Source organism: Diadema antillarum, unplaced genomic scaffold (genome assembly GCF_040938485.1).
Source record: "Diadema antillarum isolate AM-2024a unplaced genomic scaffold, OU_Dant_1.0 seq00000135_RagTag, whole genome shotgun sequence".
NCBI lineage: Eukaryota > Metazoa > Echinodermata > Echinoidea > Diadematoida > Diadematidae > Diadema > Diadema antillarum.
Genome location: NW_027271212.1, coordinates 40,744 through 112,832, shown reverse-complemented (window position 1 = coordinate 112,832; position 72,089 = coordinate 40,744). Strand labels below are relative to the sequence as shown.

Genomic DNA, 72,089 nt, shown 5'->3' with positions numbered 1-72,089 from the left:
AGTTTTGATTCACATTGGCCATCTAGCTTCTAAAATTCCAGCATTCAACTATTTGTGATTTTATACTGGTTGGGAAGTGGCGAGCATTGTATGATTTCCTTCCATTTTATCATTAGAAATACAGACAGCTGGACAAGATCAAAAAGATAGGGTTTCTATTTGCACTGATGGTCTACAATCGCGCCATAGTCACGATACCATTTCCTGTCCTCCTGTACGAGAAACTCTTGAACCAGAAGTGAGTATACTTCCAGCTGTAACCATGGCGACGCCTCCTTTCGCTGGTGATGTGCTTTTTTTTTTTTTAGGGAGGAAGCAACTCTATTCTAATTTCGTACTTTCCGAGATGAATATGAGATGCAAGCCATTTCATCTTTACGCTATTGCCAGCATTAGATCATATCTTGCGGGATGGAATATGAAATGATTTAATTCATAACGTCTTTGTCATATTGTCGGGAATATTAGGCAATCATTACGTCAGAATGAATATAGAAAGCCGAGATTCTCTGTAAGTTCTTTTGCAGGTAATTCCTAGGATGACATGTTGTTCAAACAGAATACATTGATGTAAACACTTTGTTTTACCCATTCGATTCAATTCAATTCAATTCAAGCATTTTGATGATAATTTGCAAATCGTTTGCAAACACCTCCTTGTCACCATAGCAACACCACTCAGTATCACTTGTAGCACTGCCTTTTTGCCTGCTCTTCCAAGCAGGGAATGGAATCTTTCAGCACGTGACACGAAGTAATTCATATCACAGGATAATATCACGCTACTTTATACGTTAAAGGGATGGTACAGTATTGGTGGAAATGAGAATTGGGCTTTTAACTTTTTGCGAGATACCAAGAAAACACATCATATAGTACAGAGTACAGAGCATACCATTTTAAGAGGAATTCAAAGTTTATTTGATGAAAATCGGGTTTGGAATGACTGAAACATCCAAAAACAAAGTAAAACAAAGTAATAAAGTGTAGGTCCCACACTTTATTAGAATCGCTCTTTTTTGGATATCTCGGCCATTTCAAAACCAATTTTCATCAAATAAACGTTGAATTCCTCATAGAATTACATGCACTTTCATATTTCATAAGAGGTTTCTCGTTATCTCACCAAAAATGTTAGAAACCTGAAATTAGGTCTCAACCAAAACTATACAATCCCTTTAAAGAAAAGTTGGATTCAAAATCATGTTCAAGGCTGTGTTGGGGCAGTGTCTGATTTTTTTTCTCTCTCTCGCTCTGACGTCATCTCAAAGATCGCTGTGTTTCGAGGACCTTTCCGGGTTGGATGCACACCTTCTGAAACAACTCCGTGACCTTCGGAAGTACTCGGCCGATGACCTAGAGGCCATGGCCCTCAGCTTCGCCGATATCAAGCCCGGTGGTGACGACATCCCTGTAACTCCTGACAACTTGTAAGGACGCTACCATAGTTTGACTGTGGCTACGTAGTTCGTTGCACATGCGAAGGAGTAATAGCGGAAATAGATAAAAATGCTTTTTGGTCATGAGTCACTTAAAATGTCAACCAACAAAATGGCAAATGTCATAGATGACGACAAAAATACAATATTTACCAAAAGTTAAGATCGATAGATACAAGGTGGTACATGTATAAGGTGAATTAACAGTGAAAGCTGATATTCTTCTAAACTCTCCAGTGAGTGGGCGTCCACTGATGATGCATCGATATTCTTATGATTTGCTATCGACATGCTTTCTTCCACTCCCGTCCGCCATTTTTGTTTAATTCCCCTTTCGGGACTGTAATGTATCATTTTGTCAATGGCTACTCTTACTAAAAAAGACTATACTATAGTTCAAGTTAAAGCTCAAGTGTTAACATTATATGTATGCAAGAGCACACACACACACATGCACGCATAGTACACATACATGTATATATATTTATATATAATCGTCCTGCGCATGGCAGAATGTTTCTATACCTACATGTATATGCGCACTCCCACAGCCCGGCGACAATCTGCCGTGCGCAGAACTATTTATGAGAGTTCCAAAATATTTTTTTTTTTAAAGTTTATCATTTAATGATATCTTAATCTGATACCTGTCTTACAGAGAAGATTACATCCAGCAAAAGGCCATGTTCTACATGGCCGTGGATCAATTCGATGCATTCTGCCAAGGGTTCAACATGATCGAAAGACCGCCGATACTTTCGATATTCCAGCCGGAGGAGTTCCATGACGTCATTCTTGGGGAAAGATTAGATTGGGAATCACTGGAAAATGTAAGGCAATGACAATGATACATTTCTTTAAAGAAAAAAACTTCAAAATTCCATCAATTTCATATTCAAATACATAACAAAGAGAAACAAATTCCATGTAGAACAGTGCGAAAATTAGCAGAATCGGATGACATTCTGAAACATTTTTCGGAAAACATTTCTTGACCAGTTATTGTGAATATTCAAATCAGCACGTTGATGATGTCATGCTCTCACAAATTCTTATTACGCATAAATCATTCGATGGTGAAAAGTGCTAAGGTATACCCGATATCATAATCGTCATCTCTATTCAAATCATTGTTATCATATCATACACATTATGGATATATAGTGTTATATTGAATGAAAAACAAAAACAAATTACTTTTAAACACGAAATGTACGCCTCTCCAAACTACAATCATATGCACGATGCTGTTTGTTTTAAAGTTGACAGCTATTGACCACATAGGCCATGTAAGCATATAGCACGTAAAAAATTACCGAATCATCTTAACATGTATTACCACACAAAAAATAGCAGCTTTTATGCATGTATAAACATCTTATACTGATAATAAAATTGTCGCTGATGTAAAGGTACTGTAGCAGCCGAGACGCATATATTGTTTTCAGCGTACCAAAATAAATGTTTATTTTTTACCTCAACCGTAGACAGAAGAAATGGTATGACTGTATACAAGACATGAGAGTGCTGATGGGATATCCGAGTAACCAGTTCAATCCCATTCTGAAACTGTGATGTATCTAATTTTTCGATATTCAACTTTGGTATATCAAAAAGGAATACTTGCCCAGTTATAAGTGAGTCTGATCGCAAAGAGTAAAATCTTCCAGTACAACGGTGAAAATTGGATCAAAATTGTTTAAAAATTAGGGAAGTTATAAACAACCTGACGTGGAATTTCAGAGGCATGAAGATAGTGATGGTACTTTTTGTCCGAGCCTTATTGGAATACAATGTAATTAGATTTTTTTTGACGTCTTTTTCCTGTCTCTTTGAAATTTGTTATTAAACATTTTGCCTTTTTTTTTTAATTCTCCTGGAACTATATTCAGCATTTTTTTTACCCTTTTATGCTTACTGAAATCTATATATTTCATCACTTTTGATATACTGTACCCTTTTGGGAACATTAAGAGAAAATGAATATACAAATAGACAAGAAATGAACTACTGTAGAAAACATAATACATATATGTGGATAGAAATGTGAATAAAATGAGTATATGAATAGACGAACACATTGATTGATTCATTGATTGATTAATCAATCAATGTGTTTAACGTTCGCAACGTTCGCTGGTGTTTAACGTTCGCAATTCTCACCCACCTGTTCAATGCCATGCAGAGCACCCGATACGAGCTTCCCTATCACCCGCAACATCCTGTGATCAGAAGATTCTGGAATGTCTTCCATCAGCTTGATGAAGATGACAAACGGCGGTACTTGAGTACGTCTTGTCTTTGACTTTCACTTCCCCCTCCTACGCTGACTTTCCAGTCAATTGCCGATATGCTTCTACATTGCTCTAGAATGTCTATGACGTGAATTATTGCAACTTATTGACATATTGCTCTTTATCGATGTGAATAAACACATATTATTCGGTTTCCCAGTAGTAGCCATGGTAAAGAAAAAGCATGGGTAATCTTAGTTAATCGGGATCCGTTACGCTGATTGTCTTATTACATACTCGGTAAAAGTCTGTGATCTTCAAGTCACAACCTTTAGAATGAATATCCGGAGAAACCAAAAACGAGGCAGATTAAAAGAAAAAAAAAAGTTTTTCAAGCAGCTCCTGTCGAATAATGAACTTATCACATTACCATAATCTGCGTGGATCAGATCCTTTTGGAAAGATTTGTTCATTTATTATTGCTCTACAATCGAAGACAGAGAAAAGCAGACAAGAAATCACGCTGACAAGCTACATTGGAGCATATTATAATCAAACCAGCAACGTATACTTTCTATTTTGAGGTTATCCCATGAGTTCGAAACCCATAAGTCACAGTCATACGACCCACAAGCTAGATATGGAAAAAAGGTCCATTAATCATACACCCACGAGTCATACAGCCCGTGAGCTATAGACACCAAGTAAAAAATGCCCACGCGATTATAGCTAGACAATAAAAGACTATTGTGAAAGTAAAGTAGGCCCATGCGCTAGACCCCAGGCAAATATAAAAGGTCCATGAACACGATACTACATACATGGATCCCCGTGATGTAACGTCGAACTCGCGGACTTTTTTTTTTTTTTTGCGTAGTATCGAGCTCATGGACCATATTTGCCTTGTGTCTAGTTCGTGAACCGTATAGCTCAACATGCTCAATAGGAGTATTTCAGCTGATGTCGAAATCGTGGACCTTGTTCACACAGTGTCTAGTTCGTGGGTTGTATGACTCGTGGGCTATATAAGTCGCTGATGTCAAGCTCGTGATGTGCACTCCCTAGTTAGATTTCCAGTGCCATATTATGGAGATGCACACTGTAAAGCTCCCGTTTTCTTCAAACTTCCACCCATTTATTGATTTGTTTTACAACTGTTTACAGCTGAAAATTCATTTTTCAACTTTGCATGAAATTGCACTTAGATTTCTCGCAACTGAATTGTGGTTATTAACTGTGTATGATATTCAAAGATTATAGAGAATCGAGTTTTCCTATCTATTACATGTACGTATTTTGCTCTTACGGCAATGACGTCATTTGTGGTTATTGTAATTGAAGTAAAGGTGACAGGGATCATGATGCCAATGAAAATAATAAGAATCATATAGTGATATGGGTAATAACAAGGAGTAATATCAGTTAGGTCAATAGTTATGATGATAAGGTCTTATTTCCCGGATTTTCTCTTCCGTGTGAGCACTGCTTCTTACCCGGAGAACCTAGCCCATGTTCATACGACTGCATCACCGGGAACCCATTTGGGAAGAGGGTCACTGTTGGTAGACATCTTGCCGGTCTAGGATGTAAGGATCATGTTTGAAAGTCCTGTTCTACGTTTGTTCCTCTTGTAGAATTCCTGACTGGATCCGACCACGTGCCGGTTGGTGGCTTCGAGTCGCTAAAATTCACTATCAAGTGGATGAACGCTCCGGAGCGACACGGGGACCCACCGGAAAGAGTATGCCCGGAGGTCATGACTTGTCCGGGTTACATCTCCATGGATCTTCCGGAGTACAAGTCAGAGGCTGACACGAAGTTTCGACTTCTGAAAGCAATCGAGATGGGCTCCACCTTCCACCGCGAAAGGCCTCAGTGACATTCGCAACAAAAGCAGACTTGATGAGAACTTGACAGAATTACTTTAATGTTTGTTTATTTGTTTGTTTGGTCATTTCCATCTGCGAAGATGGCTGGATAGCCCACATTCAGCTACGTTAAGCTGGTCTTCCATGGGGTCCAGTTGGATGTGAGGTGTGACCACTTCACCGGGTTAAATATCCTGCTCTTTGCGATGAATGAATGAAGCAGGATCTTTTACGTGCATGAGTTGTGACTCTCTCATACACGGGACCTCCATGTTATGTCCTATCCGAGGGACAGAGTGTTTTGCCTCTTGCTAGAGGGGACGGTATGTTTACACACAACATTGCTCGGTCCAGAATCGGGTTCGAACCCGGGCCCGTAGGATCGTGAGGCAGACTCGCTACCGATTGAGCCAACTCACCGTGTTGATGTGCTGTAGCTCACAATGATATGAAAACAAGAGAAACCATCTTTAAGTGAGGCAACTTCAGGGAAGACTCAGTAATTCACAGTAGTTTAAGGAACTATGACAGCTTCCAGACTCACTGATACAATGATCAAGCCGGGGAGATCATTAAATTTCAGTGGTCCGATATCTATTTGATTGGAACGAATCTGCCGCAAAAGTGACAAAGCGTTTATCATTTCTCCAAGCCAACTCTTGGAAAGAGTTCAAATCTGCAGGATATTCAAATAAATGACGTTGTTATTGAAGGCTGACTTACTGGTATGTTTGAAATCAATTGAGTGGAAGTTTTAACCCTTTTCCTGTTCATTTTTGTGCACAGGATTTAAATTGGGTTAAATGATGATTGTGTTATATTAAATATGTTCTTAAAGTCAAAAGTATTATGAACAACCGTATGAGGCTTTTTTTATCTACTCATCTGCTGACAATGATGAGGTTATTGTCGAGGTCCATGGCTGAAGTAAGACATTCAGTACTAAGAGAATTCAGGAGACATACTCGTGACGATACTTGCGATATATCTTATGATAAATCCAGAAATAAGAAGCAAGCACACGTATCTGAAGGCAGCTGTACCTACTGTATTAGGCTTTATCAAAAAATCTAACAGGACAACAGTTTTCTGTTGTCGGCACTGCAGTCGCTGATTGCAAATCAGATTGTATTGTTATTTATATAATGTTCACAGTTACATGACCACTCTCATTTGATTAGTATTTTCTTGGACTTCTCCAAGGCCTTCCGATACAATTAATCATGATATTTTACTTTACAAGTTATCACATTATGGAATACGTGGGAAGGCCTTGGAGTGGTTCAAGAGTTATTTATTATATAGAAGACAGTTTGTCACAATTAAAAATGACAACTCATTAATCAGAGAAGTTAAATGTGGGGTGCCTCAGGGAAGTCTGCTAGGGCCATCACTATTCATTATTTATATCAATGACTTTTGTCAAATATCTGCAGCTCTTTCCTTTATACATTTTGCCGAAGATACTAATGTATTTCTTGCTCACAGTGATATTGATATTCTTGTACAAAACGTTAATAGCGAATTGAAAAAAGTAACAAATTGGGTTAGAGCAAATAAGCTCTCGAATATAAAAAAAAAAACGAATGCTTTTTAGTAATACTGTTAGCACTTTAAGTACAGACATAGTTTTGGACGATACTCATCTAGAAAGAGTTTCATATTTGTAATTCCTTGGTGTTATTGTAGATGAAAAACTTTCTTGGAAATTGCATATTGATTATATCTGTAATATAATTTCACCTAATATAGGCGTTATCAATAGATTAAAATTGTGTTTCCCTAAAAAATCATTACTTATGTTATACTCTGCATTGATATTGCCTTACCTTTATTATGGAGTTTTAGTTTGGGGCAACACTCACCCAAATTTGTTGGATAGAGTGTTCCTCTTGCAAAAGAAAGCTCTCCGCGTCATTTGTTATTCTCCCATACGTTCTCACACAGATGTATTGTTTGCTCCTACTAAGCTGATAAAATTTAGAGATTTGTTTTTATCTAATTTAGGACAATTTATGTATATATATATATATAACAGTAACTCTCTTCCTGATATCTTCCATTCCATGTTCCTAAAAAATCTGTCATTTCATGAATATCCAACTCGACGTTCTAATGAATATCATTTACCTCTTCTTCGTACGATTTTAGCCAAGAACACATTTGTTTATACAGCGTGTCCCAGAAAAAACGAAACCGGGTTTCCATGCAACTTTTTACTATCGAAATCATACATTTTCTTTATGAAATATACATCAATGGAAAGATAAACTTTTCTTCTTTCATTTGATGTACAACTTAATGTTCATCGTTCATGCATGACTGAGTTAGAACAATAAACAGTGGGGCTACCAAATTTTCATTTGCACGCGCAAATTATGATTTTAAGTGAATTTTTCAGACTTTTAACGTTGCGTTTTCGAAAAACACAGTTCATTAGCCAAATATTCATATTTCTTTCTTTCATATGAGACCTAACGCATCAAATATGAGTAACGCATGCTTGAGAAAAATTTGCATGAAAACATGCTTCATTTCTACCGATTTTACTGATAGTCGAAAAACAAGCATTCAGCTCTCCCGACTTAGCATTAGACAATGGGCTCATCTGCACCATTGAATTCACACAAAACAACCGCAGTGCTACAGTGAATGTTGTTCGGGGGGGGGGGGGTATTTACAGAGAATGCTGTATGAGACGGCAAGCCCTTTGTTGTCATTTATTTAGAATAAGCTATGAGACATAACCAAAATTATTGAAGACTAATATCGTGAGTATGCTCAGGCTGCACGCAGTCCAATGGCTATGGGAAACAACATTACAACAATGATACACACTTTGATGATTTTGTACCTCAAACATATTTCCCTGTTTTCATTCCTCTCTACATTTCCCTCACGCGTGGTTAGTCCTTCATCACTGACAGGATTTTGAAGTTTTTGAAGGGGGAGGTGAAGTAGAAAGAGAGGGTACATCACTTTATTTATCACTGAACTTGCGCTTCTAACATTTCAAAGGTGCAAGTGCAGGGCAGAAAGTCGTCTTTTTTCGGGGGGGGGGGGCTCGGAAGTTTTTTTTTCGGTCCGTTTCTCCCACCCCACCTTCCCAAACATTTCGCTGATGAACACCCTTTGCTCTGTAGTTAGCTGCATGGTCAGGCAAGCTCATGATCATGTGCTAATTTAAGACCTTATTCAAAACCGAACCGTCAGTGACAATCTCTTTTACCCCCTCCCTTCATGTTTGTGTAAATTCATTGAAGCATGAAAGCCATTGTTATCTGCCAAGTTGGGCATGTTGGGAAAGCTAACTGGCTCCTTATTTACTATCTATCCATCTGGGTAAAATGGAAGCATATTTTCAATTCAGTTTTCTCGAGCAGGCGTTGATCATTTTTGACGCATGGGATATCATATGAAAGGAAAAAGAATGGATATTAAGGCTAGATTTTATTTTTTTTTTGCAAAAGATTGCTGAAAAAGTCTGAAAAACTCATTCAAAGTCGACATTTGCTCGTGCAAATGAAAATTTAGTAGCACTACTGTCTATTGTTCTAACTCAGTCATGCACGAATTTTGAACAATGAGTTGTGCATCAAATGAAAGAAGAGAAGTGTATCTTTCAATCCATGTACAACTCATAAAGCAAATATGTAATTATGATCGCAAAGAATTGCAATGAAACTCGGTTTCGTTTTTTTCTGGGACACGCTGTACTGGCCCAAGTTGTTGGAATTCCTTGCATCCCAACAATAAAAATACCCCCTCTATATACTCATTCAAAAGGAAACTGAAATGTTTTCTATTGCAATCTTATAATTCTAATGAATTGAATTAACCAGCTGTTATAACCCCTTATCTAAGAACCTACGTTATCACGTATTGATTGCTACGAATATAGCTCCTATCATTATACTCATATAAGGCCAGGATATTTCCGCGATTATATCTTGTTCTTTCTCGCGTCACTTTTTTTTCTCTCTGTCGACAAACTTCTGACGAGATCGCTGTCTCTGCTGAACGTTTTTGTCTGTTATGTTCTGTTCTGTTCTGTTCTCTTACTGTTATGTTAGCTTTGTCTCATTTTGTCTCGTCTCATAGTCAACTCTCCGTTGTACTGTTACTCCTACTATTTTAGTCCCGTTTCATGTTGTTCGTGTGTATATGTGTCTGTTTTTGTTGATCTGTCTTTCTAGTGGGCTTCCAGACTTTTTCTTTGCTCTCAACTGATGTTTTTTTTTTTCTTAGGGGCCCACATCCTGCAAGCTTTGTCTTTTTAGTGGGTCCCTCCATTTTTCGAATTTTGCATACTATTTACTTACTTCTAATCACTTTAGTTTTATGATAATGTATAATTATCGTAAGGTGGTACAGTCATTGTACACTTTTTCATCCTACATAGTTTTACGCACCTTATTTTCTCTATAAAAAAAGTGATGTCTATATGTTCTTGTCGAAAAATGAAATGAAATTGAGTTGAATTGAATTGAACTGAACTGAAATGCACTTCAAACTTTTTGTACGATTTTTTCAGATTTTTTTCCAGATTTTTCTTTTCTGCAAGTACGCTCACACCCGTGATGCATACAACTTCCTGTAACAGAGAGAGAAGGGGGGGGGCAACTTAAGAGAAATTTTCCAAGATACTCCATGTCTTTATATTGTTAATACATTATGTATTGATAATGAATCCTCCTGCTCTATCAGTGCAGAGTTGGGTTACCAATCCTTTAGATAATGTCGAGTTTGTTAAGATTCCTGTATTAATCTATTTTAGCTCGCAGAATTGCCTCGATCATTTTTTTTTCTTTCTCCTTCATGTGTTGAACTTATTTCTGATTTGAATGTGGTGGTGGTGGATATGATGGGTTTTTTTTCTGGATTTGTAGCAAACGACTTGAAAACGACCTAAATGCGGTTCTAACTTCCTCTTAATGTCATGAGAACTATTAACATGAGAACTAACCTTGTGTGATATTTTCGAGAAAAACAGCACTGACTTCTGATTACTGAGATTTTCAATGTTCCCATATATTTTGAATGGCGTCGGTCAGTTTTAAGTAGCAATGGAAATTGGTTTATATCAGAATGTAATAATACAGGCTAGGTGTGAACGAAGTTTAGCTCAATACACTATAATACTGAAGATACTGCTCTAAGTACATGCGTTTTACGAAACAGAGAATCTGTATCTATATTTGTTGAAGCTCTGTCACCTAGAATGCTACTTTGTTGAAATAAAGCAACTTTGAAATTTATATCAAATAGTGTCTCCGGCTGAATACCGAAAAATCAACAATCTTTAACTCTTGCCAATGTATATATCTGTAAACGGAAAAGTGCATTAAATGAGCTGAAATATGTCCAGACAAGATCTGCTCTTGCTTTGCTTTTAATAACGTGGCACTACATGTGAAATCGTTGTTCCTCTTCTCGTATTTCCCTCTACACATTGTATTTTCAATATCTTTAGTAATGTATCATATACACAGGACCCGAAAAAGATGCCACTTGGCTTTCCAGAAGGCATCAGAACATTTTGTTTGTTTTTCTTTGTAGCGAACAGACAGATTTAATGAGCACTTCTGCACTTGTTCTTCTGTCGTATGATGCAATACAACGGGGTGGGAGGGGGGGGGGGGGTAGGGGGGATGTAACCTCATAGGTCTATATCCAGACTGCGTCTTTTAGGCTGCATCTCCAGTTCAGGACTAGCTTTTTGTCAAGGCCCTCTAGCTGTATGGTGAAGAGAGCCCAGCAGCGAGAGGGCCTTGGCAAAATGCTAGTTCAGGGCAGCATCACTTGCTTGAGCAAGTTCTTCAAGTTCGCCTGGGAACTTCCGCAGGTGGCAGTCTTCCAAAATCGCCGTCCGTTTTCACCTGCATGTTTGCGAGAAACCGCTCATCCTATAAATACCCGACTAGTCACTCTGATGAATTTGAACTGCCTTTAACTAGGACTATTTTTATACAATCTATATTTACATTTGCTGGACCAAAATATTGGAATAATCCCTGTGATAGTTTAAAGGCGTCCCCAAGTTTAAGTTCTTTTAAGAATAATTTGAAGAAAAAAATCTCGAACATTTACAAGAATCTATCTGAATATCATCATGAAAATTAATATTATGTATATTAACATTATGAAACTGTAAAAAACACACACCCTCTCTCTCTCTCTCTTCTCTCTCTTCCTGCATGACAGTGACTTAAGTGTAGGGATTTGTCCAGGGTGTTTGTTTCGGGTTAGTTAGGTTAGTTATAGGTCTCCATATCTTATAGTTTCTCTTGTTTTTCCACTTTTTATGTATATCACTTGTGATGATGTTATCATAATATTATGGCGTGCATGTAGTCTGTGATAGTGTATAGGAAATCACGCACCATCATACATAATGTATACATACATATAGTGTACACGCATAATGAATAATAATATGAAAGGCACTTAGTAACATGTAGTAATTATGTAGAATTATTACATGAATTGGATAAAATGCAATGATTTACTTGAATGACATTTGGCACTTATCCAAAACTGTGTATAAATTAGTAAAATTGGATTGACACGCGAACACTTGGAAATGCATGTATCGCTGACATAAATGATTCATTCGAAATTCATTTGATCAGTTAGAAAATGTGATGGAGCTTCCTGGACAAAATGACGAACTGAGTCATTGGTTATTGACACTTAAACACTCAAAATTATGTAATACGTATCCAGGAAAATATAAAGATAGTACAGTTGATTAACACTTCAGCAATCAGAAATGTTATAGTGTATGTGTACTGTGTGGGAAAATGTGCGGTGATCAATTAATTTTGTGTAATTGTTGTCAACCTCACAAATCTGTTGCGAATATAGCTATATTGTTATCCATTCACTGTAAGTATTTGTAAGTGTGTCATTACCTGCCATGTGTCCAGAATAGGACCATGGATGTCCTTTGTTTTTACTTATCAATAAAGACATCATTACAACAAGACACATAGGACCTACATAATACATTTACATAAACACACTTTAGACGTATACTGAGGGTATGCTGGCATGTGTCTTGTGTCTATGCCTTTGTGTGTAGGCTACATTACTCGCGGGTGTGTATATTATTCGTTTGAGTATGTGAGCGTGAGTTTGAAGTTTGAAGTTTGAAGTTTTGAAGTTTGATTTATTACTCAACGACCCTCATGGGGTATGGGAGTACAATGTCAAATGAAAATACACAAAATAGAAAAATTCAAATTAGAATTAACATGTATACATGTATAATACAAATATATACAAGATATCAACATACTTTTCAAATATAATTTGCATAAAAGTATGTTATAAATAATATACTATACAAATGTAAATCTATCACATGAATTACGAACGATGCAGGCACTGCCTGATGCAAATAATCATGCAAAGGGTATATAAAATAAACTAAATCAAACGAAATAATAAAGTGCAGTAACTATCTAAAAGAGGACATTATTACCTTACAAAACCTCGAAATGTTTGACAAAGTCTTTTTCTTAGTGGAATTGAACAATTGATCATATTTAAATGTGTTAGGATACTTCCTATAATATTTTTCAAGAAATCTTTTACGTTTAGTGGATGTTTGTGTGTGTGTGTGTGTGTACGCGCGCGCGCACGCGCGTCGTGTAACGTTTGCATGAGGTATACTTGAGTAAACGTTTTTCCTCTGTTCTTATTCCCCACTCGCAGGTTCACCCCACAGAACTATACAGGTAGAATGCTCAAGCGGGGTCTCGAAGTATAGCCAGCGCTCGCTCGCGATCTCCGCCATCTTGGCGAGTCCGCTGCTTTCTTTTTGTTTGGTTTTCAATTGTGGATCAAACTACTCTCTCAGTTTTGAAGCATGGCCTTCCAGAGTAATTAAAATATCGGAATAGAAATTTATAGAGGCATGTGTATGGTCAAGCCTATTTGAGCAAGACTCACAAAGATGGCGGCATGTGCGCGCAAGTTGCTGTAAAGCTACGCGTGGGTTGTCAATGGGCTTGAGCATTCTATCTGTATAGTTCTGTGGTTCACCCCCGCCAATGTGACTGCACTGCCACTGCCATTCTGCAAGGAAGGACGTGACGCTCGACATTTTTATCAAAATGAATCATGGAAATTCATACACCATCATAAACCTTTAATTGTGTACTCGGCCCAGCTGCATTTAATTGACTGATATGAGACTGGGTTTATCGAACACCCAACGCTGATGAAGTGTGGTGGCTTAAAATTCCCGGTCAGTGCCTTGTTGAGCGCGATATGTTATGTAGGCCTATTCATTAGTTGTTGTTTTTTTCGGTTATTTTTATGGGAACCATATCTTGTTCGGGTAATTCAGATCTACTAAATGATAACCCCTCATTCCCTCCTCCTCCTCCTCCTCCTCCTCCTCCCCCCCCCCCCCCCCAAGCATGCACAGTGCGTCTCGGAATACCCTGATAACACACCCACAACCCCCGTTGCGTTCGACAAAGCTAAATTTCCAACACCCACAATTTTACAAAAAGAAAGATGAAAACACAGCAAGCGGAAACAAATGGCATATACAAACAATCGATATTAAGCACGATGTGTGTACGTCGCCTTATCGACCTTATGTGTTATGTATTCATTTGTTCATTGATTTTTGTGGGAACCAACTCAGTGTACGGGTAAATCCCTCCTTCCCTCCCCCCCCCCCCCTCATTTTGCCTTATTTTCCCTTATCACGATAAACGAGTCTATTTGATTTGGTATTATATTCATACTTCGTTGGAAATGAAATAAATGAATTAATGTAATGAAATGAAATAAATGAATTAATGTAATGAAATGAGATGAAATGAAATGAAATAAAATAATGTCTTGTACGAACACTCTGTTATTTTCTAAAGCGTGTTTGGTGATGTCTGTTTCATTTACTTATTCTTTTTTTTTAATTTCAGTGGCTGCATGTCAATAGAGACGCGATTCTAATGATCTGCCCTGGAACGGAAGTGCGGCGGCCCGCTACATATACATAGGTAACACACTGCCCCTGCCTTGTACTGAGACTATTGCCACATCAGCGTCAACCGCGCTGCAGAGAATATAGAAATGATTTCGCAATAACAAGGAGCAAACACGGTGACAAGTGTCCTAGTCTCATTTTTTCGATCGCCTCGTTTTTGGTAGTTTGAACATTATGACAACCTTCCTGTGTATTCAATACATGATTTATCAAAACCTCCAATAGATCTATAATTTCTCATACAATAAATCAGCAAGTCCGTCGTATATAATACAAATATTTCTTCTAATCTTCTATGATTTAAATCGTGAAAGGTGCCTGTATCTTAAGACTAACACATGCGGTGCGGGGATTCCCCTAGCCGCTGCTGCAGCTGCTCCTTCAGCTGCTGCTGTTCCTATGCTGATGCTGTGCAGCTGCTGCTGCCTGAGTTCATGAACACAGCAAAAACAGTACATTTGTATTAATTCGCAAGACAGTGTCGGAGGTTCTTTTCGCGGCCTTGATGAATATATCAGTTACTAGTAAACAACTAGAAAAATCTAAGGTAAGTCTCTTGCATATCATATTATAGACTCTTGACCGATTCAATTCAGCTGATGGGATGTTCGCTCGGAGGTCATAAAAGTCACACATTTTGATATTGATAGTTTCACATACTATCACCGAAAGTGTAATGTATGACATTTAATTCACACAGTCCAAGTGACTAACTTGAATGTTACGCAAAAATCGGTTGTATTAAGCTAAGCTATCCTTGGATACAGACAGTAGGCCTATATTTCTGAGATTGTCTCCGCCAGGTTTTCCTTCATTTGTGGTGGTGTGAGCTGGTCCTAGGTAAGAGTATAAGGAATCAAGGCGGTGAAGCCATTATCTGCAGCAGAAGACATAGTTCAGTGTTGTACATGGATCGTAAGGAACATACTCTTCAGCTGAAAAGTTCTGGTTTTGTAAGCGAGCTATCATTACATTATTTTTTCAGATTCGCAGAGGTGGATGTTGCAATGGTTGTACTATAGTTTAGGCAAAGATGTTGAATTTTCTTATCCGCTCTCCGTTTGTAATAAAACCACTGACTATTAAGGGCTTACAACCAAACAAGCTTGCTTTTATGTAAGTCCTGTCATACTTCTCTAATATTTGTACAACCCGAAACGTAAATATCGATATTGACCAGGTGTCATTGAAATCACTGAGTGTTTATAAAATGTGTGTTTTTCCTTTTATGTGTTTACTATCGACAAACTATATACAGAGATTTCGTGTTCACATTATTTTCAAAGTAACCTGGTATACATTATGAGAAAATTACATATAAAATGAAATGAAATGAAATGAATTGAATTGAATTGAATTGAATTGAACTGAACTGAATGTTGGTGCAGTGTGAGAGGCAGTGAGTAATGCATTATAGCAGCAACAATATCAGAATTAGGGGTTAATTGTGTCAACATCAGTCAATCTCGCCTAAGTTGAAGCCAGAGGACCCGAAGAGAACCCGTTTGACTTAGGTAAATTTCGTCATACAGAATAGAATAAAAAACACGTGTATTTTCATCCGGGTACACTGTTTTCTTGACTATTATTTTTTTAGACTTATTCGAGGTCGACTTGGTAGATGCTGACTGTAGTTTCTGTCCCACGTAATCGACAAATGGTAACTCCCCTTGGATCAAATTACAGTCAATATCCTCTAAGTATATTGTAAACTTCGCAAAAGTTGAAAATTGGCTCAGTAAAAGAAAAATTCATTCTACCCCTATGGATATAAACGTGTGTTAATTCTTTGCGTATAAAGTCGGAATTCACATAAGCCGAAGGATTTCTCTGATCCCGTTGGATTCGTCTTAAGCGAAGTTGACTATAGGATGTGGTATACCTGGAAGCAATGGGTAGATTAGCTTTTTTTCACAACGTGTTCATTGTAACCGGTTTGAACTTCCAGAAATCATGGGTAACACGTTCATGTACTTCATCGACCTGACCGAGGCCGATGAAGATGATGGTGATGAATCCGACACTTCGAATCGTGTTCGGGATGCGGTCAACAAACTTTCCCTTCTCGAGCTCACGTCTGATCCGAGCCCTGAGTTTAAGGCTGAGCTAGAGGAGGCACTGTCCCCAAGTGTGCTCGGCAAAGCCTTCAGGTAAGTCTCTTTCATATCATATTATAGATTCCTGACCGATTCAATTCAGCTGATGGGATGTTCGCTCGGAGGTCATAAAAGTCACACATTTTGATATTGATAGTTTCACATACTATCAGCGAAAGTGTAATGTACGACGTTTAATTCACACAGTCCAACTTGACTGACTTGAAGGTTATGCAAAAATCGGTTGTATTAAGCTAAACTATCCTTTGATACAGACAGTAGGCCTACATTTCTGAGATTGTCTCCGCCAGGTTTTCCTTCATTTGTGGTGGTGTGAGCTGAGCTAGAGGAGGCACTGTCGCCACATGTGCTCGGCAAAGCCTTCAGAGTGGAATAGTAAGATTTCATTGAATTTATTTATTTAGTTATGTATTTATTCATTCACACCTTTATTTATCTATTGTTTTTATTTATTTATTTATTTATTAATATTTCTGTTTATTATTTCACTTTGTATAATATTCCATCATAAAGTTTTCACGCCTAATGTTTAGAACGAACTGCGTGAATGTTGGTTTAACAGTGTGAGCATAGACATGATTGATTCTAATAATATTTGGTTCATAATATCCTAAGTTGCAGTGATAATATTTCTAGTAAAAAACAGATGAAAAATATTATTGCTGATAACACATCGAGCCACCATGCTCATGGTGATGAATATATATATATATATATATATATATGCAAAATTCTGCACTAAATCAGTAAACATGGTAACACAAAATCACTGAGCTGCGTGTCCCCATCAGGATTGTACAGGGAATACAAGGCAAAGACAAAATACAAATCGAACACAGAAAACAATATCCAAACAAAATGATATCAAAAAGAATATCAGAGTTATATCATCAGCAATCTTCAAGTCAGCTACAAATGATTACAAACATCATTAAACAGAATCTAAGAAGCTATAATGATAAAACACAGTATCTTTAACTCATACATCTCCGTCACTCTATATACCCCTGTGAGAATTAGCTAAATTTGCATATCTCCCGCCCGAATACACTCGATTCTATAGTCTTGAACGGTTTAAACTGTTTCATAAATTATTCTTCTAACCTTTCATTCTACTTGAAGAGTATAGAAAGATGAGGCGTGATAACACGACAATTATAGCATTTGTGATTATGATACCAATAATAACCTTAACAGCAGTAAAGCTTGTATTGTATTAGCATGTCTTCTCATTACAGCATGTCTTAACAAGTAATCCTCATGGCATATAGAATGACAGGCAAAAGTTTTATGTTCAAATTGATAAGGTGCATCCCTTATACGCGCATAGATTTATGGAGAATGTGTCTGATGTGGTAATGGGACAGTGATAACATTGGGATACATAATAATGATCGAAGAATAGTTTTCTCCTACAAGCATACGAGCACTGCACAGTCGTGTGAAAAGATGGCCTGGTGTGCGCAAAAAAAAAATGACAATGGCATAAAGTACAAATGAATAGAAGATACTAAGCTTATGCGTTTTACAGAATATTTGAAGATAGAGTTTATATCAATTCAATTCAATTCAATTCAATTCAATAGTATATTTATTTCCATCAAAGAAGAAAAAGAAAATATGATTCAAAGCGGTATCGAAGTGCAGACATGTGCAATCAGAGACATCAATTGCAGATTCTTGTGTATCCTTTAAACACTGTAAATTCCCCTCTGCCGATCCCAAGATCCCCAAATATACAAGACACTATAGTGTTGAATTCATTTCCTCTCCTCACCACAGAACCCAAGTACCATGTACGTCAGAAGCTCGTCAAACATTCAGCAAGCTTGTCGACCCAGCCCACTTGAAAATGGTAAGCTTCCTATTTCAATTCAACTCAATAGTTCATTGATTTCCATAAAAAATACATGATACAAAGCGGTAAATAATAACAATAATAGGGTCTTATTTTTACCAGGGTAACCTTTTCAGTGTTGCCACTGCTCTACCAGAGGGCCCTGCCATTATCATTACCCTATCGTTGCCAGGTACCCATTTATCAATGTTTATACACCTGGGTCGAGAGGGACATGGTGGGTAAAACATCTTGTCCAAGGACGTAAGTACTGGGCAGGATTCGAACTCGTGTCCTCCGACCGGGAGTCGGGAGTCTTAAACACTATGTATATGCCACAGCGCCCCCTCTGTACATGTGTCAATTTCACTTTCATCTAGCTGGGAAGGACAGATCATTGAACATGAATGTGAAATGTATGCACGAATTGTATTAGTTTGCTATAGAGAAAGTACGTAGCTACTTTCAGTTTAAGCTCCGTTGAGGTTGCCTCCGAACATTGATATCTGGCAAAGTCAGAGCTACCAAGTCTCACGCATTCTGCGTGAGACTCAAGCATTTAGGGGCCATCTCACGATCTCACGCATCTCACCCATTTTTCTCACGCATCGGGCGAAGTCTGCAACTTGGGCCTATAATAATGAGCATATACTAGCTCAAAAGATTAAAGTGATAGTTGCAAATGAAGGTATATTTCCCTTTTGTCTTTCAAAATAAGTAAAAAATAATCACTTAAGTATGCACCTGATCGCACCATTAAGAGCTAAAAATTGAAAAAGCTCCCTACCGTGGGAGGCCACAGGGGGAAAAACCCCTCTCACACCCTCGCTCGCGTGCACATTAGCATGCCGAGATGCCGAGTCATGAAAATCTCACTCATATTTTTTTTTTTTTTTAAACTTGGCATCCCTGCAAAGTATCAGGCTTGGTTTATTCATGACTGGTTGGTTTATTCATGACTGGGTTGCAAAAGTGTATATCATACATGTATGTGCATGTGTGTGTATGGATATGGATGTGTTATTATACATTATATGTCTATACATACATGTATGCATAATATATACATGTTTATGACATTATATGGTAGTTTTGTTTGAAGTATTTTCAGGGTTCCCTCGACCCGAGATACATGACAGACACGAATACGTTGGTACGAGGCATACGCGGGCTACAGGGGTGTACTAGTATTTGAAAGCAGTGTGTACATGCTAATTTTAATTGTTTCACGCAGAGGTGCCACCATTTCGTGGCATCTCGGTTTGCAAACATTTTTTCTAAGTACTCTGGGGGTAGGTGTTCCCATGGAGCTTCTTTTGGGGTTTTGGGTTTATTTTATCTTTAATTGTTGTTGAGGGGTCGCTTGAGACTCTTCGGGTAAGCAACCGAGTTTTGGTTAGCACGCCCTCTCCCGTGTGTGTTTTGCTATTTGTCTTTTGTAGTCTATTGTGTGTAATTCATTTGAAAACTACTTCCACAGGTTGTCCTTTTGCACGTTTTCTGAAGGTATATTTACCTAATGCAGGATAATGTAAAATTTATTTCGATGAATTGTCGTGGCCTAGCGAATAGCCAAAAAAGGCAAGATGTTTTGTCTTATCTGAAGTCAAAAAAGTATGATGTTTGTTGTATTCAAGACACTCATTTTATACCGAGCACTGAGGCAGAAATCCGTAAGGAATGGAAAGGTGAATGTTTTCTTTCATGTAATACCTCAAACTCAAGAGGTGTCGCCATATTATTTAAAGACACAATCCCAGTAAAAGTTAATAGAGTTATGATAGATAAAACAGGAAACTTTGTGATATTAGATTTGAAATTATATGAATATAATCTGACATTTATATCTTTATATGGTCCGAATACTGATAAACCTGATTTTTTTGTTGACCTTCAAAAGATTATATTAGAATTCGAAAACCCACATACTATCCTTTGTGGTGATTGGAACTTAGTTCAGGATACAACCCTCGATACATATAATTATGTACATGTAAATAACCCTAGGGCCAAAAAACAATTAGACACAATGAAAAATGATTTAAGTTTATGTGATCCATGGAGAATATGTAATCCGGATGAAAGATGTTATACGTGGCGGCAACAAAATCCCTTTAAACAAAGTAGATTAGACTTCTTTTTGATATCCTCCGAATTGCTCTCTTTAGTTTGTAACACTGATATTTCTTCAGGTTACCGTACTGACCATGCTAAAGTTTCTCTTAGTTTAAATCTTAATGAGTTTAAACGGGGACCAGGGTTTTGGAAATTTAATAATATTTTATTGAAAGATGAAATATATGTTCAGAAAATTAAACAAATTATAAAAGATACAATTATATTTTATGCAAAGGGAAATGTCCAGTTTGATCACAGTGACAACGTAATTGGTGAATGTCAGCTGACTGTTAATGATCAGTTATTTTTTGAAACTTTAATGATGATAATACGTGGGGAAACTATTTCTTACGCTTCTTATATTAAAAAGCAAAATATTGATAGAGAAAAGGAATTGGAGAAAAATATAGAAAATTTAGAAGAAAAATTATTACTGTGTAATGATAAAAGCGAAATATTAGATGAAATAAATAAACAGAAAGAAGAATTTGAAATATTACGCTCAAAAGAAAATGAAAGAATCGCAATGAGAAGCAGGATTAAGTGGATGGAATTAGGAGAGAAGCCCTCAAAGTATTTCTTAACCTTGGAAAAACAGAATAATGTTAATAGACAAATTCGTCAGCTCTTTTGTGAAAATGATATTATTATGAATCAGTGCGATATACAGAAAGAAGTGTTTAAGTTTTATTCCAGTTTGTATGAAGAAAAAGAAACCACAGATGTAGATTTAGACTTATTATTGTCATCTTCTGACATACCAAAACTATCACAACAAATGTCGTTATCATTAGAAGGTCCCTTAAATGAAGAAGAGGTATACTCTGTGTTAAAAAATATGAAATGTAATAAATCTCCCGGATTAGACGGTTTTACCGTGGAGTTTTATCGTGTTTTTTGGAAGGAAATAAAATCTTTTTTGTTAAATTCCTTAAATTATGCTTATTTTTCAGGACAAATGTCGGGAGCACAAAAAATGGGAGTAATCACATTAATTCCAAAAGTAAATCAACCCCGACAGTTTCTAAAGAATTGGCGTCCAATTTCTTTATTGAATGTAATATATAAACTGGCATCTGGTTGTATAGCAAACAGATTTAAGACATTTTTATTATATTTGATACATGGAAATCAAACCGGATTTTTGGAAGGTCGATACATTGGTGAAAATATTCGTTTACTGTATGATATACTTTTATATACAGAGTTACATGATATACCAGGTTTGTTACTTTTAATTGACTTCGAAAAGGCTTTTGATTCTGTGTCTCATAAGTTTCTTTTTAAAGTTTTAGATTTTTTTAACTTTGGCCAATCTATGAAAAAATGGGTTCAGTTGTTTTACAACAATGCTACTTCCAGTGTTTTAGTGAACGGTTATTTTACAGATAGATTCAAAATAGAACAGGGCTGTCGACAAGGAGATCCCTTGTCACCCTACCTTTTTCTGTTGGTCAGTGAAATTCTTGGAATTATGATTAGGCACACAAATTCTGTGGTTGGGTTGCAAATTAATGAAAAAAATTTTAAAGTATTACAATACGCAGATGATACACTTTTAACACTTAACGGATCAGATCAAGATCTAAAAGATGCTCTTGAGATTTTTGATACTTTTGCTAACATATCGAATTTAAGAATTAACCCCAGAAAGACTAAAATAATATGGATAGGAAAGAATCGGAATTGTAGAATTAAATTATTGGAAGATTGTAATTTTGACTGGATTTTTCAGGGTAGGTACTTTAGGTACCTGGGAATAGAATTTTCAGTTAAATTATATGAAATGGTTGAACAAAATTATTGTGAAAAAATGAAAGATATTACAAACACAATGACCTCCTGGTCTAAACGATCACTTACTGTTTTAGGAAGAATTACTGTAGTTAAATCATTATTGATGTCAAAATTAAATTATTTGTTGTTATCACTTCCTGAACCAAATTTTAAAACATTGACAGATATAAATCGTTGTTTTTATTCGTTTATATGGGAAAATAAACCTGATAAAATAAATAGAAATCAAATGTGCCAGCTATATTGTCATGGTGGTACTAAAATGATTGATATTTTCATGCATGCTAAATCTCTTAAAATATCCTGGATCAGAAGGTTTATTTGTGATCCGCAGACTGAAAATTATACGTTCCACATGTTCCGTTCTTTCTTGCCCCAACCAGTATCGTTTCATTTATTTATGGGGTCACTGTACTACAAAAAACTTGCCAATGTAATGTCTAATGATTTTTGGAAAGAGGTACTTCTGGCTTTTTCAGAATTTCTACAAATCAATACAAATGATAATTGGGCAAGCCAGCCTCTTTGGAATAATCCTTTGATTAAAATGAATAATAACACTGTTATTTTAAGTCTTGGTGTGAAAAAGGTGTACGTTTTATAAATGACTTGTTAGATAATGATGGAAAATTTCTTTCATATTTTGAATTTCAGAGGAAGTTTGATATACAAACTAACTTTCTTCAGCACGGTGGACTGTGTAATTCTATCCAATCATTTGCAAAAAACCGCATGTCGAAAATAGCAGACCCTTTTATTCCTCATGGTTTAAATGTAATACTGAAACATAAGAAAGGTTGTTCTGATATTTATCAAACGTTGTTAAGACACACGTCAAAACATTGTAACAGTTTTGTTAAGTGGAGTAGCATGTTGGATCTTGATGATGAAACATGGTCTTTATACTGTTTAATTCCTTTTGAATCAACTATTGATATTAATATGAGGTGGTTTCAATTTAAGATTCTCAATAGAATATTATATATGAAAGATGCTCTTTTAAAATTTGGTTTTGTAACAGATAAAAAGTGTACGTTTTGTAATGACAGTGAGGAAACCATAATGCATATATTCTGTTCATGTCCTTATTCAAATAATATATGGAATAAGTTTGAGCGATGGTTACTTTTGAAGATAGATAAACAAATTGTATTTACAAACCAACACAAGTTATTCGGATTATATGGTCTCAACAACAGTGCATTAAACTGTATGATGATTGTTATAAGAAGAGAAATTTTTTCAGCGAAATTAAAAAAGACCGTTCCGTCATTTGAACATATAATATCTGAGATAAAATGTTATTTTGAGATGGAAAAATGTATAAGTCAAATGAATAGTAGAGAAAAAATTTTTGTGAAGAAATGGGCTTTATTTATTAAGTGCTTTTGAATATTAAAATTGCATGATATTCATAGTGTTTTCAGGGTTATTTCTGCCAATAAAATAAAAAAAATGATATAAGTTATATGTTATATGTACAAGTGCAGTAGGCCACTCTTTGTCGATGTTTTGTATTTAAAAAATTATTTGTAAATGTGACTTTCTGAATATGTGTATGAATAAAACACCCTGTGGAAGGGAAAAAAAAAAAAGTATCAGGCTTAGTGCAGGTTCTTAAATTTGACAGTAATTTGGGACAATCTTCCTTATTCGCAAGGATGGGTTGTACATGTGAAACATTTTTCTCTGTTTTTGTTTTGTGTTTGTTTGTTTGTTTGTTTGTTTTGCTTGCTTGTTTGTTTGATTTGATCAGGTGTCCCACCCATATCATAGCAATTATTGGTTCCACCAGGTAACGCATCATATAATTGGTAATATAAGATTTCCACACGTACGAGTGATTTGTACGTGTTTGTACCACGTGTGCACTCCTCTCGTCTTGTAAAAGGCGCACTCATTATCGGGAAATCCCCAACAGGTAGCGGCGATCATCAAGAAACGGTACCGCTACGTAGGGAGCAGGTTATGCCAGGCTGGGCCGCCAGACCACGCCCGGCTGCGAAGCCTTTCTCTCATTCTGGAATGTTCGGCTTTTGACTTGGTCAACGAGTCGTGGAGCCGGCAAATTGTCGTACTCATGGCGGAGATCATCAACGAGTTGGTGGAAAAGGGACCGGCTAGCTTCCAACAACTTGGTAAACATAAATAGGGCAAAACAAAGATAACGGATTAAACAAAACAAACATTGATATGACAAATGAAACAACGTCACAGCAAACACAATCAACCTTCACATCTGATATTGTGTGAGCGAATCACAGTTAGAATGATTTTGAAAGATTGAGATCATGAATGTTTTCTAAATGAATGAATAAGTAAATAAAATGACATTTTCGGAATAAAAGCACTTGATCGTGGAATAAAGAATTACCTAGAAAATGGGAATCACGTTGTTGACTGTGGTTTGTTCTGTTGTCATTACAAGCAGTTTCACAAGGAATTTCTCCTGTCATTAGAATTGCAATTTTCGTCATTTCATTAGCTTCATCTCCTTCTTTATTATAGTGAATATTAATGTGATAATTTTGTGTTGATAAAAAGTATATAAGTGTATGTTAATTGGTTCCTGAAAATATGGAAATTACGTAGATCACCAATGATAAGTGACGGCAATATGTTTTTTTTTCTATGTAATGTAGGCATTGTAACGAAACTAACAGAGATCATTCATGTAGAATGATATCAACCGGCACCATTCTGGCATCAGTAAATAAGAATTTACAGATGCAGTATTACTGGGAGTCATTATAGGCATATCGAACATCAAGCCTAATTTGATCAATGATAATAAATGAATGCAAACAATGTCTCTTCTTGTTATATATATAATTTTTCAATACACAACGTGAACGCTCAAAATTGTGGTACAGTAGACGCCGCTTGATCGGGACAACTATAGAGTAAGATTCACCCGCTTAATCAGATAAAGACGTCCGACATGTGAGTGTATGTGTGTGTGTGTGTGTGTGTGTGTGTATGTGTGCGTGTGTATGTGTGTGTGGTTTTTTTGTGTGTGTTGGGAATGGCTATGTATACCTTTGTTTACATCTGTGTATTTATTTGTATCAACAATTTTCCTTCCTCTTTTCGTCAGTCAACTGGTGGAACAACGACAAGAACCTCCTTCAGAGGTTGGTGTGCGTGTTTCGAGAGGGGATTCGTGGGTTACGCAAGAGCCGAGCATACATGGAAATCAACACGCTCTTCGTTCTGGTTGAGGCACTTGGACACTTAAACAAGGTACCTTGGAGAGACAAGGGTGATATTAAACAATGGATGCTAAACATTTTGAATGTGAGCTCACATCTCTTACTGAAATTATGTCATCATTTTGGATCAACGGTCAGTCCTTTAGTGAGTGGTTCAAAGAGCTTCACGTGATTTATTATGTATTTTTAGCTATACTCTCTTTCAAAACATTGGACTGTTTGAAATTCCATGGTATACTTTTTTGGAAAGTGACGTCACTGATTATGACAGTTTCTAAATAGTGCACTATTAGTGAAATGATGTCGCAAAGCAACTGTGACATCACAAAGCAATTCTGACATCGCATGCTGCTTCGTACTGTCACTTTGTGAAATATGCGAGATATGGCACAAATAAAATCAACCGTGACATCGCGCTCTGCTTCGTACGGTCAGGATCCCTCTACAACATCGCATCCACCACAACTTCTCGCCTCAAACTTTGCCTTTTTTTTGAATATTTGATCCCAAATATAACACAAGTTTACTCTTCCTATAACTTTCGAATTTCAGATGGGCCTCGGTGCCTTTAAAAGCACCTTTCACTTCGGGACTGCGCCCCTCAGTGAATAAGTACTATGTGGAGTCACCTCTGCCCATAGTTTTAAATAGATATCCTCAAGGCAAGGTATACTTTTATGCAATTACTGCTTCTTCCAAAGCCCCATAACGGCACTCGCCAATATAGTTACAACTACTGACATAATGTATAGTCAAAGACGTACAACTGCGGTATTACTACGCTACTACGCATGCGTAAACTTAGTGCTGCCACTAATGTGGACATAAATCCTTCATCCTAAAGTACATTGCGTAATCATATATCTTTACACAGATATTGATGTTGACATAGCTATTGATTTAGATGATACTGATACTACTTGGTAGCTCTCTGTGAATGATAATAATTACTTATTCTAACACTCACTGTACTTATCTAGGTGAACAAAGATGTTCAGTGTATCATACCTCGCCGGCTGTTTTACCTCGGGGACATACCGGATGACGAACTCATACGTCATTTGACGCTTCATTGCCAAATCGAGATGGACCGCGATTTGGGACGACATGTCACGGAGGCAAGTATTTTCCGACGCCTTTAAAGAACGAAACAAAATGCTTGAAAACAATCGGACACATGAGACAAAAGTTATGTAAGTTGTAAAAAGTTTAGAGAGTTAGAGAAATTGGTAACCCTCTAATGATAATGCTGGTATTAGGGCAGTTCACGATTTGTTTTGTGTAGTTTTTTTTTTTAATAGTCTTCATTCTTTAACATACAAAAAATTCAAATATAATGTCATAATATGCTGATACCGCTGTACAAAGTAACAAAATAGTCACACCAAGAAAGTTTCACACACACACACACACACACACACACACACAATTACACACTTTTTTCTAATTTTTGGTAGGACTGAAAAATAATGTCACAATGGAACATCATCATGTTTATCATAACGAACTGACATTTTTTTTTTAATTCTCAAAACGTACTGTGTTTGTGAGCAGTTTGCTGTTACTATGTAAACAAAATACATGTATTACAGAATAGATAACATCATACAAGCTTTCTGAATAGGGTTTATTGTGCAAACGAAATATCCTCATTCAAAAGGGTTGGTGTAACACGCAAAGAAACTGTGATATCCGAGACAGTTCAACTATCTACATTCAATGCCTGTATGATATGGGTTGAAACACAATTAAACTGACGCAGATATATTTATAATTACATGTTACCCGGTATTGTCATTTCTAATCAATACAACAGGCCTTTACTTGGATGAAATGCCCATTTCTGTTGAGTGTTCCTGCAAAGTGGCTTCTCCTCTCAGATATGCTTCGCAAACATCAGGTTTGTCCAACCAACTTTCCTTTTCTATTCTTTTTTATCCGTCAATGTACCTTTCGCTGGTTCTCCCCACTGACTTGGATTTATCTTAGATTGAATTGATTTATGGGGTCTGATTACAACGCCATTCATGATAGCGCAAACTAAATGTGACGGCCCAGCTCAAAAGCCGCAAAAGTCACAGATTATAATTCCTCTGTAATGGACCAAAATATATCATTTGTGTTGATCGACTCAAGATTTTTAAGTTTGTACTACTTGAGAGAGTACTCTTTTCTCACCCTACCATCAAAATTTGCAGGTAAATTTTGGCAATTTGACAAAATCGAAATCGTGATGTTTGAAGGTTTTTTTTCATATACTTTCACTAGGAAATGGAGTGTGTTCCATTGATACTTCTGCACAGTATCTGTTTGACTGGAGTAAAATGATTTCTAATAAGAATTTGAAACACCATCAATTGTTTCCCTGTAGGGTCTACAATAATATTATATTCCACAAGTACTAGCTACTACTGCTTTATCCTTGGATTCAGATATAAGTTTCTTAGGAACATATGATATTGTATGTTTAATTCATTCACAGGATGAACTGAAGGAGAACGCACACTGTAGAAATTTCCTTAAAGGAATGGCTCAATTTATGATGCTATTTAGGCAATCGGTTCCGGACCTTTTAAGGGGCGATTTGGAGCCCATCTGTCTCAACTTCAATGACGTCAGAAGAGGGCGTGACATCATTTATTCGGCTCTTCAAAATGTCGACAGATGCTGGGCTGCTGGGAGTAACACGTGGCTGCTCCCACTCAAAGTGAACTTTGAGAACGAGTATGCTCTGGATTTTGGCGGGCCGCGTAAGGTTAGACGTGACGAAGATTTTTATCGTGTAACCATAAGGAAGGTTGTTATGGAAAGTAGGGTAAAAAGTCTTTGATTTGAGCACTTTGCTGTTAATTTGTAATTGTTTGTTCAAGTTGCAGAACCATCAACAGCCTCTCAAAATCACTGAAATTATTAAAACTATAGATCTTAACCCATAAAACTGCCGGGCACCTCCCCTCCCCCCCCCCCCTTCCCCGACATTTTCCACTGCTATTCCGCCGCGCGAAATTTTTTGTAAGCGCCGCTCACTGACTTTTTACTTTCAAGTCTCGCACACCTTATGACAACATTTTAGCCAAAATCGGGCATACCGTTAAGACGCTGCATGACCTTTTTTTTTACACACTTGTCATACCGAAAATGGCTCAAAAATGTGATTTTGTATACAAAGTCTATGCAAATGGAGTTTTCTCACCTTATTTAAAAAAGATATGATTATGTTAATGTTTATTGACTGAAATCATTTTTTTACGTAATTATGCTTGAAATAGGTTCTGTCATAAATTTTGCGAAAAAAATTAATGATAAAACAAACGGTCGAAAAAAAACCACATAACAAATTAGTAAAAAAACAGTACATTAGAAATTGATTTTGATACCAGATTTTTTTTTCCAAGTACATTGTCACATGGGTACAAAGAATGTTATCACCAAAAATTAGGATTCTAGGAGCTTAATTGTCTGATTGAGAGCAAAATGTATGATTTTTATGCATATATTAGCACAATTAATCAATATAAGGAAATTTTCACTTTCTTTCTTTATAGTTTGGTAGACTACGCCACAGGTAATGAATGTGCTAATTTTAATGGCGATTGCGCGATCGACGGCCAAAATCTCGGGGGGGGGGGGGGGTGATTCAACCCGTCCCCACAGAACAGCCAAAAAAGCCCGGCCAGGTGAGGGTTAAATTGGCGACAGAAAATTAAGGTTAAGGAGAGCGAGAGAGAGAGAGAGAGAGACAGAGACAGAGACAGAGAGACAGAGAGCTCAGACATTTGATTATATTTGCTTGTCAGCAAACTAAAAAAAACAAAGGCACTAAACTAAAGATAGGGTATTTTACTCATGTACTATTTGCACAACATCTGAATCTTGCTGCATACAAATGATATCAGATAAATCATAGAGGCAATAGACTGAAAATGGCTTATGTATCTGAACCGTAACAGTGTGTGTGTGTGTATGTGTGTGTATAGTTTGTTTTGTTTAAGATAACTGAATGACTTGGCTTCTGCAGACAGTTTTACCCACATCGTGCAAATGGATGTATAGTACTCGGCCGTTTTCCCGCTCACATTCACAGGAATTCTTTCAGGAGCTCTTCAAGGAACTCATGGACACCAGTCGGATTTCTGTTTTCAGGAAGTTGGACGAAAGTATTTCATCACTCCTGTGGTTCAACGCGGTGAATATTTGTATTTGCATTTTATTCAGACAAGAAAAAAAAGTCCAGGGAGCGGTATTAATAACAGTGCATTTCATTATCCCCAATGTCAGAAGTGCATTTATTATACAATAATTATCTGAACATCACACAAATAATGAAAACATGAAAGAATATGTGAAGGAGAGAGGGGGGGGGGGGGGGTGAGTGAAAGCACCTCACTGGAGCACACAATGAACATCAAACATACGTCAAATGCAATTTTTATAACAGAAAGCAGATTTCTGCGGATGGATTAAAGTCTCACCGATGAACAAGCCGGCGGCCATTCTGTCCTCACGTGCAATATCCAGCATTAAACACTAGCCTACATATCAGGTAAAGGCCGTGTCACACCATTCCGGGCAAGCTACGCGGGCTTGTGGCGAGGAGGTAGTTTCCAGCACGTAGAAGATTTTCAGCGGGCGAACAAGAATGTTTGCAATTTTCATTCATGCCTTGTCATACCGTACGGGGGAACTTCTGCGGCTTGACTTGCGGGGAAACAAATTTACTCCCCGTTACTCTCCCCGCAGTTGGTCCGCACCTGACAGTATCTAGCGCGTAGTTGCCCGGAGGTGCTCACGCAAGTCCGATTTAACCGCAGCCAAGTTTTGAGCATGACCAAAACTTTTTCCGGGTGAGTCGCGGGAATGCCCGTAGAGGTCCACGCAGAACGTCAGTAGGAGACCCTTAGCGGCAGTACTTCCCAGGCAATTCCCACGCAGGTACTTTGCAGTCCCGTATGCAGCCAAGATAATGAAATTCTGTGAGATTTCAGCCATTCCATTAGAGGAATTCCTTCACTGAGTTGTCAGCCCCCACGCGACTGGTACAAAGGTCACACAGTATACTCGCAAGTATAACACCTCCAGCAAGTAAGACACATTGCGCTGACTCGCACAAATCCTTTTCCGCCCTCAGGAATGTCCGGTATGCTAGAAAATCCCTACACGTAACAAGCCCGAGTAGCTTGCCCGGAAAGGTGTGACAGGGCCTAAACACAGTTGCGGGTAAAAAAAAAATATGCATGCGCACCTCCGGGCGACTACTTTTGAGATACATGCTAGGTACTGTCATGTGCGGATCATCTACGGGGACCTCCGGGTAGTCAAAATTGTTCTTTGCAGGTCGCACGCAAGGCTGGTGTGACACGGCCTTAAAGGCCGTGTCACACCATAACGCGGGCTTTTGGCGAGGAGGTAGTTTCCAGCACGTAGAAGATTTTCAGCGGGCGAACAAGAATGTTTGCAATTTTCATTCATGCCTTGTCATACCGTACGGGGGAACTTCTGCGGCTTGACTTGCGGGGAAACTAATTTACTCCCCGGAACTCTCCGCAGTTGGTCCGCACCTGACAGTATCTAGCGCGTAGTTGCCCGGAGGTGCTCACGCAAGTCCGATTTAACCGCAGCCAAGTTTTGAGCATGACCAAAACTTTTTCCAGGTGAGTCGCGGGAATGCCCGTAGAGGTCTACGCAGAACGCCAGTAGGAGACCCTTAGCGGCAGTACTTCCCAGGCAATTCCCACGCAGGTACTTCGCAGTCCCTTATGCAGCCAAGATAATGAAATTCTGTGAGATTTCAGCCATTCTATTAGAGGAATTCCTTCACTAAGTTGTCAGCCCCCACGCGACTGGTACAAAGGTCACACAGTATACTCGCAAGTATAACGCGTCCAGCAAGTAAGACACATGCGCTGACTCGCACAAATCCTTTTCCGCCCTCAGGAATGTCCGGTATGCTAGAAAATCCCTACACGTAACAAGCCCGAGTAGCTTGCCCGGAAAGGTGTGACAGGGCCTAAACACGGTTGCGGGTAAAAAAAAAAAAAAAAAAAAAAATATGCATGCGCACCTCCGGGCGACTACTTCTGAGATGCATGCTAGGTACTGTCATGTGCGGATATCTACGGGGACCTCCGGGTAGTCAAAATTGTTCTTTGCAAGTCGCACGCAAGGCTGGTGTGACACGGCCTTAACAGTTGAACCCGCTTAAGCGTTGTGAACAGAGGTGCGCGTGTAATGCAATTAATGCATGTGTTTTGGTATGTACATGCATGGATAGTCACTTTGTTCAAACCGTCGGTGCAGATGAGGTTTGCATTGGAGACGTAGATTTTTTTTTACATTCAATATCCTTCATTGAATATTCTGTTAATGTTATTATTCTCGTATAATGTTTAAGATATGTTCATGTTAGACGTAACTAAACACAGAGCAAGGTAGGAAGCTTTTATTCACATTGGCCATCTAGGTTCTAAAATTCCAGCATTCAACATACTATTTATGATTTTATTCTGGTTGGGAAGTGACGAGCACTGTATGATTTCCTTTCACTTTATCATCAGGAATACAGAGACCTGGACACTGTCAAAAAGATAGGGTTTCTGTTTGCACTGATGGTCTACAATCGCGCCATAATCACTGTGCCATTTCCAGTCCTCCTGTACGAGAAACTCTTGAACCAGAAGTGAGTATACCATCCAGCTGTAACCATGGCGACGCCTCCTTTTGCTGGTGATGCGCCTCTTTTAGGGAGGAAGAAACTCTATTCTATTATCGTACTTTCCCAGATGAATATGAGATGCAAGCCATTTCATCTTTACGCAGTTGCCAATATTAGATCATATCTTGCTGGATGGAATATGAAATGGTTTTTAATAAGATTTGATAACGTCTTTGTCATATTGTCGGGAATATCAGGCAGTCATCAAAATAAAGATATGTGCCCAATTTTTTTGTGATTTCTTTGCAAGTGATTCTTAGGATAACGTGTTGTTCAAGCATACCATTCGATTCAATTCATTTCAATTCAAACATTCGGATAATGATTTGCAAATCGTTTGCAAACACCTTCTTGTCACCATAGCAACACCAATCAATATCACAAGTAGCACAGAATTTTTACCGGTTCATCCAAGCAGCGAGATAAATCTTTCAGAGTTTGATATGAAGTAATTGATATCGCAGGATGCACTATACATCACGCCACTTTGCACGTTAACTAAAGGTTGGAGTCAGGATCATGTTAACGGCTGTTTTGGGGCAGTGTCTGATATTTTTTTTTCCTTCTGTATTTGACGTCATCTCGAAGATCGCTGTGTTTCGAGGACCTTTCCGGGTTGGATGCACAACTTCTGAAACAACTTTGTGACCTCCGGAAGTACTCGGCCGATGACCTAGAGGCCATGGTCCTCAACTTCGCGGATATCAAACCCGGTGGTGAAGACATCCCTGTAACTCCTGACAACTTGTAAGGACGCTGCAATAGTTTAACTGTGGCTACGTAGTGGTTGCACATGCGAAGGAGTAATAGCGGAAATAGACAAAAATGCTTTTGGGTCATGAGTCACTTAAAATGTCAACCAACAAAATTGCAAATGTCATAGATGACGACAAAAATACAATATTTACCAAAAGTTAAGATCAATAGATACAAGGTGGTACATGATTGTATAAGGTGAATTAACAATGAAAGCTGATATTCTTCTAAACTCTCCAGTGAGTGGGCGTCCACTGATGATGCATCGATATTCTTATGATTTGCTATCGACATGCTTCCTTCCACTTCCGTCCGCCATTTTTGTTTAATTCCCCTTTCGGGACTGTAATGTATCATTTTGTCAATGGCTACTCTTACTAAAAAAGACTATACTATAGTTCAAGTTAAAGCTCAAGTGTTAACATTATATGTATGCAAGAGCACACACACACACATGCACGCATAGTACACATACATGTATATATGTTATTATATATATATATATATATATATATATATATATATATATACATATATATAATATATATATAATCGTCCTGCGCATGGCAGAATGTTTCTATACCTATATGCGCACTCCCACAGCCCGGCGACAATCTGCCGTGCGCAGAACTATTTATGAGAGTTCCGAAATATTTTTTGTTAAGTTTATCATTTAATGATATCTTAATCTGATACCTGTCTTACAGAGAAGATTACATCCAGCAAAAGGCCATGTTCTACATGGCCGTGGATCAATTCGATGCATTCTGCCAAGGGTTCAACATGATCGAAAGACCGCCGATACTTTCGATATTCCAGCCGGAGGAGTTCCGTGACGTCATTCTTGGGGAAAGATTAGATTGGGAATCACTGGAAAATGTAAGGCAATGACAATGATAAATTTCTTTAAAGAAAAAAACTTCAAAATTCCATCAATTTCATATTCAAATACATAACAAAGAGAAACAAATTCCATGTAGAACAGTGCGAAAATGAGCAGAATCGGATGACATTCTGAAACATTTTTCGGAAAACATTTCTTGACCAGTTATTGTGAATATTCAAATCTGCACGTTGATGATGTCATGCTCTCACAAATTCTTATTACGCATAAATCATGATCGTGTTTGAATACTCTCATTCCATGGTGAAAAGTGGTAAGGTATACCCGATATCATAATCGTCATCTCTATTCAAATCATTGTTATCATATCATACACATTATGGATATATAGTGTTATATTGAATGAAAAAAATTACTTTTAAACACGAAATGTACGTCTCTCCAAACTACAATTATATGCACGATGTTGTTTGTTTTAAAGTTGACAGCTATTGACCACATAGGCCATGTAAGCATATAGCACGTAAAAAATTACCGAATCATCTTAACATGTATTACCACACAAAAAATAGCAGCTTTTATGCATGTATAAGCATCTTATACTGATAATAAATTTGTCGCTGATGTAAAGGTACTGTAGCAGCCGAGACGCATATATTGTTTTCAGCGTACCAAAATAAATGTTTATTTTTTACCTCAACCGTAGACAGAAGAAATTGCATGTATACAAGACATGAGAGTGCTGATGGGATATCCGAATAACCAGTTCAATCCCATTCTGAAACTGTGATGTATCTAATTTTTCGATATTCAACTTTGGTATATCAAAGAGGAATACTTGCCCAGTTATAAGTGAGTCTGATCGCAAAGAGTAAAATCTTCTAGTACAACGGTGAAAATTGTATCAAAATTGGTTAAAAATTAGGGAAGTTATAAGCAACCTGATATGGAATTTCAGAGGCATGAAGACAGTGATGGTACTTTTTGTCCGAGCCTTATTGGAATACAATGTAATTGGAATTTTTTGACGTCTTTTTCCTGTCTCTTTGAAATTTGTTATTAAACATTTTGCCTTTTTTTAATTCTCCTGGGACTATATTCAGCATTTTTTTACCCTTTTATGCTTACTGAAATTCATATACATGTATTTCATCACTTTGATATACTGTACCCTTTTGGGAACATTAAGAGAAAATGAATATACAAATAGATAAGAAATGAACTACTGTAGAAAACATAATACATAATGTGGATAGAAATGTGAATAAAATGAGTATATGAATAGACAAACACATTGATTGATTCATTGATTGATTAATTAATCAATATGTTTAACGTTCGCAACGTTCGCTGGTGTTTAACGTTCGCAATTCTCATCCACCTGTTCAATGCCATGCAGAGCACCCGATACGAGCTTCCCTATCACCCGCAACATCCTGTGATCAGAAGATTCTGGAATGTCTTCCATCAGCTTGATGAAGAGGACAAACGGCGTTACTTGAGTACGTCTTGTCCTTGACTTTCACTTCCCCTTCCTACGCTGACTTTCCAGTCAATTGCCGATATGCTTCTACATTGCTCTAGAATGTCTATGACGTGAATTATTGCAACTTATTGACATATTGCTCTTTATCGATGTGAATAAACACATATTATTCGGTTTCCCAGTAGCAGCCATAATGGTAAAGAAAAAGCATGGGTAATCTTAGTTAATCGGGATCCGTTACGCTGATTGTCTTATTACATACTCGGTAAAAGTTTATGATCTTCAAGTCACAACCTTTAGAATGACTATCCGGAGAAACCAAAAACGAGGCAGATTTAAAAAAAAGCAGCTCCTGTCGAATAATGAACTTATCACATTACCATAATCTGCATGGATCAGATCCTTTTGGAAAGATTTGTTAATTATATTGCTCTACAATCGAAGACAGAGAAAAGCAGACAAGAAATCACGCTGACAAGCTACATTGGAGCATATTATAATCAAACCAGCAACGTATACTTTCTATTTTGAGGTTATCCCATGAGTTCGACACCCATAAGTCATACGACCCACGAGCTAGATATGGAAAAAAGGTCCATTAATCATACACCCACGAGTCATACAGCCCATGAGCTATAGACACCAAGTAAAAAATGCCCACGCGATTATAGCTAGACAATAAAAGACTATTGTGAAAGTAAAGTAGGCCCATGCGCTAGACCCCAGGCAAATATAAAAGGTCCATGAACACGATACTACATACATGGATCCCCGTGATGTAACGTCGAACTCGCGGACTTTTTTTTTTGCGTAGTATCGAGCTCATGGACCATATTTGCCTTGTGTCTAGTTCGTGAACCGTATAGCTCATAGGAGTATTTCAGCTGATGTCGAAATCGTGGACCTTGTTCACACAGTGTCTAGTTCGTGGGTTGTATGACTCGTGGGCTATATAAGTCGCTGATGTCAAGCTCGTGATGTGCACCCCCTATCTAGTTCGATTTCCAGTGCCATATTATGGAGATACACTCTGTAAGGCTCCCATTTTCTTCAAACTTCCACCCATTTATTGATCTGTTTTACAACTGTTTACAGCTGAAAATTCATTTTTCAACTTTGCATGAAATTGCACTTAGATTTCTCGCAACTGAATTGTGGTTTCTAACTGCGTAGGCCCTATGTTATTCAAGGATTATAGAGAATCGAGTTTTCTTATCTACTACATGTACGTATTTTGCTCTTACGGCAACGACATCATTTGTTGTTATTGTAATTGAAGTAAAGGTGACAGGGATGACGATGCCGATGAAAATACTAAGAATCATATAGTGATATGGGTAATAACAAGGAGTAACATCAGTTAGGTCAATAGTTATGATAAGGTCTTATTTCCCGGATTTTCTCTTCCGTGTGAGCACTGCTTACCCGGAGAACCTAGCCCATGTTCATACCACTGCATCACTGGGAACCCATTAAGGAAGAGGGTCATTGTACATTGTAGATAGACATCTTGCTCGTCTAGGGTGCAAGGATCATGTTTGAAAGTCCTCCTCTCCGTGTGTTCCTCTTGTAGAATTCCTGACGGGATCCGACCACGTGCCAGTTGGTGGCTTCGAGTCACTGAAATTCACCATCAAGTGGATGAACGCTCCAGAGCGACACGGGGACCCACCGGAAAGAGTATGCCCGGAGGTCATGACCTGTCCGGGTTACATCTCCATGGATCTTCCCGAGTACGAGTCAGAGGCTGACACAAAGTTCCGTCTTCTGAAAGCGATCGAGATGTGCTCCACTTTCCACCGCGAAAGGCCTCAGTGACATTCTCAACAAAAGCAGACTTGAGAACTTGACAGAATTACTTTAGTCTGTTAGTGTTGATGTGCTGTAGCTCACAATGATATGAAAAGAAGAGAAACCATCTTTAATTGAGGCAACTTCAGGGACGACTCAGTAATTCATAGTAGTTCAAGGAACTATGACAACTTCCCGACTCAGTGATACGATGATCAAACCGGGGAGATCATTTCAGTGGTCCGATATCTGTCTAATTGGAATAAATCTGCCGCAAAGTGTTCATCATTTCTCCACGCGAATTCGTGGAAAGAGTTCACATCTGCAGGATATTCAAATATATGACATTGTTATTGAAGGCTGACTTATGTTTGAAATCAACTGAGCGAAAGATTTAATCATTTCCTTTTCATTTGTGTACAGGATTTAAATTGGATTAAATGATAAATGTGTTGTTTAGACATATTCTTAAAGTCACAAGTATTATGCACAAATCTAGATATATCATATGAGGATTTTTAAAATCTGCTCATGTGCTGACAATATGAGGTTATATCCAGTTCCATGGCTGAAATAAGACACTCAGTACTAGGAGAATTCAGGAGACAAACTCTTGACGACACTTGCCATAAATATTATAACAATTTCAGAAATAAGAAGCAAGCACATGTATCTGAAGGCGCGAATCCCAAGGCAACTACGACAATTGTACTCTTACTGTTCATTGTATTATGATTTATCTGAAAATCTAACAGGACAACATTATTTTGTTGTCAGCAATGCATGTACTGATTGCGAAGCAGAGTATTGCTGTCGTACGAAGTCACAACTACGTCAATTGAAGAGGGTATGCCAACTTCCTTCAAGAGCGTTTATGCAGTTTATCAGTTATGATGATAATCATGGCAATGAGGATGCTGATAATGATGATTCATATCTATAATTATGTGAAAGCTTTTTAAATGCATTGAAATGTTCACAGTTTACTGCACTTTAGACTTTTATTCGGATTTTTTTTGTCGGATTTTTCTTTTTTTCAGATTCTTTCTGCAAGTACGCTCACACCCGTAATACATGCAACTTTCCATATGTGTAATAGAGAAAGGGGGGGGGGGGACTTAATGCATCCTCTTACTCTATCAGTGTAGAGTGTATAGAGTTGGGTTAACAATCCTATGGATAATGTCGAGTTTATTAAGAATTCAGATTCTTGTACATTAATCTATTTTAGCTCACAGAATTGCCTCGATCATGTTTTTTTTTCTCCTTCATGTACATGTTGAACTTATTTCTGATTTGAATGTGGTGGTAGATTATGATGGATATTTCTGAATTTGTAGCAAATGACTTGAAAACAGCCTATATGCTATTCTAACTTCCTTTTAATTTTATGGAGATCTAACCTTCTGTGATATTTTCGAGAATAGTAGCAAAGACTTCTGATTACTGAGATTTTTAATTTTTCCTATATACTGAGTATTTTGAATGACGTCGGTCTGTTAGCTATGGAAATTGGTTTATATCAGAATGTAATTATGCAGGCTAGGTGTGAAAAAAGTTTAGCTCAACAGGGGCGAATCCAGGATTTCCGTAAAGAGGGGGCGCGTTTACAAAATTAAAGGGGGGCGCACGCACCCCTCCCCCCATTTTTTCTTTTTATTTCTTTTGTTTCAGCAAAAAATAAAGGGGGGAGGGCGTGCGCCGGTTGCGGTCCTCCCTGGATCCGCCACTACAATATACTACATACTGAACATACTGCTTTAAGTACATGCGTTTTACGAAACATAAAATCTGTACTTATTTGTTGGAGCTCTATCACCTAGAATGCTACTTTGTTCAAATAAAACAACTTTAGAATTGGTACCATGTAGTGTCTTCGGCTGAACACCAACAATCAATAATCTTAACTCTTGCCAATGTAAATATATCCATAAACGGAAAAGTGCACTGCAGTGAGCTGAAATAATGTCCAGACAATATCTGCTGTTGCTTTGCTTTTGATAACATGGCGCTACATTTGAAATCGTTGTTCCTCTTCTAGTATTTCCCTCTGTTTTCAATATCTTTAGTAATGTATCTTATACACAAGACCAGAAAACGATGCCACTTGGCCATTCATGCGGCATCAGAACATTTTGTTAGGGTTGATGTAACCTGATAGGTTAATATCCAGGCTGCGGCTCCAGTTCAGGGCTAGCCTTTTTTCAATCCCTCCTAGGAACTTCAGCAGATGACAGTCTTATACGATATGACGCAGTGTTTGGTCAGGATTGCTGCAGTCACACGCATGATAGCCAGTAATGTGAACACTTGCAGAGATGGCAGGTGGAGCGATTATCTCCTCGCGTCATTTGTATTATCAACGGCTCAAGATAACATGTTTGTATATAGACCTATTATTCTTCATAATCGATATTTACGTAATATTGGGGACAAAAGTGGCTCAAAGCAAAACCGAAATGGAGAATTATGTCCTCTGATTTCATGTCATCTCTTAAGTAGATACTCATCTTTTGTTGTATAGTTATGATTGAGAAAGTGGAAACATCATCGTCATGTAGCGATAGCACTAACAATTGATATGGAGACTGTATGAGTGACCGATGAAGATGAAATGGAAAATGATTTCGATGGATGGGGAAGATCCAATTCAGCCGTTGCGTTATTTTCTACTATGGGTTATATGCAGATATACATGCGTATGCTTCCCTCTATACGTATAGGAACAACAAATAAACCATTGCTTTATTTCATATTTTTTCTGTTAGTCTTCCATACAAATATTGAATATGCAGATATATGCGCTTCCGTCTCGTGTAACGTGTAGGAGGCATATGAAATAAGTTTCTTTTCATATTTTCCAATCGAAGTCGTATTAATTCAATAGTTATGTATAAAGCGACACGAAATGAGTCTAAAAAATGAACAAGACTCAATAACGATAGAGACGATCGATAGCTTCAATTGTACTAGCAAGAGACAATAGGTCTTCGGAGGGATTCAGAGCAAGATACAAACTGGATGGCAGATGAATTCTTCAGACAGTATTTCATTTATAGCGTAATAGCACCCCCTTCATACCGCCTTTTCTTCTTGTCTTTCGGATGAATCTTGCATTGTTTGTTATGAAAAACGGAACGTATAAAGGCTTCCCTCCAGCTATGAACATCAATTCTGAGCTACTTTCCCGTCCGACATTAAAAAATGGAAATTAAAAAAATAGGATTTTCCTTGAATATCATGTATTGTTCTTTCTAATTCTTTTTTTTTTGTGAGGCTTCATTCTGTCACATTACCTCGATGTTATATTATGAAAATAAAATTAAGCAATTACCATCTTTATACCAGAATCTCCTATGCCAATTCATTAAGTCAGTGTAATTTGCACAAACGATGATGTGTTAATCATCGTGCAAGTTTAGGTTCTTGTCATGCACAGAGTCTTTTTTTTAAATTTGTGTGTGTGTGTGTGTGTGTGTGTGTGTGTGTGACGCTGAAAATTATTCTACAATTATGAAGATGTCGTTGTGTATTACTTCGTAGGAGACTGTCATGAAACAATAGTATTTTACGTACATTTCGGCCGTAGAGGCAGTGTCAACGAACTTCGTGTCAACGAACTTCGTGTCAACGATCGTCGTGTCAACAAACTTTGCAATCGAGAATCCAAAGCCCTCATTCGGTATCTCGAACCAATTACATTTCATCGCTATCGATTTCCGATAGATCGCCTCTTAAAGAAACTCGAAGGTTTGTAATGAGTATTTGTCATTTTCCTGAATTTGATCAGGAAAATATATCCACACGATATGAATCGTGTGGATTTAAATAAATACAATTTTCCTGAATTTGATCAGCCTTTCTTTTCTTTTTTGTGTGGATTTAGATAAATAGAATTTTCCTGAATTTGATCAGACTTTATTTTCTGTTTGTGTGGATTTAGATAAATAGAATTTTCCTGAATTTGATCAGACTTTATTTTCTGTTTGTTATGTAGTGGGGAAAAATACCTACTTGTTCATACAATATAAATCGTTTTCTCTTTTTATTTGCCCGCTTATATGTCGACATCTTAGTATGTTTAACTATTGTGTCATCTGATGCCTCCCGGGACGCCTCAAAAAGAGATACAGACACATGTGTGCATTTCGCACACTCACTCACACGTAAACATGCAGAGACTTCCACATGCTCTAACCCATTATATCAACACTCTTCCGTATTTACAACTTCTGAACTCTGACTTCAATTCGCTGATAGCTTCTTACGTCTGTATGAATTGTGTGGATTTAAATAGGGCAAAGAGACGACTACACGAGGAAATATTGACAAGACCTTAACGTCATCTGGTTGATTTGAAGAGGCATCAACATTTGAGCGTTCCGCAATTACACTCGCTTTCGTATCTTTGTAGCATTTACAAAACAAACATTCAAAAAAAGTACCATAAATGGCTCTTCAATTTTGATTGAGGAGCCATCTATGACGCATTTTTGAAGTTGTGTGCTTAAATACTGCAAAGTTACGAAAGTGAGCGTAACTGTCAGATATATATTACATTATCTTACACTAACTTATATGAAGCGAAGCAAAAAGATAGTGGAAGGGTGATGAGGAGGAAGAAGACGACTCCGGCAGACAGAGATAGATGGATAAATAAATAGATAGAGGGGAGGGGAGAAGAAGAAAAGGAAAGTGGAGAAAAATAGAGATGTTTTGCTTATAATCGACGAGGGTATACAAAAGGCTTATGATGTAGATGTCTGAAGATAGTGATAGATATCAAAATAAAGGTATGAAATTGAGGAGGGAAACAGAGAAATGAATGAGAAGAAAAGATTAAAGAGAAAGAAATATTCACACGCATACACAAGTAAACACACACACGCACGCACACACACACACACACACACACACACACCCAAAACCTTCAAAGCTTTTATACACTCCCTCATTTAGCCACAAACATACACTCACTCAATTTTTTTAAAAACACTATTATATAGTCATTTTATTTGACACACACACACGTGCATATTATACGCACATCACAACACGATTTTTGACTCGGTGCAGTTAGAAATTTTCCTCCATTGCTATGTTTCTCTGACATTCATATTGATACTATATTGTTATAAATGATCCCTTGCATGTCTATGTATATATCCTATAACTGTGTTTTGTATGTATGCACTTGGTATGTACCGTTGTGTTGTGTGTATACATGCAAGCAAAACAAATTTCCAGAAATGCAAAATAAAATCAAATTGAAGGACAGCTTGCCAGCAGAGCTGAAGAGGATAGAACTAATTTGGCAGAGGGAGAAGAAGTGTCAGTGAGGAAAAAAAAAAAGAAGGATATATCGGAGAGTATGGATAGTAGGGTAAGGTAGAGAAAGAGGAGAGAAAATGATAGAAAAAGAGAGAGCGAAAGAAGGGAGAAAGACTGCTAGCATACATTATACGTGCGATATATGCATGGTAAAACACACACACGCACACACACACACACACACACACACACACACATTAGGCCAACAAAGCAACATGAAGATATCAGTACACACAAGAATAAGTGGAAATAACGTTTTGATGAAAATTGCGACTTACATCAATAAAGAAAGTGCGATACAGGAAAATTTGGAGGGTATCATTGTTTATTGCCATCTGATACTCTTTCGGCAATGATTTACAATCACGTCTATACACTAGAAGTCAAATGGTTACTTTGCAGAATTTTAAACATGCTTCGTAATCTGCAACTTGACTACTTCCTTTTGACTCAAAATTTAAATTGTGTCTTGCCTAACTTGGGGTAAAATCTGAAGGATCAAATTCCAAGAAAGTGAATTATACTTGGTGAGCATTATTCACTAAAAGTTAACGGCTTTGAATAGGATTTCGATTGGATGTCACACCAGCAGCGGTTAATACAGAAATTACAATCGTTCATGAAGTTTCAGTCCTCATTGAATTATACACATTGACTATCTCAGAGACATTTAGTGTTTATCTCGATACTTTGTATCACATTACAGCACTTTACACAACATCTAATGGCAAAACTTGCCGTTTGGTTTTGGACAAATTACGCCATTAGCTTACGGAGTATGTCCCGAACTCTCATTTCGTCCTTCCGTTTTTCGAAGGATTCCTCCCCAAGCTCGGTGTCATTCGGCGACGCTTCGTCATCTTCGGAATTATCGTCGATAGCATCGGTGACCTTCGGCTCTTCGTCTTCTCTCGAAGCTGTCGTATCGCCGTGGAGCAATTCCATTGGTGCTGTGGTGTCGACGTCGTCAACCCGCGCCGTTCGGCCGAATCCATCGGGAGTCATCGTCGCACGAATCGAGTCGGTTTGGATGACTGGCTCAACATTTGTCATCGTGTCAGGTATCGATATCTTCTCTGGGTCGGCCAAGTTGCCTGTGAGGCCGATGCTATTTTCGTCAAGAGGAGCCGATCGATTGCCTATAGCAGCTTCGAGTTTATCTACAATGTTGCCGATGATGTGAACGTCGTCGGGAGTAACATCCGGAAGACAAAGGCGATAGATGAGGTAGTCGATGACGTCATACATTGTGTGGAAGGTAGACACACCCCCTGCCTCCATCTCCATTGCATGGTTCGAGTAATGGGCGCGCACTACCTGGCAGAGCTTGTCGAGTCTCTCATTCCAGTCTCCATTCTCGCTAGATTCCGTAGATGTAACCTCAGACAGGGACGTTTGTGCTGGGGACGAGGTTGGTGATGCGCTAAGAGGGCGCATGGAACTCGTCGACACGGAACTAGCAGTATTCTCTTGTTGGGATTTGGTGTTTGCTTGCCCAGGCAACTCCGAGTTGGTGTTGGAAGGAGCCGTCGATGACTGCTGGTTTTCCTCGGTGGCTGTTTGGTTGGAACCTTGTTCTTTGGCACTGGTTTGGCCTTCTGGAGCAGAAGGTGTCGAGATTGATCCACTTGGTGTCTCGGTGTTGCCGTTGATCAGGGATTCACCTGTTTCGTTAGAAGAGGTCGTCGCGTTATCTGCGGTAGCGGTTGCCATGGTGTTCTCGGGCGAGTGTGGTTTGACAGTTTCTGCATTCGAAGTGGTCGAAGATGGTTGCAGGGTGCCCTCCACATTAGTAGGGTTTGGATTAAGAGTTGTTTCAGCATACACAGACGAAGTGGCAGATGCATTTGTAGGAGGCGTCTGGTTGCCAATTTCAGAGGCAATATACTCCAGGATGCTTGCTATGGCGCGGAGGTTGCGAATTGAAATGTCGGGGAGGCAGAGTCTGTAGATAAGGTACTCCACGACATCCTGCCGAGTGCGGATTGCGTAGACGTCGGTGACGCGAAACGAAACAGACCCATGCTCTCTGAGAGCGAGACAGAGAGGATAGATGCGAGTTCGCCACTCGACGGCGACCCTGTCTTTCCAAGATTCAAAGGAAGTGACCGACAACGGAGTTACCGCTGTCGACATCGAGTCCCGGCCAGGCGTGGTAGCTTCAAACTCCGGCCACTCTAAAGCGTCCAAAACGGTTGTCGACTTGGTAGACGAAAGTAACTGTACCGACGTCGTCACTAGTCTGGAGATTTCATCGACGACGTTCGAGGTAGTGGCAGATGTCGGGCCAGCGTCATCCACGGTAGGCGCACTGCGCGTGAAAAGCTTGCCTGCGGCATCGCGAATTTCGAGTCGCTTCCTGTCGTCTTCCATTCCAAGCAAGTCCAGGATTCTTTTTGCCACCATGTCGTCATCATATAGCTCGGTCTGGAGTGAGAATTGAAAAAAAAAATGAATACAGATTGTGATCAATTATCACTCATCCACATTGGGATCTCTTACAAAATGAGAGTATTTAATCATTAAAGTGAACCCAATTCTTGTTTCCCCAAACTCGGATAACGATCAGAAGAAAGCAAAGAAATAGTGATCAATAGGGGGGGGGGGGTAGAGAAAATTAAACATGTAAGAGACATATTAAGAAATATAAAGATGTAGTCGCCATTTTACGAATTTTGTTACACATGCCCATGTGTTTTATGGGTAGACTGAAAACTAAAGCTGCAATCTCGTCCTCCAGCGCCCTCTGTCCACAAAAGGCGGAGAAAAAAGTCTAACACTATCCCCGCTCCCTCCCTAACCTTACCCTTTCCCGCCATAATAGACAGAGAATAGAGGTCTAATAGTGTTAGGAAGCTCCTTGCCAAAGCTGCGATACACTTGGGGGAAACCAAGTTCTTGCTGCTAAAAACTGATTCATCATTAAAATCTGTCCATTTACAAGTCAGTAAACCATATTTCTGAGTTTGTTTGTTTGTTTGGGTTTTTTTGTGGGGAGGGGGGGGGGGGGTCAAGAATGAAAATAGCGGACCTGAGGGAGTGAAATGACCAAGCTATTCAAAGTGAGGTCTGAGAGGGATTATAATTTGTTATAAAAATCAATTTTTACTTTTAGTAGTTATCTTTGACATAATGTATTCTACACCTATCACAATTGAAGTACAGTCTGATTTTCTTTAAGATATCAATTGTTCTGACCTATTCAATTTATTCAGTATTCAACGTTCAAACTTATTTTCACCGTTTCTTTAGGCTGGGTTCACATAGAAGTATACGATATACGGTATTCGCTATTCGTTATTCGCTATTCGTTATTCGCTATTCGGGCATGGCGGGTCACATAAGGCAGCACGCGTGTCTTTCTTTTGGCGCCGTCAAGTCGACCCAGTACACCATCACCCGCACCATCAACTCCCTATATCATGCAGTAAGGATTTCTTTCTCCTACACAATCTTCTTAACAGTTTCTAAGCTCAGATGACAGTGGAAAGTACCATTTTTGTTAAAAGAAAGCTGTAAATTGAGTAAATGAATAAAAAACTGACCCAACTCTACCGGGGGTCATTTTGGTTAAATCAATTAAAACTGATTATTTCTAATTTGTTGAACATTGAGCAAAAAAAAAAAAAAAATCCATCGGGATTTTGATTTGTTTAATAACATTATATTTGATCATGATACACAACACTACATCAGAATATCAGTCTACATGCTAATTTTTGCTATAAAAGGGCAAATCCAGACCAAAATTTTCATAATTTCATAAACGAGAGATGGTATAACGCTGCACGAAAATCGAACAAGCACGATTCTCACTATACTATTCTATACGCAGCAATACGGCACTTTCGAATAGTGCCCTCTTTTGTGACCCTGTATTAGGAAATCCTATCGTTCGATTCGAGCTATTCGCGCGCCCTCGAAAAACGTGCACCGTATACCCGATTAGTATACTCCTATGTGAACGCAGCCTTATATCAAGTTAATTAACCATCCATCCTTCTTGGAATTATTTGTGTTGCTGAATATTTCAGGTACTTTTTACAGTTACTGAACGTGAAGGAGTGTGAGAGGCGATATTTGAGTCAATGACAGAACTGTTTTCATAGGTGGGTAAGTCTTCAATACTTGAGGACACACGTAACCGAGGGAGTGCAGGCCGGAGACCGAGCGGGTGAAGGGTGTGGGAGAGGGCATTCCTTCTACCTCTTGCATTCATGTAATTGAAATTCAACGAACGGGTGCACTCTTGTTGAAATATTTGGGGAAAAAACTCAATCTGACAAGTATGAGACCATATTTTGTTCATTTTAGTTGCATGAAAAAGCGCCAAACCAACATTTCTGATGAAATCTATTAAATTTGACACCTTAGCGAATCAACCGAGCGGAAGCGGTATCTGAGGGGGATACGTTTCTCCAACACGAGGAAGCTTTGCAAATTTACAATTATTTTTCAAAGATCTGTTGCAAACTTTTGGAGGGATATTTTTGGAAGATTTTCACTCGAGAAGAAAGGCATACGATGCGTTGGCCAATTAATTATGTAAGTTGCAAAAATTCAAAGCCCTAAAAAACAACACTGTATAATTGTTGCGTGGTTTTCTCACGTATACTAATGAAATTATTTGGAAATCTAATGTCCCGAGTTTAAAGAAAATTGGAGAGGAGAGAACATTTTTGGAACAAAATCACCCCCCCCCCCCCCTGCTGCGTAGGGCCATGGCCCAGATTGGGTCACACTGGCTAAAAAAACATCTCGCTCCGCCACTTAGGTCTACTCGGAATCATACGCTTACTCTCAAACTCAAACGTCAAAACGAGAGAAAACTATCTACGGGACAGTATTATCGATGCGCCCGTAAATAAGGGGACCACCCGAGCCCAATCACTTTTTCGTAGCCGATATAACTCAAATAAGATACCCTTAAAAAAACAAATATAGAAAATTAAGTCTTACAAGCCTGTCAAAAATTAACCAGGTTAACCAGTTAATGTTGGTGAATCCTTCTTCAAAATGCATCTCGTTTGAATTTGTGTACAAATTTTAAAATCAAGGATAATTTTTCAGCGTAGAATTAAATTAACAGTTGTTTTTTTCTTGCAGTAGTGAAATCAGCAACCTTTAACATTGTTTAAGGACCTATGAGCAGAGTTGTGGAGGAAAAACTCCTTGCAAATGATAGAAAAGGGATGACCGGCAATAGTTTCTTTTGGGACAGTCACCCAAAACTCTTATTTACTCCACTATTAACTCCTGCCGCATATTTATGCGCGTGCGTGCATCTGTTTGTAATCTTAACAACAAATGGCAAGGTATTGTCGAGTAGCTGGGATGGCTGTCCCAAAAGGAACTTTTCGGAATCTTCCACGCATTTTGCAATTTGAATTGTTGGATGTTTCACTCTTTACTACATGTGGGCCTGAGGAGAATCATTTACAGGTGCGAGACCTAGTTATATGCTGAATCGTATAGTAACATGGAGCTCTGTTATCATCAGCCCTAGCTTCAAAAGCGGCGAGCTTCAAAGGCTTCCAAAGACGCACAAGGAGGCAGCCATATTTGGTACCAACTAAAAGATACGGTTCTGAAGGGACATGTTGATTATCTTGTACCTACCTAATATTACAGCTGAAATCAGTAACTAAAACACGGATAACGTTCACCGTTGACGTACTTTAATGCATGATAGCACATTATGATAGCAGCTTTCCCCATTTAAAATCTTTTATCAACAAGCACGTCTGTATCAATTCAAAGTCCTTCTCCTCGTCCCCAAATTATATACAGAATAAGCTTTGACTCGATAGAACATTTTAGTGTAATGTAATGTACTTACATCATCAAACAGATCCTCCACTGGTCGAGCGACAGCGGGCGCCATACAGCCCGCTAGGAGAAGGAAAAAGAACGTGTGGAGCTCCATCCTGCCGTAAAACGAACCGTCACAATTTGCCCACGCGAGAAGAAACTCAAGCTGAAAGGTTTTACGAAATTGGCCTCTTGAAAAAAGCCGAGGCTATTCGACAGGAAAAGGCTTGGCAGACACTCCGGCGAAGTTCCGGCGTAGAATTGACAGAGCAGAGCAGAGCTTAGCTCAGAAGATCTATCCAAACTTTGCAGGAAATGAAGAGAGACTGAGCTTTGTAGTTCACCACAACATCACTACTGACCGGCTGCAGAACCTTGCCTCAAATGTCCGCGACTCATTTGAAATAGTTATTTATCTACCAGTCACGCTTTCAGTGTCCTGTCAAACCTCATGTTCACTCAACCGGGAATGTAAAAGCTCAGAAGCAAAGCTTCTTCTTTTCTATACATGTTTCTGGTTCAAGAATGAGGAATTTAGGCTGACGAAATATTCGTAGGTAATCGAGTGAATAACACAGGGAGGCGACCGCGAGAAACAATCAACTTAGTACCATTTATCACGCCATCTCTCTAAAAGTCTTCACATTCACTGTTTTGGGGAACAGCCGGGTTTATTGTTCGTAGGGATATTTCTGTTCTTTTTCTTTTAAATTTCCGAACTCCGTGCCTAGTGTCGGGTGTCAGTACTAGGATGTCATTGACTTAATCTTTGTAACATCTCTTTAAAGGTACAATCACTACAGGTGAGGAGAAAATTTTATTAGTGTTTTCATGAAGCTTTCAAGTTAGGTTCCACGTGTGGCGATGAATGTATGAGGTTTTGGTCAATATAATGTTAGCTTGTGGAGGGAATTATATCTTTTTTTTATTAATCATATAAAGAACATGAAATCAGTAGAATGAAATTGTTCCAGTCATCCAAGTGATGCAGGACTCCCTTGCAAAGCAGGCCATTGGGGCTCTGAACGGGACAACCCTGCTTTGAAAGAAAACATGAATAAATAAATAAATAAAATCCATGAAGTAGCAATAATACTAAATTGGGACCAGGGAGGCGGCTCATGGTAACAAGGACCGAACGGCTATGATAAAAGGAACATGCTTGTTTTGTTTTGGGTTTTTTTTTTACTTGATCTAGTATTGACAACAAAACTGCGATTTGGGAAATCAGATTTGAGTTAAATTTGAAGATGAAAAGAATAATATTTGTAATACCCATGGCATCTGTGAATCATGATCTAACTGCGGAGATTTAGAAATAAATATATTTTTGTATAGGGGCAAGAACATCGAAACAGTAGTGAATTTACTTCGAGAGAATGAAAAACATCTTCCATCAATACTTTTGCCACTTCTCCTTCTTTCCTTTAACTTAAAGCGTATTGACAATGGAGAATGTTCAGTGAACTCTGAAGTGAATTTTTCCTGAAATACGTTGGTTGAGCCTGAAGTCAAAGGTGACGCATGGAATGAAACAAACAACTTCCCACATTTGTTTCTGTTTCTTCCAAATATCTTACGCAACATTCCGAGTTCTTCGCAGACTGACGGATTTCTTTCGCAGGCAAATTTTTAAGGCATTTCTCTTGTTTGACAAGTTTTCCTAAACCTTTGCAGTTGCGTAATCACTTTGTCCAGGTGTTAAGTGTCCAATGCTATTGGTCATCGTGGTCATTGTCACTTTTCCCGCGAAAGAAGATCTATGAGTCGCCATTATACTGATCATCGTATCAGGCCACTTCATCTGACTCCACAATCTGTGGCATTTAAAATAGTAGGAAGTCAGTTCGTAGTTCCACTTTGCGCATGCGCAGAAAAAGGCAATTTGTGCTAAAAGGCATTTCGGTTAATAGATTCACTGAGACAAGCATCTGTGAAGAAAGGATTATTTATGTAATCATTTTAAATGGTGCCTGTAAACACATCCACCTGCCAGCAACAAACTGTTCATTGAACTCTTAGTATTAGGCAATTTAATAGAAAACAATGAAATGGATCCCTTCCCAGGCTAACTGGGTCTATATGCAAGTTCATTCTTTGTTTGAACATGAATTCCACAAATGTTTACGTCGTGCGAGATTATGCATTATATAGCTTTGAAAACGAAACAAGTGAAGTGCCTAAGGCTGCGTTCACATAGAAGTATACTATTCGGGTATTCGGGGCTCGTTTTCGAGGGCACGCGAATAGCTTGAATCGAACGATAGGATTTCCTCACACCGGTTCACATAAGAGGGCACTATTCGAAAGTACCGAATAGCTGCGAATATTGTAGCAAAGTGGGAATCGAGCTTGTTCGATTTTCTTGCAGCGTATACCGTCTCTCGTTTATGAAATAATAACAATTTTGGTCTGGATTTGCCCTTATAGCAAAAATAAGCATGTAGACTGACATCCTGATGCAGTTTAGAAATTGTTGATAAGATTTGCTGGGATGTAGGAGGAAGAAATCCTTACTGCATGGGATGGTGAGTTGACGGTGCGGGTGATGGTGTACTCGGTGCCCGAATAGCGAATAGCGAATACCGAATTCACATACCGAATACTTCTATGTGAACGCAGCTTTAGCAAAAATAAGCATGTAGACTGACATTCTCATGCAGTTTAGAAATTGTTAATAAGATTTGCTGGGATGTAGGAGGAAGAAATCCTCACTGCATGGGATGGTGAGTTGACGGTGCGGGTGATGGTGTACTCGGTGCCCGAATAGCGAACAGCGAATACCGAATACCGAATACCGAATACCGAATAGCGAATACTTCTATGTGAATGCAGCCTTAGGTTTAGTCTTAGGCTGCGTTCACATAGAAGTATTCGGTATTCGCTATTCGCTATTCGGTATTCGCTATTCGGTATTTGCTATTCGGTATTCGCTATTCGCTATTCGGGCACCCAGTACACCATCACCCGCACCGTCAACTCACCATCCCATGCAGTGAGAATTTCTCCTCCTACATCCCAGCAAATCTTATTAACAATTTCTAAACTGCATCAGAATGTCAGTCTACATGCTTATTTTTGGTAAAGGGTAAATCCAGACCAAAAGTGTCATTATTTCATAAACGAGAGACGGTATACGCTGCAAGAAAATCGAACAAGCTCGATTCCCACTTTGCTATGCTATTCGCAGCTATTCGGTACTTTCGAATAGTGCCCTGTGAACCGGTGTTATGAAATCCTATCGTTCGATTCAAGCTATTCGCGTGCCCTCGAAAACGAGCCCCGAATACCCGAATAGTATACTCCTATGTGAACGCAGCCTTAGCAAAAATAAGCATGTAGACTGACATTCTGATGCAGTTTAGAAATTGTTATTGCTGGGATGATTTTGTAGGAGGAAGAAGTAGGGAATTGATGGTGCGGGTGATGGTGTACTGGGTCGACTTGACGGCGCATAGCGAATAGCGAATAGCGAATACCGAATACTTCTATGTGAACGCAGCCTAACTAACTGAGAATAAAAAAGGTAATTTGTACAACGGTGAACATGAGCTACGTATTCTCGATCTTACTATAATATATATACATGATGTGGGAGGGGCTTTTATGCCTTTGACCTCACATTACATTCTAATCTGGATAAAGAGGGAAGAAGATGTGATAAAGGGTGAGAGATGAAAAAAGAGACGAACAGAAAGTAAGGTAGACAAAGCAAAAGTACAACATCGTCAATAACATATGACAATTGTGTAACACCCTAAAGATTTAATTTCTGATCGATGAGATAATGTTTAATGAACAAACCTCATTTACCAGCATCAACGTACATAAATTTTTGACACAGAAAAACATATATTTCCTCGAATAATAACTTTGAGGAGTCACTTTTGTTATAACAACCTGCTTTCCCCTATAAATACAGTCAAACCTGTCTATAGCGGCCACCCAAGGGAGACGAAAAGGTGACTGTTATAGACAGGTGGCCGCTAAGGCAGGTTTGACTGTACGTTTATAACCTGTACTGTGATCTGATTGCGCAACTCTTAAGCATAAAACATCTCTGTACAAAATAAAATACGATGAAAGCATCACACAACGAGTAGGATCAACTTAAATGTTGCAACATAATATACATAACATATTTCCTTTGTGGTACTTTTACCCGGGCTTTCATGTGTTCATGACCGCTATTTTCCCGTTTTTCTCCACTCTGCCAACGTTTACTCCATTGAGTCTGAGTGACAGCATTAACAGATATTTTTTTTTGTACATTTCGAGCGCTGGCAGCACATATACAAATACACCTGGTTGTCTTAAGCTGATCAGTACAGCCACAAATGAACTGTAATACACTTTAAGGTAGGTGAAGATAAAGCATAGAATGACTGCTCTAATATATTCAAATGCAATCCATCACTTCGCTGGAATATTGAGCCATGGCACAAAAATACGCTATCATACTATACCAGGGCCGGCGCACTGTTTTCAAAAGTGTGTGTGTGTGTGGGGGGGGGGGGGGGGCACTTCCGGGTTTCATGAGCTAACAAGCAAAAAAAAAAAAAAAAGGTCCTCATCTCATCTCTCCCCGTCCCCGTTCACTGCTCATCTCTCCCCGTCCACTTCCGGGTTTCTTCTGCTGACAAGCAAAAAAAAAAAAAAAAAAAAAAGGTCCTCAGCTCATTCTCTCCCCTCCCATTTTAGTGCCACTTACGTACTTCTGGGTTGAAAAAAGTGTGGGGGCCCAAAGTGATGACACCTTATGTATTCCTTTGTATGGTGCACAAAAAGTGTGGGGGCCCGAGCCCCCACGGCCCCCACGGCTGCGCCGCCCCTGTATACAATATATTATTAATGTTTAAATAATGAGGCTCAGTACTAAAATTTGCAAAATTGCAAAATTTGAAAATTACAGATATAGAACACATAAATATTTCGACCAACCTTCAATCAATATATGAATACATCTTTGAAATATTCAAGACGGTCAAAAGTGAACTGCAATGTATACATAGGAAAGGTAGATTAAACATTGACACTTGCTGTTCTAATACTTCAAATGAAATATCTTTTAAACGGTTTCAAAACGTTGTCCAAAAAAACTACATCTAACTATTGCTAGACGCAAGATTATTCCGTTAAAGCAATATTACTGTGATGATATTGTACATTGTATATCATTTGAAAATGACGAGAGGTATTCAAGATTTCAAGGAATACAAAAAGTAAAATCTACACGAATTTCAGTATACATGTGACAGACAACTTCGGTGAGATCTAGATACTCAAGAATCTATTAGATACCGTAATCAATTGGCACAACACATTCTAATGATGGTGCCATCCATTATAGCAAGACCTTTGGGTTGGAGTAAAAATTAATCGCAATAGAGAGGCTCATTCCATCGTAAATGTTTCTTGCAAGGCGCATACGAGGTTTGCTGACACAGGAGAATACATTCTCTTTGGCTTCACGACTGCAAGTGATAAAACACTTTCAAGCTATTGTCCAAGGCTGAACTATTGTTTTGTCGTTGTTGTTTGCATTTTTAAAAATTCTGAACCCAGCTGAGCAGCTGGCACAAAGTCTTTGCTATAATATATAGACCGCTTCTGTAATTATTTATTACACTTCATGGATGTTTCTTTTCCTACAGCCCAGTGACAAAGCAATCATTCACCTGCTCCCTCCCACTTAGTTCAATTGGCAAGAATTCACTTAGTTGTTGTTGCTAAGTAGGGCAAGCCTCCGACAAGCTCTGTGGTTGTTAAAGGGCAACTTTTGTGAACAAAGCATGCATAAAGTCTGAATCATTACAGAACCGGTCTATAGAGATTGGCTGAATGTGAATGTAAACGCTAGCATTCCACGGATATATACATAAGGTACTCCTTATAGCCCTACGTCACTGCACTCAAGGTGACATTACAGGAGCACCAACTGCAGAACATTTGTACTGGAGTTGACTCGAAGATGCTTCTTTTGGCAGTACACATAACACACCAACATACCTACACACATTCAAAAATACAGAGAATGGGTATAGATATTTAAGGATTTTTTTCTTAATTTGACATTTATATTTAGAACATTAGAGCAGGACACGAAAAGGTTTACGGCGCTACCAAATGTAATCATCACATGAAAATTGACCCGATATTCATAAAGCTTGCAAAGCAGTGTCATTTATCTAAATTTCAAATTCGCTTTCAAGACTGAACCTTTTCTCTCTCTCTCTCTCTCTTTATATTTCGTATCCTGGGAACATGTTTACAGATCTACAGACGAGAGCCACGGTATAGTGCCGTATCAAATATCTGGCAAAGTACTGTATCTGGCAATTCATGTGAGATGGGTGTTCTTTCTTTTCTTTCTTTTTTTTTTTTGGATCTACAGCAGAGCTGTGATTACGAATAGAACCATTATCTAAACAGTATGATTCGAATTCTGCTACATAATTACGATCATCACAACCCTTGATATCTGGCAATTTGATGATATTCCGCTGAACATGATGATTTTTCACACATCTTTTGAGATGCTATGCTGCAATCTATAAATATTAACTGTTGTATAACAATGCATAACTACATTCACACAATTATGTGGAAGCAAGGCAGTGTTAGAGGGATGAAGGCTTATAAGAAGACAGAAAGAAAAATCAAAACTTACAACACTGAAGAGCGGCAAAAACATAAAGAGATTAAAAAAAGCATTTTGCCTACATGAAAAATCTGTGAATTCATCGAAAGAGCATGTCTTTGATATATAGTTTTAAAAAAAAACTTGCAAAGTATGCTGAATTTTCAAAACAAAATGGTCTCAGTTCTCAGAACAGCTTGTATTACAACATCCCAATGCAAAATAAAGTTTGAAATAATTGGCGAACACGTGCAACGCATACAAAATATTCAGAAATCTTGCTTACTTATAAAGATTGAAAGATATCACAAAAGTTGAAGGCAAGTATTCATTTTATCCTAACATATTCTTAGAACCTATAACAGTGCAAGAGTCTTACGTGACATTACAATGTCACGTGCATGATTTTCATTGTGTAGACATGAAGACATGAATATCAAGGTGTTTCTACAATCACACCAAAATGAATAGTTTATGGTTTCTAGTTTAAGACTTGTAAGCCAGTTCGGAGTTAGTTCATGTGCACATTGGTACAAATGACCTTTCTTTCTTTCTTTTCCCAATTTGGTTAGCCACTTCACTCGTTTTCAAAGGAACAAAATATATAAGCTTGCCAGACGTAACAATTTTATGGAATTCATCAGTCATTTTCAAACAAAGGAAGAACTTGCGTAGACCAGGTGACCAGAGTGGTCCATCAATTAGCACTTGGGAAAGCATCCTTTTTATCATTTTGCACTTAATGTACAAACAATTCTTTTGTTTTTTTCTGTTGATGTTGCCAAATACCACTTTTGCTCTCAGGTATTATGAAGAGTTTGTTCGCAAAAACCGATATGTCCATATTTGCCAAATGGAGATATTTGCGATTAAAGGTCACGAAAAATAAAGAGAATAATAAGAAAATATTTGCTTCTTTCGACCGTAACTTCAAAAATGTTCCTTTCTATGTAGGGACCAATGTGTCATATAAAAGGTATTATTTTGTACTTTAAGACCGAGACCGTACTTCAAAGTCTTCAGAAATGGACTTATTGGTTTTTGCGAACAAACTCTTTTCATATGTTGGCAAGCACCATTTTTAGGGATTTACTTGAATAATCATTACATCATAGATGCTTGTCTCAGTGAATTTTCAAACCAACATGCCCTGTTGGTATATGACCCTCTTCTGCAAATGCGCAACCCCGAACTGGCCTAAAGCCACAGTTTACCATTGGGAGCAGTGATTGTTCAAAAAAAAAAAGGGGGGGGGGAATGACTTATCATATTTGATGCATAATTGATACAGTTCAGTTGCATCACCAAACATCCTACCATATACAAATTTCTATTAAGGAGTGGGATGGTAATAATAATGATTGCATCCATAAGATTTGATGTTTTCGAAAGATATGGACCCTGTGTTCAAATACGTTCGTTGTTTTTTTTTCCCTCTTTCATCCTTTTCGCCATGACTAATTCTATGAAGCACACATTCTTGAAATCAGAAACATGTCACTGTGTCCTTGCCTCTGAAGCACATAGCTGTTACTTCCCTCCATTCTTCCCTTTAAGGTAGAGGTAACTTGTGGAAACCCTCGGTGATATTGAGGGCTTTCTTCAGCCGAAATTCCAGGTGTTCCTTGCGTCTGTACATGGGGAGATGCAGCACAACGTACCCCTGGCAGGTATTCACTTCAGGGCACATGTCCTCCGCCGGTTCCCCGCGACAATTTAGTTCCCCGCCCAAGGGCCGTATCCGAGGGCCGATCACACCGAATCCCCCAACAGGTACATGTGTGGCTCCAGTGAAGAATCCTACAGGGATACAATTTATGATACATTCTTATCCAATGTTAGCACACTCTCGCCAGATGATCCAACTATTATCATAGCCCCAGTCTTGCTTTAACTTCTGTTTATAATATGCATGATATGATTTTTAATACTTAAATTGATTATGGTTTTCTTCTCTGGATTGATTAAGATCCATCTGTGTGCATTCAATCAAGGAAAAGAATGACCACATGGCCATAAGGATCTCAATTGTCTTTTTGTTTAATACAACGTACTTATGAAATCCTTGCAAGGTCAGTCCGAGTTCAGGGACAACCGGCAAATTGTCTTGATCAAGCTCAAGTTGCCTTAGGCTTTACTATAACATGGAAACACACGTATAATATGAATGCGCTAAAACGCTTATCGTTTTTGTTTTGTTTTTGGTGGTTTTCTGGTGTTTTTTTTTTTTGCTTTGCTCATCATTAAACAAAACACTCATACACACACAAAATCATCGGCAACTGCTCTAGTTTATTTCCCATTTTTGCATAACCTGTGCATGCTTAAAGATTCAAAGCGTTAACTTTGAACAATGTTTTTATGAGATTTATTCATTAGCAGTTTGGCATTATCTCACACAGAATATGTAATGACTCATGCAGTGTTTTTCTAGAATAATTATTATGCTTGACAGGAGAAAATCATGGATATCACAAGTAAAACCAACTTACCCAAAAACTTTCTCTTCTCTTCCTCTTGAAGACTGTGAAAGACTTCCCAGAACATCTTGATCACGTAGTGTTCGCGTGAGTATTCGCGTTCATACCGGAAACTCTGGAAAATATTTTCAAATTTGTTTATTTTTTTTTCACCAGTAGTAAGCTTACATTTCATAGCAGTTACATTATAATTTCGTTGCAAAATAATGAGCAAACTCTTAGCAGGACAAAAAAAAAAAGATTCAAGCTTATGCGACATCAATGTCACATGTTAGCATAGCAGACGACTTGGACGAGCGAGAAGTTCGTTAATACGAAACACACAAATTCCCTATACCTAGAGGTTCGTTAATCCGAAATGAAAAAGGGTTCGTTAATCGGAACATTTGGGGCGTTATTCCGAAGGTTCGTTAATCCGAAAATGAAATATGGTTCGCTATTCCGAAGGCTCCTTTATCCGAAAATGAAATAGGGTTCGTTATTCCGAAGGTTCGTTGATCCGGAAATAAAATAGGGTCCGTAACGAACCTTCGAAATAACGAGCTTTGTTTCATTTCCGGGTTAACGAACCTTCGGAATAACGAACCTTATTTCATTTTCGGATTTACGAACCTACGGAATAACAAATCTTATCACATTTCCGGATTAACGAACCTTCAGACTAACGAATCTTCGGAATAACGAACCTTCAGAATAACGAACTGTAACCGGTGATTCATGGCCTTATACAAATGGATGCATTTCTTGCGGAGATTATGAAACCAAATTGCACTTGAAAAATCATGTTTGTCAACCCTTTGAAGAAATCCCCCCCAGTGAATTGATAGCCATAACCATTGCTCAGGTATTTATACTTGTACAAATTTAGACAATGTGCTACTCTGCCATTATTCATGCTTCAATCATGTTATGCAGCCGATGACAAAATTATATTTTGATATCCTGCATATAGTTTTCAATCTGTTACTTGCTGTTATATCTTTTTCATCCTTTTTCTCAATATTTCTTTTTCTCAACAAGACTTTCTGTGTGTATATGGATTTATACAGTTGTTGCTTTGTGTGCCCTTTTGTATATACGTATGTTGATACAGCATGTACTTCTTTGTCTAATAGTGAAAGGCAGCACAACACTTTTAAAACTTCTAAAAAAAAATCAACTTTTAGAATATCAACAGCTTACTTTATTTTTCCGTGTGGTGTCTCATTTTCTCATGTACCTATCATAGATTATTGTTTTAATAATTTTCTCTTTCAATATGTTTCTTTAACACCGGTTTGCATGATTGAAAGAAGTTATTTATAATCCAAGAAATGAATTGATTTAACACTTCTTAACGGGGAAACGTAATGACGGAAAGCATGAGAGGACAATACTACGCAACCCACGTTTCACTCCAGCATTTGACCCGAAGGGAAAGGGGACACTAAAACGTACCGTCTCAAACGCCTTCCAGTCGTATTCTCCACCAAGGAAGAGCGCTCTCATCTCCTCCCACTTGAAAAGCTCCTGGAAGCGGTTCATGAGTGGCACCTCTATGAACCCGCTCTTGAATGCTTGCACCTGCTCTTCAGCCGTGTGGTATCTGGAGCACAGCTCGATGTACTCTTTGCTGTGAGTGGGGGTAAAGATCATCAATATCAAATGGGAGATTCAACAAATTTTAACAAAAAGGTGATAGTACCTTATCCAAAATATCTGTGGATTAAGTGGATGCGGCAATATTGATGACACATTAAGCGAAAGTCTGAAGAAACGTTGACAATTCAAAATTAATTGACTTTGGAAGTTTTTTTTTTCTCAGTTTTGAACTGCAGCATTTTAGACATCACAACATTACATTACCGTACTTTCAGGACACCGGAAGAACATTTGATTTAGCTTTGCCGAAGTCTTGGTGTGTCTCTAACGTATAGCATAATGACAGGCACGGAATCTGCTCTGATATCAATACATGTAATTTACATAATGTGCACACTAACAAGAAAATTATAGTTTCCCCAACCTACAGCAAAAGTTGTTTAAATACAAATGTATGACTGTCGGTAGGCTACTTTTGTTTTGATTTTGTTTTGCTTGTCTTTGTGTGTGTGTGTGTGTGTGTGTGTGTGTGTGTTCTTTTTTTTTTGGGGGGGGGGGTCGATCTGTAAGTCCACACCAAACAATATTTTTCAAGTCAGCATCAACTTGTCAAATATGTTTGTACTTAGTAAAAATTATATACTTGATGCGTTTTTAAATATCTGTTGCTATTTGTATGACCAACGCTCCTTGTATAAAAGATTGCGTTGGCTGTATGGAAACTTAGATTGGGCCCAAAGTTAATGAAACAAAACAGCGCATTTTATAGAAAACCTACACATTGTCTTTTGTCACCATCACTGCATCACCACCTTCTTTTAGTTCCTTGGTCTCTCCATTGGAGTCATCTACAACAAACGTCATCTCCATGGCTTTAAGGTCTTCTTCAGACAGCTGTGATAAGGACTGAATGCTCTTGGCCATATCTGGTTCTAGAAGCTGAAGATCCTCAGTACTGGACACTCTGTGAAACATTAGTTGATTTTGTTCTATCATAACAGCTTCATATTTCAATTATCAAACTTAATCACTCCATATATACTAATAAATATATATATAGCGAAAACTTTGAGCAGAGAAAATGTGTTTTCATCGGGATTCGAACCCGAGACCTCCGGATTACTAGACCGGTGCTCTACCGACTGAGCTATTGAAAGCCCTAGATCGGTGTTCGTCCCAAACCCTTAACTCTCTTTACTCGTGAGGTCAGAAGCTATAGTGTGTGTATGTGTGCCACACACACACACACATTAACCTGACATTTTCTTTGCTCAAAGTTTTCGCTATTTATTATTACAATTGTTTTTGGTCAGTTTTTCCTTCCTTGTTTCAATATATATATATATATATATATATATATATATATATATATATATACAGTATACGTATAATTAGAATGAACATTTCATTTTGACTTACAGGTTTATTTCTATCAATGGTTCATAAATATTTGGATGGTTCCTTCAAAAAAAAAACTTTCAAAGAAAATGATACAAGTGATATTATTTACTACAGAATTGAAAAACCTTTACGTCACAACGCATTGACGCTTTGCATGATAATGGCTATTTCCTTGCACTGTCACTCATTTGAGTGAGTTAAACTGTTGAGATCTTCTATGTTCAATATTGGTGTTTGTTCTAATTTCTTCGTAAATTTGATGTTTTATCACACGGGAAGTGAGTAAAAACCATATTGCCGTCATGATGATGTTCTGAAATTTCTATATGGATTGTTTTCATAAATCAAGAGGAAATGCATAAAATCAAGAAAGAAATGCCCGCAAACAGAGAATGGCACTGACATGTCCACAACGATCTTCTTGTAGAAGAGATCCGGGAAAGGAAGAGTGATGATGACTTTGTTGTAGATCATCAGACCAAAGAGTTTCCCAATGGCCTTCAGCATGTCTAGGTCATGGAAATCCTGTGTCAGTGGATAAAAAATTACTAAACATAGTTTCACAAAAGCTTGTGTCGCCTTGCGGATGCGTTTTTTGCCTCTTCATGTTTTCCTTTAGTACTGTCGGGTAATGAATGCATATACAGTTTAAATCCAGACTTAGAAACATACACATTTGATTACGGTGACTTCAATTTTACCGCTTCGGTCTGGACAAAATAATGCAATTAGGAAAACGAGTGAAATGAGGTGTTCGAAATCAAGTTTCTGTCAGAAGAAAATAACAAACATTCCTCAGTCTCGCCTTTCGATCTTTTTTCAGGAAAAATTTCTAGTGCATGGTAAAGTATGTTCTCTTATTTTTTTTTTTTTTGATATCTAATACCCCTGCCTTCACAGACTTCACTCACATGTTCTCCGAGCGTTCTGTAGAGAGGAAAGAGAGGGTAACATTCCACAGGTAATTATGAAACCATGGGGTAAACAATTATATGTAAACTCAAAAGATATCGTTAATTCGGAATGTTGAAGGAATGGAGGAATTTTATGAAGAGATGATGAAAGAGTTCAATTTACTCTTGCATGAAATGAAATTTCATTACTATGAAGCACGAACATGATAAAATCTATATCTTTATGGAATAAACCCTATTATTCATAAAATCTTAAAACTGCCTGTTGTAAATGTGGGCGCTAAACATTAAAAAATATAAGTGCATGGATGAAATAACATTCAAATAAATCTTAAAATCATACTTTTTTCATCAAGACACCTTTCTGAAATATGAACTCATACACGTAAAATTCTCTATGAAATTACAAGATTAAAGCTGTTGTTGAATGAAATAAAGTTGTAATATTCACACTATTTGTTGAACCAATATCACATATACATTGATTATTCTTGTAAAATTTTACAATGCCATGCATTTTTAATGCAGCAGCGCAAAATATCAAATTCATGGTTGACTCAGTATTATGTACATTTGATACAAATTATTGCAGGTTATATCCAAGCTGCAGTACGATGAAACGGTAAAATCCACACACGTTGTTGAACTGGTATGTTGCACGCATTTTAGTAGTCTTGTATAAAACATCGTACCGAAATTGCCTTAAAATGAGCACATCAATGAAATCCAATTATATCATCCACACACCTTGTTAAACCAGCATGTTGTAGATGTAACAGGATCCCCTATTCTCCTGAAGGCAGGGTATTTTCCTGGTTCGAGAAGCTTTTTAAAGAACAGCTCAAAGAACTCCTGGTAGGAATAAAGTGAGCGCATCAGTCATGTCAACAATCACAGATATTATAACTTTTCATTGAATCATCAAATTGCTCACAGTTTATATTGTAGGAATGTTTTTTCTTGATACCATAAAAACCGTGTCAACACACTTTTCTAGGATTCTTCCAGTACAATTCCATGCTTTTTTTAAAGCTGAATCTAACAGATATATAAAATATTAAAATAGAAAAGTGAGAAAACCCTGAATAGACATGGAAGGTTTACATTTCCATGTATTTTAATGATATGATGTACCACATGCAAATAAGCCGGGGTCTCAAGGTAATGAAGCTACATCTCTCCCAATGGATTGTGGCATCACAAAAATAATGTTTTTGATGAATAACCTAGCAACTACAACCATTTCCCTGGAAGGTCATTGCTTGCCTTATTTGTTTAAGATCACGATGATAAGACCCAAAAGATGCAATTGAGATAGTGTTAGTGAAATAATGATAAAGAGCAACTTTAAGATAAATATATGTGTATAATGTAAGTCAATACACTTAAAAAAAAAAACCCTGAAAGGTGATGACGTCATCACTTCCACTTTGCTCATACATTGATCATAACAAGAAATTATGCTTCTGGAATCCAGTTTCTGCCATAAGCATAAGACTTGTCGCATTTATTACAGCAGAGTCTTTTCTGTGCCAATGAGTGAAATCTTGGAGATCGAAAGATAAAGCCTGTGACTGTGAAGATATTCGCAGCACGGGGCTGGAATGGTGTTTGACTCAGTTATTAACTGGAGCAATTTTCTAGTGTGAGCACCAATCATGATGAAACTGATAAAATGATCTGCTTTACCCACTGAAATGATCGTTCGTCTCCCAAGTCACCTTCACTTATAACCCAAGCACTTTTCGAGCAGGCCTACTTTAAATTCAAACACCTGGGTCCGGAGGGACAAATTTGGTAAAGCATGTTGCAGGGGCTCCAACCCCAAGTATCTCATAAACAGGAGATTCTCCTGTCTGGACCTCGAGCAAACTAGAGACTCTCATCGTACAAACGTGAGGCACAATATTGTGCACGCTTAATGAGCACATCACGACCTCAAATCGAAACGTTCCTTGAGGCCAACAAGGTCTAGCTCTTAGGTTACAGATGGCCTCTATAGTGCTATCTTATAGATGGACGAAACATATGACTTTTACCTTCATTGGTCCTCCACCATTGACGCCCAAGGCAACATCATTGATGAAGTGAATTTCCAGTGGCTCTCTGACTTCTCCCACAGCCCTCAATCGAACATTTTCAATCGCCGATTCTACAACCTTCTGCCTGTCTATCTCAAAGCAAATTCGCTCACGGACAAGCCTCACTGTCAAGGGCTTGCCTGAATTCCTCAACAGCTTCTGAACGTTATAGTGTTTACATTCTCTCTCAGTTATCTATAGTTGGAAAGAAGGTAAATAACCGAAAATGCTATGAAGGAGTTCCAAATTTGCTATATATAACAGGGGTTAATGAACAACTCGTGGATTGCACTACACACCAAGTAGTGAAGTTGCTATTCAAAAATAGAGAAAACCCCTCAGACAGTCTGAATTCACCAATATATTTACACGTCTGCGCAGTAAATGAAGACATTGGGGAGAAAATATCTGCTACTAGCATCCAAATTAACTGTGATGTTCGTTATTCAAGAAGGTTCGTTAATCCAAAAATGAAATAAGGCTCGTTATTCGGAAGATTCTTTATTCCGAAACATTTCGTGTATACGTACACGTTCGTCAATCCGAAAGCGAAATGGGGTTTGTTAATCCCAATATTATTTTGTGGTGTTATTCCGAAGGTTCATTAGTCCTGAAATGAACGAAGTTTCCTTATTCCGAAAGTCCAATGATCCAAAAATGGGAGGGAGGTGGGTACTAACGAATTGGGGACTTTATTTTGATTTCAGATTAACGAACCTTCGAAATAAGAACTATAACCGCCTTGCCTAATTCTCCACCGAAACCAAGAGACCTGACAATAGGTCGCACTAATTGAACAAAGGGATTTACAAATGTTTATTGCTCCTATTATTGTGATGCCCTTAGGAAGGGTCCATCTGATTTTCAAATCTCTGTTAGAAGCGAGTTTCTTTTGCTCACAGTCAGAGTTTGATTTTACCTTCGTGAAGTATCGCCTACTGGTTTTTGTTTTGTTTTATGTTTGCAGGTGTCTTCAAACTGGCGATGACTCATCGTGGATGGGTTGTTGGCAGTCTTCCGGGAGAGTCTTACAGTCCGAGACTAAGGGAATTGTGCGTTAATTCGGAGGTTCGTCTATCCAAAAATGAAAAGAAGGCGCGTATAGTATTTGTAATATTATACGCAATTTTATTAGTCCTTGGGCTAGCTACGAGGTATGATACGAAAAATTAAACTTTTCTATGTACCAACGGACCATCGGAATTACGAACCTTCGAAATAACGCCACAAATATTAGGATTGTTACCCATGTTACCACAGCCAAAAAGGAGACGGTTACAACACTGAACAAATCCAGCCATCAGTGCTCACGTTGCACAGGAAAACCACACGATTGACGGGAGGGCGAGTAAGATCGTGTCCATAGATAGCAACAGATATACAAGATGGATCGGGGAGGTCATTCACATCCAGCGGGAGCGTGAGCACTCCATGAATCGCAACATGGGGCAATACAATTACCTTCGACTAGGACCCTCTGATGTGGAAGAACAGCCGTATTTTGCAAATATGGCTGAACGGGCAATCCCCCGTTTTTTCATACTGTATGATATATTTTTCTTGCAAATTCTATAGATTTTATGTAAAGATGAATATAAAACAACAACAATAACAAGGGCCCTTTTAATGGATTCCACCTCTTCTTCATCAACAATCAGCCATCGATGATCACATTGCACAGGAAAGTCACTCAAGTGACTGGAGGGGGAATAAGATATAATCCAAAAAATAGCTAACAGATGTACAAGATGGATCAGGAGGCCATTCACATTCAGCTGGGCCGTGAGCACTCCATGAAACGCGAGGAGATACAACACAAATTTTCTCAGAAGGTTGTTCCACTTGTGACCTCACATTGCCATTTTTGCTACAAAAAGGCTGCCAAAACTCCATTTACCGCGAGTCATTAGTCTGCAGAAGCCTGCAAAAGACAGTATAGGTGAAAGCTCACGAGGGCAAGATCCAATTTAGATTGTCGGTGAACTAAAGAAATTCGCTTCTTATCATTGTGATGATGGTCGCATGACGCATAAAGGCAACTCGATAATTCTTCCCGCATATTTGTTTCTGAACAAGTTTGGTGAGTACAGAGCAGGTCCTTTTCTTGAGCATTCACACATGTCATTGCATGTGGAAATCACAAAAATTTATACCTGAATCTCAACATGAGGAGTTGAGCGAACACGTACGTGTATATAGTAACAAATCAAGAGAAATCGGGGGAAAGGGAAAGGTAGTATTAGGAAGACGACTATAAACTAACTCCACTCGGGAAACTATCAGTGTATAAAATAATCTCATTCATTAACTGTCTCTAAATTCCTGAAGATGGTCAAGGAGCACCCTGCCTTGCTACCTTGGAAAATAATCAAATGATCAGTAGGCCCCTACAATTAACTAGGTCCTTATTTGGGTATGTACGTAAATATGTTTCAGCAACTTGATCATGATGAGGCTAGGCCCTCTTTACTCATTTGCGATGGAGGTGCGCGTTTCAAAGGAAATTAAAAACAAACAAAAAAATGTCAGAAAGCGGTGTAATTTGGCTCACAGTTGCAGCGAACATGTTTTGGATACTGTTTTTTTTTTCTTCCTGTATAAAAGGTTGATTGGAAAAGTGCATCCGACCTCCCTTCTCCTAGTTAGGGGCATGTGATAGCATTGTCATACTGCCGCGCCGGTATACCACTATATACTGCTCTAAATCATACATAATACGTAAATCAAAGCTTAGGACCTACCTTCTGTGTGATGGCGAATTCTACACAACTAGCTATCATCCACTTTACTGACACAGGCAGCAAGAAGGGAAGGTCCATTAGGGAAAGTGGCTTCATCATGTCAAAGAGTATCTAAAAAAAAAAGCAGCATTAAAGCAATAACTGTGCTATCGCACTCACGCACTAATGGCCAGCATTTGAGGATCACTCTTTGAAGTGTTTTGCATTTGAAAGCGTTCTAATTTCAAATTTTCTCAAAGAACACACCTTGATAAGTCTGTCTGCCTGTAGCATCACGAGACATCAGTGCATAACCACATGGAACATCATTCTGCTACACAAATATTGTCCCTTGGAACAGAAAAACTTTATTGCCTTAAAAATGAACCACAATTTGAGTCGCTTTACATATTTTATGTTTTAATCTTTACTGTTCTATACGCAGAAAAAGAAATATGACTATTCAAGGGTGACCTAACATAAATGAAAATGGCAGACATGTTGCAGTGTACACTCAACACCATACAATCTCATCTGCTGACTAGCCGAAATACGTATGAACCTAACTTCGAGAAATTTTATACTCACATGATTAAGCTTAGTTCCCCCTCAAATCTAAAATGCTCCACTAAATTATGAAGGAGCTCCTTTGTGATAGACATGTACATTTGACCCTCTGCTACGATTGTATCATCAATATGTTCATATAATCTGGGGGCCTGTTTCGTAAAGAGTTGCAATTGATCTTCCGCTCCATTTATTGAGCGAAACTCGGTGAATCGAGCGTAAGTTCAATATTGAGCGTAAGTCCTGTTTCATAAAGACACACACACACTTGATTTCAAGAAAAATCAAGTGTTACTTTCAGATTGTTATTGAGATCAATTACTTGCGATCAATTGCAAAGTTGTTTATGAAACGCAATTTGCGATTGATTGCAACTTACGCTCAATCTTTATGAAACAGGCCCCTGGTATGCATTACTATAATATAAGTGATTTCACATTATAGATATCCCTCTTACCTCTGGTGTCGAAGGAAATAAGCGAAATAAAAAACACAAATTCTGTAATACTAGTGTTTGTTGCCATTGTAGCATTGACAATTGCCGCTCTTGCTTGTTCTGGAAGAAGATGTCAAGATGCTTTTTCACCACATCACCAGACTCCAAACCCTGAAGGTAAAACGTCTCGTGGGGAATGATTTTGTCGCCGGAGTGAGCTCCATTCACCTGGAGTGAAAAGACGTCAATAACAAGGAGTCACGCATGTTTAGCTTAGGAAGGATAAGATCTGGGGCCCGTTGCATAAAAGTTACTATTATGGTAACTTTGCCAGCCAATGGTAACTACCATGGCAACAATACTCAACAGCCAATCAAAATCAAGAATTCCATGGAAGTTACCATTGGATGGCAAAGTTACCATAATAGTAACTTTTATGCAACGGGCCCCTGATAATGAAAACAAGTACAGTTGCTGGTGAGATGAGGCTTCAAATTACCAACGTTTTTTGATGATGATTTTTGGAGATATATGTTATGAGAAACCTCTTATGAAATACGAAAGAGCATACAATTCTAAAAGAGGAATTCAAAGTTTATTTGAAGAAAACTGGTTTTGAAATGGCTGAGATAACTAAAACAAAGCGAATCTAATAAAAGGTGGGACCCACCTCTTACCCAAACCCAAACCCAAAGAGAAATGTGGATTGAGTAAAAGCAGCAACAATAATAAAACATATCAGTGAAAGTTTGAGGAAATTCGGACAATTGATGGGAAATTATGAATTTCAAAGTTTTGGTGTTGTAATAACTGGATGAGGAGACTACTAGAGGTTATGACATATGTGTGGGCAACAATATAAAGAAAATATAAAGGGAATTCCACAAAAAATTATTTTTCATGAAAATTGCACATTCCATCAACTTCATCCTGACATACATTGTACGTTAAGGGTAGCAATTTTTCTCCCTGCTTTCTGAAAGCGGTTTATATCGTCAAGTGCTCCATCATTATGCTAGAAAAGTGAATTTTTTGTCTAATTTTCTCTCCGATTCTCCTCAAACTTTCACTGATGTTTTCTACTAATTTTGGTGCTTTCACTCAATCCACATTGCTCTTTGGGTTGGTAAGGGAATAATGTCATGTCATTTTCAGAAAATCGTCCTCCCCTGACTTTCGGATCCTGTTGTTGTAGCGTGTCACCTATTTCTTTTATTGGGAAGAACATTTAGATACTTCTTACGCACTCGAATTTACATTTTAATGAGAATTTTTGCTTTGTCATATAGTGATTTTATTTGTACAAGAAAAGATATAAAACAAATTGAAATTTGTTGAAACTTTTGTTGAAACAAAAAATTAAAATTTTGTTGAAACAAACTGAAAATTGAAACTTTTACAGCCGTTTCGCATCAGTCGCGGAAAATTGCGTATGGGCTCCGGAGTCGGTGTACCATGTGTATACACACTTGTCACTGTGAATGTGATGTTAGAAAACAAAACTAAACTTGCCCAAAGGAAGCAGAACAAAAAACAAAAAGAAAATATGTATAAATCCTACATAGGTAAGCTTGTTAAGTAAGTGGTATTGTAATGAACTGATATTTCTACATTACTGAAATATGTGAGCCTCCTATGTCATCATCCTTGTTCAGTGTATTATGTTTAGGTTTTTTTTTTCACAATAAATTCCAGAAATCTATACATGACACCTGTATATACTACATGATGTGAAATTATATGTATATAAATAATGATGCAGACTGGAACGCCCCTTTAAAACACCATTAAATCATTTCCACCACGCCAGTGCGATCTTATTCCTCATACTGTCATCCTACCACGTGAAGGAGATTCAATGCCTTGAGATATAAATCTCGGTTGAGGTTCCTGTATGCGTCTGGCCGATGCTCGCATTGGAGAGTCTTGAGAAGCACCCTGACAGTCCTTGCTAAGAGTTCTGGCTCTTGGCACCACCACGATCCTGCGAGGTACGGACACACCAACACAAAGTGGATAAAATGATAACCTCAAGAACGATTTCAGAGAGTATCACAAAAAAGGGGAAAAAATAGGAAGCAACAAAACTTAATTGATGCAAGCACATACACAGAACGTCAAGTTCACATAAAACCAGTGACATGTCAGAGGCTAAAGTACAAGACGTAAAAGTCACAGGGAATTAAAATTATGAATATCATATCAACTATTTCACATACGCTATAATCTTACATCCAACAATAACACCACTGACAGTTCAGCTTTTGATAGCTTAACCTTTGGTTTTTTAACCATCAACATTTCTCTCGCTGTTATGTTGACCGTTTTCATTCGTCATCACTGGCATTTTCAGCCTTAGGCCTATTAGTTTTCCTCTCACGTCTTTACATCTGACACATTTTTTTTTTTTTTAACATCGTAAGCTTTGACATTTACCATCTCTGCTATTTTGACGCATAGGGTGATAATGCACGAATAATTCCCTTAAAATCCCTACCTTGAAACCAAAGCAACACACTCAGCGAAAAGAGAACAGGAAAGCATGTAAACGGAAGCCATATCAGGGCTATAGCGTCTTGACATCTTCTGAAGTACATCAACACACCTGCTAAAGCAACACTAAAAGAAATAGATAATAAAAGATACCCTGTTCAACGGTATCATTCTACTTGGATGATTGCATTTTGAGTTGATATCTCCAAGTCAACATACAATAGTATTTGATAATGCATAATGACATGACGTCACTGGTTGATAACGCTTGCTATTAATAAGCTCCTGGGAAAAACCACAAGGGGATTGTGCTTTAGACCAGATTGTGAAACAAATTCCACTATGAAGGGTCTTCGGTTTCTATATTTTACTTGTTGACTCTCTCTCTCTCATGATACAATATCTTGGACAAAGCAGCGTTGATAAATAGTAGGATCTAATAACTCACTCATAATCTAAGTTTGTGCGATGGAGGAAAAAACTCACTGAGAAGCTTAAATTTGCACTTGTCTTCCTCGTTCAATTTGAGAAGCGTCTGGGCCAGATCCAAGACGACCTCTCTGCTCCATTCCTCTTCCACCCTATCAAAAGTGGGACACTCCAAGAGAATGGGGATCAGACGTACGTCCTTCCTGTTGGTAGAATCGCACAGAAACGTTCCCAGATCCTGGTACACTCTGTGGATCACATTGGCCATCTGCGCAAGATGGAAATATCGTCATGATCGTGGGTTTGCGTTTTACTACGTCTAAGAACAGAAATGAGGAGGGAGTAACATGAATATGTGGGATAGATAATTTGATATAAAGACGGTAATATGGGACATAGTGAATATCAACGGGAGATCAAAGTGGTTCACTGTGCCTCTATGGAACCTACATCTTATTCCATTATCTCTGTGGAACCTACACATCCTACAAGCTTTGCTTTTTAGTAGGTTACTCATATTGCACATCACTTATTTTCCTTATACATTGGTGCAATTTTGTTTCAAAGTGACTGTCGTGTTAAACATTTTTTTTTCTGAAATCAAATGGAATGTAAAACTTGTATGAAATGTGGAATATGGAACAAGAATTTTAAAAAAATAGTTAGAACCATGATTGGGGTATGTTTGTGGAAATGGCATCTTGTGCATTGTTAATGTGCTGGTGTATGTTTTGTCTCACAGTCTGTGTACGCATTTGTGTGTGTGTGTGTGTGCGTGTGTGCCAACGTTTTTCTCCGTTGTAGTTTATAGAAAGAAGAGACATATCGCTGTATTCACTTTTCCGGGGTTAATTTTACATAAGTCCATTGCCTTCTCACTAACCCCTTCACTTGATATCTTTGGTTGTTTGTTTGCTTTTTTTTTTTTTTTGGTCACATTGTCATGTTACACTTGTCATACCATTGTCTCATTTTTATGTATGGATGTTTTCGTAAGTGAAAATAAATGAAATGGAATTTGAGTTGTTAATAAGGTCGAGGGCATTGATACCATTCCACATAATTATAATAGCTACGTTCATTGGTAATGCTATTCGGTAGTAACAACAGTGAAGATAGACAAGTATTTATATGGAATGATAGCTAGCTATAGGGTTAGAGGTCAGAGTTATAGATCAAAGTCATTGTTAGTATGTCTACGAAAAAGCATACATCATTTAAGCTACAGCTAACTACAACTAGGAATCGCCAGTGGCAATGGAATATTATAAGATGGGTAGATATGAAATAATACATCATTTGTATAGCTATTTGGGTCAGGGGTCACTATTATAAGTTTGTCGTTTTCCAGCCAAACAGTTGGCTATTAATATCATTTGGTACTACACATTTTGTAGGAAGGATAAAATGCAGTCGCTTAATTGGATGAGATTACAGGGATAAAAGGTCATAGGTCAGGGTTAAAGTGTAAATATGCAGTTATTACTTCCGTCGTGGAAACAGAGTTAGAAGTAAGCCCTCAAGGGTAATTGTCATGATTATGTTTATCGTTAGTAAATATAGTGATATATTACTTTTGCATTGTATCTGCAATATAGGCTTACATATATATATAATACCTGTGTATGTATGTAAGTATGTATGTATGTATGTATAGTTATTAAAACATGTTTATCTATACAAAAAGATACAAACAAACAAACCTGCTTCAGGACATGCTCCTTGTCAGCGATGTGATGGTATGCTTCACGCAAAGCATCCAGATCTATATCAAAGTACTGGTCATCATCACCAGTGTCCACGTACTGGTCATCATTCTCAGTGTCCGCATAGCTGTGATCAAAGTCAGAATATCCAGCAAAGAAATATAAAAATACTAGTAATTGTAGTCTCCTCATATATATGATGGTCATTTTAAAGCAACAAAGAGGAAACAGTTGATGGAAAAAAAGATGATGTGGATATAGTCTGACGGAAATGGTACATT

General features: G+C 38.1%; 2 protein-coding genes and 1 non-coding gene across 3 annotated transcripts; 2 read left to right on the top strand and 1 right to left on the bottom strand.

The window, feature by feature from the left end:
- Positions 1 to 1,362: 1,362 nt before the first annotated feature.
- LOC139727521 (ubiquitin-protein ligase E3A-like) lies at positions 1,363 to 7,170 on the top strand. The gene is made up of 4 exons (XM_071638494.1): positions 1,363 to 1,430; positions 2,098 to 2,269; positions 3,625 to 3,727; positions 5,308 to 7,170. The coding sequence occupies exons 1-4, from the start codon at positions 1,366 to 1,368 to the stop codon at positions 5,550 to 5,552; spliced, it is 585 nt and encodes a 194-aa protein (XP_071494595.1). The 5' UTR covers positions 1,363 to 1,365; the 3' UTR covers positions 5,553 to 7,170.
- Positions 7,171 to 14,992: 7,822 nt separating this feature from the next.
- LOC139727504 (probable E3 ubiquitin-protein ligase HERC4) lies at positions 14,993 to 37,245 on the top strand. The gene is made up of 14 exons (XM_071638478.1): positions 14,993 to 15,095; positions 16,497 to 16,698; positions 18,448 to 18,520; positions 24,339 to 24,555; positions 25,515 to 25,660; positions 26,610 to 26,747; positions 27,446 to 27,529; positions 28,112 to 28,384; positions 29,714 to 29,815; positions 32,184 to 32,305; positions 32,930 to 33,088; positions 33,805 to 33,976; positions 35,341 to 35,443; positions 37,001 to 37,245. The coding sequence occupies exons 2-14, from the start codon at positions 16,502 to 16,504 to the stop codon at positions 37,243 to 37,245; spliced, it is 2,031 nt and encodes a 676-aa protein (XP_071494579.1). The 5' UTR covers positions 14,993 to 15,095; positions 16,497 to 16,501.
- Positions 37,246 to 60,145: 22,900 nt separating this feature from the next.
- Positions 60,146 to 60,219, bottom strand: Trnat-agu (transfer RNA threonine (anticodon AGU)). Its single transcript has one exon. It is a non-coding gene; the product is annotated as a tRNA-Thr (tRNA).
- Positions 60,220 to 72,089: the final 11,870 nt, after the last annotated feature.

What these genes read in the sequence shown, in the direction of transcription:
- LOC139727521 (XM_071638494.1), top strand. Translation starts at nt 1,366, where the DNA reads ATGGCCCTCAGCTTCGCCGATATCAAGCCCGGTGGTGACGACATCCCT. An exon ending in CCTGTAACTCCTGACAACTT is followed by an intron (nt 1,431 to 2,097) that starts GTAAGGACGCTA and finishes CCTGTCTTACAG; the next exon opens with AGAAGATTACATCCAGCAAA. An exon ending in TGACAAACGGCGGTACTTGA is followed by an intron (nt 3,728 to 5,307) that starts GTACGTCTTGTC and finishes TTCCTCTTGTAG; the next exon opens with AATTCCTGACTGGATCCGAC.
- LOC139727504 (XM_071638478.1), top strand. Translation starts at nt 16,502, where the DNA reads ATGGGTAACACGTTCATGTACTTCATCGACCTGACCGAGGCCGATGAA. An exon ending in GGCTAGCTTCCAACAACTTG is followed by an intron (nt 24,556 to 25,514) that starts GTAAACATAAAT and finishes TCTTTTCGTCAG; the next exon opens with TCAACTGGTGGAACAACGAC. An exon ending in GGACAAACGGCGTTACTTGA is followed by an intron (nt 35,444 to 37,000) that starts GTACGTCTTGTC and finishes TTCCTCTTGTAG; the next exon opens with AATTCCTGACGGGATCCGAC.